Here is a 72,089-nt window from a genome sequence, read left to right as displayed (position 1 = left end):
GTCTTTTCTGAAATGAATTTGAAATGTGTGACCTTTTATTTTTTTTTTTTTTGGCCTCTGATTATAACCTTGTCATGCCTTTCTGCTTCTAGACCCTAGTTTTTCAAATTTGCTGTCATGTCTCCAGTAGTTACGTGCTTCAGTTTAGCCTAACCTGCTTTTCTCAACAAAGTTTCATTTTTTTAAGGCTCCAAATTCTCCTTCCTTTACTGTTATTACATAACAACATTTAATGTGGTCAGTGATGCTGAATTTTAAAATGTAATTAACCACATTTTAGCAGCTTTTACTTGGAAGATTTTTATAGTGTTATAAACCAAGTTTAGTCATTTTATTAAGCGTTTCAAAATAAGTAAATAAAAATATATATTTTCATACTATCACTTAATGATATCCAGATATAAGCTGCATTTTTTTTTTTTTTTTATTTAGCTGTCATTTCCAGACCACCTTTATTTTCTGTCCCCATGCTTTGATTGATTGAGAACTGGGAGGTGGTATACCTGTAAGCCTTGTGGATGGTGTAACAGAACACCAGATTTCTCACGCAGACAATAAGAGCTAAGCAGAGACAGAAAAGGCATAAACTAAGCAAATGTTAAAAGTTCTCTATTATAATGGGTTCTGTATTGATACTGAGTTAAGTATCCTATTTAGCATTCTAATGAGCAAAAAGAATTTGAAAAATCAAATTCTTATAAGTCAGGTAATCTATATAATATACATTTTTATGTATCTGTAACATTGCAAAGAACCACCATATAGACTAATGCTGCTAATCTTACTTGAGACCACAGATGTAATGAGACAATTTAAGTAAGCCAGAGGATAAGCTATGCTCTTCTGTGTGATGTTGAATTTCATGAATAAAAAGGTGCAAGAATTACCTTTAGCAGATTTGGTAAAAGAAATGAGCAGCAACTGAAATTGTGAGAAGTGCATGCCAGAAATTATACTAAAGCATGTCTGAAGAGAAGCAAAAAAATATATTAAAATTAGGTAAATGCACTGTACCCTGCTCTTCTGCAGTGCAAATTGCAATGCAGTTCCAAAACGGTCAGATAATTTAAAATAAAAAGAGTAGTGGAGTCTGTTTCCACATCAGTGGCTACATGCAGAGCAGATTTTGCTGAAGTAATCCAATTATTCTTTCTACTATATAATTTGATAGCATGCTGCCTCCAACTAATTATCAGAAAAGTTGGATGGATGTAATTCCATAGGAATTATGCTGCTGCCAGCAGCTAATATTCAAATACTGTCAAATATTAACTGCTGAGAACAAGTTAGTGGAACACTTCATTCCTAGATGGTGTTATCCATTGACATAAAACTTCTGCTCAGTGATCCTCAGGCTCCAGCAGTTCCTCCGATGACTCTTATTGCAGTGATTTAAGACTTTATCTACTCCAGATCTCTGGCAGACATCTGGCTTATTGCCAGAGATGACCAGCAACTCCTCCTCTGTCCCTAGTCCCAATGTGACATTTAGGGCAAACAGTTAACAAGGGGCATCTTTGGTTGATTCAAGCTACTGCATCTTGGTCAGGAGTTGTCTGTGAAGGATCTGGACCTTTGCTGGCCAAATGTCCTAGAGACAGTCTTTGCTGTGGCAGCACATGCAGCACTTTTCTGTTCTGGACCTTACATTTTAGTGGAGTGTGAAGTGATAATCATGGCTGCTGTTAAGAGATTAAGGTTAAATAAAAAGAGAAAGATGTAAGAATCCCTCAGAAATTATTTACTTATTTTTTTATTTTTATTTTTTAAAATATCCTTTTAACTACTAGGAACATGTTTTTTGCAGAATGAGCAAAAGTTATCATAAATTTTTATTTAGAATCCACTATGGTTCTGATAGTCTTTTGTAAAGGTACCATTTGACTCAACAGCAGTGATCTGCATCCTATAATGCCTTTTTTTTTTTTCTTTTTTCTTTTTTTCCCTCCCTTCTCTCTTTTGGGAGAATAGAAAGGAAGTTTTGAACACCATCTGGGGACTCTACCTCTTCCACGAGGTTATTCAAGAGAATAAACTATCTGCTGAGTCACAGTCCTTATCACTTATTTAAAATTTCAATTTTAAGGGAAAGCAATTCTTTCTTCTCCACTAAATTAAAGCTTTCCAAGAAATGGACATGAAATGGGACAATTTCTTGCACCATAGAAGCCAAATGTTCTGTCACAACTCTGAAATGGAACTCAGTTCAAAAAGTACAAAAGTTATTTTTTGGTAGGCATGTGTTGTTATTTTCTTTGTCTTTCAAAACAAATGTGCAAAGTCTTCCTAAATAATCTGAGTAACCAGTCCATGCTAAAGCTTTGCAAATCTACTTTTGAATTTCTTGTTCTATATCCACTCATTCAGTCCAGTAATTCAGCTTCTCCTTGATAGACTGCCATTAACAATTAAGATAATTATTGCTGGTAGTGGTATTTTCATGCAGACTCACAGCCTTTGACTCTTCTCTCTTCAGTCCAAATGACTGATAATTTTTTCTCTCCTACTCTTTTTTTAAAGATCCAACCCTTTCTTTATGAAACATTGTGTTTCTAGTCATAATGAAAGAAATTTACACATTACGAGAGAATTCTCCCATGAAGGGAAATTAGAGAAAGTTGAACCTTTGGTCTTTAAAGGTTCTTACAATTAAATATTTCCCATCATTAATTTAAACACACAAATTGCTATCTACAGTCATTGCCACTGAAATTGCAGACTTCAGTCCAAGAATTGTTCAAGCAAAATTCTCTACAGTAAACTGAAATACCTATATTGTTTTGTTTCCACACTCCTCCCCTGATGGCTTGGTCAGACCTGCAAAGACATATCCCATAACTTGACATGCAGAGGGAAAGACCCGGCCCTCAGGGCTGCATGTGCATGATAAGCAGTCATTTACTCTTTGACAAACATATTTGAGGAGTCTGACATGATATCTGCTGTTCTGAAATCTGCATCAGGCTCTAAAAATATCATCAAAAAGGTTACAGGGAGTAAATAAAAGGAACAATAGCAAAAGTACATTGCGTTTAGCCCTGCTGAAAACCACTGGAAGTATAGTGGAGCCAGTAAGAAAAGATTCCCCACTTCAAATGAAAATGAAATAAGGCAATATATTTTGAAAAAAAAAAAAAAAAAAAGTGTAGGGGTGTAGGTGGAATAGAAGCAGAGGGAACTGTATCTCTTCCACATATTTTGAATCTCTATATTCGTATATAGAGATTCCATATTTAGGAAAAAAAAAAAAAAAAAAACCACAATTATAGTTGCATGCACTAACAGGATCTGTACTTACGGTAAGTCTGGTTTGATCATCTGACATTTAAAGAAAGATGCAAACCTAGGAAAATGTATATATATAAATTTTTTTTCATTATTATTCAATATATATATATATACTGGAAATATTAAACAAACTAGTGACCAATTTGAAACCTGAAAACACACCTTTCTGATAGTTTTGTACTCTTGTCTTGTCATGTTATTAGCAGTCAACTTTTAATATTATTGCTTGTAAGCAGAATATTAAAAAAAAAAAAAAAAAAAAACTCTACTGATTCTTGCTTTATATATTCAGAAATCTTGAAAAATCTACATGAAAAAGCTTATATAGAACATTAGAAAAAAAATAGAAAAAAAAAAAGCAAGTGATCCATTCACAACTACTATATAACTAACACTTTATGACTAAATACTCCTCACAATAACTTCCTTTTTTTTTTTTTTTTTTTTTTGGGAGCAGGGGAGGGCTGCTGAGAGGAAGGTTTTTCCCATGGATGTGCTGGTAATCCCCAGTGAATGTCCCTACCAGACACCAGAACCTGCACCTTCAGCTCCCAGGAACCTATCTGCAGTACCACCAACCGTAGTGCTCCAGTGCACTTTTAGACATCACAACAGCATCATGGTGCCTTTTGTGCAATCAGTTCCTACAAGAAAACTTTAAACTAAACTACTTTCTCTCTGTTTTGCAGAGGAAGAGAGGCACATATATGGTCATTCACTATCTGCTTTCATGGGAGATGATTACTCGGTCATCAGTGAAGGCAGGACAGTACCTGAGAGACATGAAATGGAAAGTCCTATAGGATCATAGGTTCATAGGATGGTCTAGGCTAGGAAAGACCTTCAAGACCATGAAGTCCAACGGCAACCTAACCTACTGAGCTCAATCACTATCCATGTCCCATAGGATCAGACAGACAGCACAATCAGTACAGGATTCATCCACAGCTGGACCAGAATTATAAAAGAAAACAAATCTAGAAATAGACAGATGGGATAACCAAACTAGCAATATTTAGAAACAGCATAACAACATACTTCACAATTTTTCCCCCCCTTCTTATGCCATAGAATCATAGAATCATTCAGGTTGGAAAAGACCTCTAAGATCATCTAGTTCAATCTTTAACCTTATATTAAAGTCCGTAAATCATGCTACTAAGTTCTAAATCTACATGTTTCTTTAAGACCTCCAGGGAAGGTTACTCAACCACTTCCCTAGGCAGCCAGTTCCAATGCTATACCACCCTTACAGTAAAGAAATTTATCCTATATCCAACCTAAACCTCCCCTGGCTCAACGTGAAACCATTTCCCATCTTATCACTTGGTGCTTGGGAGAAGAGCCTGATTCCCATCTCATTACCTCCTCCTGTAAAACAATAAGGTCTGCTCTGAGGCTTCTTTTCTCCAAGCTAAACAACCCCAGCTCCTTCAGCTGCTTCTCGTAAGACTTGTTCTCTAGGAAAAAAATAAAAAATAAATAAAAAAAAAAATCTGTCCAATAAGACTACACAAATTGTTCAGGAAACATTTATGCTATTTAAATATTCAATGAAATCATCTTCATCTTTGTAAAATTCTTACCCAATAACAAAGACAGTATCGAGAAAAGGACTGATAAAGGAATTTACTTCATAGTAAACTCATAACAACATAACATTGATATCCAGGATCTGTGAAGTTTATAGTTTTACAGATCATTACCAGCAAGCATGGTAAATGACAATTTTTGAATAATGTTCTGAAATAACATTCTTTAAGTATTTTCCAATGAAGTATATAAAAATGAACATAAACTGCACTTCTCTCTATTCTGTATAGTAAAATCTGTTCTCAATTTAATTTTGTGGAACAAAAACACACATAAAAGAAAGGGAGTGTAAAAAGGCAATATACTGTCCTACAAGTACAGTTAAATCAGAAAGTTTTGCTAAAATATTTTTCTTTCTCCACTGAAAGCACTCTATTGTGAAATCCTGATATTCCTCTGCTACCCATCTCTCTTCACTTATTTTAGAAGAGATTTTTCTGTGCATATTGCAAAAGGAAGTGTGTCATTAAAGTCTTTTCAAAGTGATATTGCTGAGCACATTAGAACTATTTTGTGTTTTTCATGAATGACAGGCTGCACGACCAAAGCATCAGCTGTGTGCAATTCATTAGTGCTACAACTGCAGCAAATGAAATGACTCCTCAAAGGGAGTAATAGGCAGCCAGCTTTCACTGGCTGAGGAAAGGATGAATCCTACAGAACCAGTTTTTGAAATTTTATTTTTTTAATATAAAATAAATAAACAAAGAAGGGATATATATATATATATCCTATATATAGGATACATGGATATCTTTACAAAGAACTTTTCTAAAGAGGACAAAATGGAAAGCAGAAAATTGTTTGCTGGGAATTGTTCTTGAACAATCCTCTATTTTTCTTTGATTCTTTGCCTTATACGCTGTAGAATTTCTTCAGGGAAATCCAACATAGGCTCAAGAACATCCAATATCTGGAAAGGGTACATGGAGCCACTGCATGAAGAAGTATACTTGAAGTTTCCTTAAACGTGTTAATATATTTAGACTTTATATTTAAATTATTACTGATTCAGAAAGATTTTCTATAAATTTAGATGTAAGTGGATGCAGTGGGTTCAGTTCATTACCACTCAGCTCAGTTTCCTCAGCATTAAATCCATGCTGTCCTATATGACTAGATTGTCATGAATTGAAATTTAAGCAGTAGATTAGGCTTGCATGTTTCCCAATATTTTGCATATGGGGAAAAACTACAGCATGAGTTACTTAGGTCTTGCAGTGTAGAATAATTCTGAAGGTTAATTATCTTTGTGCTAGAGCATAGGATATTCCTTACCAAAACCTGTTTACAGAGACAGAATATTTTTTAAAAGCTTGAGGGAATGTTTTGTAACATTTTCTATTAGTTCTCTAAAATCAATTTGTAAAGTTTAAACCTGAACTGATGAATACTTTCAGAACCTCTCAGAATGGGGGTGGAGGAGTGTTGAAGGAGAAACAAAACTTCCCATCTGCCAAATTGTACTGCTGAGGACTATGAGATGTAAACAGACATATATATGTATATTTTAAGCATAAATGTAACTGGTTGCTGCAAGAACAAACAACCAAAACAACCCACTTCTCCTAAGATCTATCTGACAACCCCTCCTACAATCCAGGACACTGAACAGTACAGAAGCAAACTTGTTCAGCCTGATACCATACACCAAAATGAAGATTTAAAGAGAAGGCAAGTGCCACATTTGTTAGCATGCCCCATCAAAAAAGATTGGAATTCAAACATCATTTGAACCTTCAGAAGGATCTCAGCCCTGACTATCTGGCATATTCTCATGTCTTCTTTGCTTCTTCTTTTCAATTTTAGAGAGGTAAGATATCAGCAATAGCCTTAACAAACTTCAAACCTCAAACAAAAGATTTCAGGCTGGTTAGACACTATCCATGCTTCATCTGTCTCTGCATCGTAGCACCATAGAATATCCTGAGCTGGAAGGCTCCACACAAGACTACCCAAAAATCAATACATACATGTATGTCTGAGAGTGTTGTCCAAACACTCCTTGAACTCCAGCAGGCTTGGTGCTGTGACCACTTCCCTGGGGAGCCTATTCCAGTGTCTGAATTTAGAGAGTATAGAAAGCTGTTTTCTAGTAGATGCTATTGACATGTCTGGAAAATGCCCAACACAAAAGCAATGTGAATGTGATTGGTCACTGACTGAGTGTAAACTAAAGTCAGTGCAGATCAGCTTGTGACGATGGATTGCTTGGCTCTTAGGAGATCCATAACTAGACATCATTAATATACTAAAAATGACCCTTCCCTAATGGCTATCAGCGAATGGCAGGTTTGACAAGACATAAGGTGGAGAGGGGTAGACGCGGACTGCAGACTCTTCATTCAGGAAACCAGGTGTTGCATTGGCTGCATGATCACAATGTTCCTACAACTGAGTGCTTTCATAAGCATCTCAAAAAATAAATAAATAAATAAATAAATAAATTATCCATACTGAAATGGAATTTCCAGCTCAAAAAGAAAAAAAAAAAAAAAAAAAAAAAAAAAGCACAGTAGATAACAGCATTAGGCATATCATCATCCAAGACATGAAAACAAAGCTGCACGTTATCACCACTAAGGAGAAATGAACTTCTTGTGATCTGATAAAATGCACAGGTTAACAGCTGGAATTAGAGCTGCCATATCTCAAGTAAAATTTTATTTTGTTCTTGACAAAGCAGAAATGATTTCTTCAAAAGGGAAAAAAAATACCTTTTGTTCATCCTTTTTATTGTGTGCCTCATTTCTTCAGTTTTTCACCAATAAAAAATGTCATAAATAGATCAAATATAGATTAGATGCAAATCAAATGAGAGATATACATCCTACATTACATAAAAGGAATTCTAAAGTAGAAAAAAAAAACAGTTATTTAAAACTTATGTCTGAGGAAAGCATCACCTATAATCACATGATAACCAAATACTGCCCCTGTTTTTTGACCTTTTCTTTAGTTGTTATTTGTATTTTATATACATACTGCTACAATGCACCAGAGAATTGCATAACATATTGGTGTGCTCATAACACAGAGCACTCAGCTGAAACGATGGAAACGATGTTAGATTCTTTGTTAGCCAGAAGTTTGTTTGCTTCTAAAAACATATATTTATTACCAAGATTTTTTTAATCTCCTAGTATTCTGATCCATTTCAAAAAGTAAAAGATTTTGTATTTTTCACCCTTCAGGCCGACAAGGGAATTCATGCTTTTTAAAGCACTTTAATGGTATCTCACATGCATGTATAACTAGGTTAACATTGAGGATATAGGATATGAGTTCAAGCAGATGCATTTCTGCATTTAGCTTATTAGGTTTGTGTTTAAACAGACCTAGTTTTGTGCACTTTGACAGAATAAGGTTATAGATTAAATTAATAAATAAAGTAAACAGGGCCAATTAAGTGCATAGAAACCTTTCCCTAGTGTGCTTGTGGATACATTTCTGGCATTGAGCAATTTTTTCTTATGTTAAGTAAGCAGGTCTGTTGCAGAGCAGAGCTCTTTTATCACTTGAATCTTTTTTCCAAGTCACAGGCTTGAAAAATGGTACACTGCAGGAGTTCAAGGTATTGCTTCTAATATATCACGAAGCTTTGTTACCATTAAATTAATTTAAATACTTTAAAATAACTCAGAGATTTTAATTTATCTTCTAGGCATATTCCACCTTGCATGCAGCACATGCTCTTAATTGTCTTTTAAGGTCCCATATGAGTATTGTGCAAAATACTCATTAATTATACCGCGCCAATGACAAAGAAAGCTACTAAGATAAAACCATACTCCATCTTGTGAAAGGTATGCAACAATGAGGTTTATTAGGCACCACACCACAGGAATGGTAGATTACCCATGGGCAGCAGCATGGTGCCCAGACTGCTGACTATTCAAACAATATAACTTCTGGAAAAAAATCTCATATGTAAGATACCCATGGTATACAAGAAATTGCACTTGGACACTGATGGTCCTAAACAATATTTTGGTAATAATAAATAAATAAACTAAAATTGCAAAATGTATCCATTGAGTAAAAGGGGCATTGTTACAGGCTTCTCACCCATTCTTTTACAGTGAGCATAACACCTTTCTGGTGTTACTCCATCCCTTCTTCCACACAGTTCCACATTTTTTTCACCCATAGGCAGCATCTCACCAGGTGCCTGGCCCTGACTGGGCAAGCCATGCTATTCAGTAAACAGACAACATTTATATAGGACCCCACTGTCCTACATAAGAGGCTCCTGCATGGAGTAATTGGTAGAAGCTGGCCTTAGGCTGTAAGCTGGTGCATGGACTGTGCAACGGGCTTGAATTTTGGGACCTCCATGAATGATTAGTGAACAAGTTCAAAGAGCAATAGCAATGTTTCTGATATTATTGCTGTAATTCATCATTTAATTCCAATATAATACACAGATCCTTTAACTTATTAACGAAGGCTTCCACATCCAGCTGTAGGTAGGTGCTGTGACTGTAAATTGCTCTTTTCTTCTCCAGGAGAAATAAATGGGTGAGCTACAGTGAAATTTTCATTGACCTGAGCTTTAAGAAAGAATCTGAAGGAATAACACACAGTGTTGTGGCTATAAAACTTGATGCTTAACAGCTCCAGGTAATAGGCTATATTTGAGGAGATTAATTCAGCTGTGGTCAAATTCAACCCAAAGTTCTTTCATTCCCCTGTAATTTCCAGCCAGCCATTGTTCACCCATTTAATAAACTACCACTTGCTTCCCGGGCTCCAAAAAAAGCATCAGGCAGATTGCCATCATGGCTATAAAGACAAAAACAATTATTACAAAGTTCTCAGCATGGCTGTAACCCTTCCCTAAAGGTAACCTACTGTGGTGGTTTTACCGTGCTAGGCAGCTAAACACCACAACCACTCTTTCACTCCCCCTCCTTAGATGAGGAGGGGAAGAAGTAAAGCAAAGACCAACTCACGGGTTGAGATAAGAATAATTTAATTAAAGGGGGGAAAATAAAATAATAATAATTAAGGAAATATTATTATTAACTAAATTTAACTAAAGGGGAAAAAAAAAAAAAAAAAAGGAAAGGGGAGGCGGAAAGGGAAAAATAAAAATAAAGTAAAATAAAAATAAAGGTTATGTGGAAGTGCAGAGGAAAGAAATTACTCTCTACTTCCCACAAATGAGCAATGCTTGACCACGTCCTTGAAGAAGGACCTCAACGCACATAACCAGTGTTCAGGAGAAGGACAGATGTTTTCACAATGAGAGCCCACCCCTCCCCTCTTCTTCCTATTTCCACCTTTTATTGCTGAGTGTGACATCATATATTATGGAATATCCCTTTGGTTGGTTTAGGTCAGCTGCCCTGGTGATGTTTCTCTTCTCACTTTTTTGCCCACCTCCTTGGAGGGTTAGAGAGAGTCCTGATGCAGTGCCAGCACTGCTCAGCAGCAGACACAACACTGGTGTGATACCACTGCTGTTCTAGCTACAAGTGCAGAGCACAGCACTGTATGGGCTGCTGCAGGGAAAGTTAACATCCCAGCCAGACCCAGTACACCTAGCACAACTCCTGACTCAGATCATCTCACCCACGCACACGGAAATGGACAGACAGACAGAGTGTGTTTGTCCACAGCAGTTTTAATCAGTTATGATCAAACTAATTTTGATTTTAAATGGTTCAGAGGGAGGTGGCAGGATCAAAATCTTAATCACGTACAAACACTTACTCTGAAATAACAGTCATTTGATAATCCCATGCTGCTGTAATCATTAGTCAGTGTTCCTTGTTCATTTTGCACTCCTACAAAACAAGCATTTCTAAACATCCCCTTCTGATGTACAAACATAAGGAGAGCAAAAATTACATGTGGGAACCTTAACTAAATGACAGTAGAAGTAATCAAGCTGAAAAAACATCTGCCATTACTGACTGTGCAGTGAAGTTTGCTGTAAGAACTACAGTGTGGGAGTCTGATCTCATAAGCAAACAGAAAGGATATCCTGGCTTAGCAGCAGGGAGAACCAGCAAAGCCCAGACCTTCAGATGCACATCAGACTCCATGTTTGCAGACATTTTCTACTATTTGTGTTACTACAGAATCCAGAAGCTTTTTTTATTCATCCAGGACACCTGAGCACAATGTGATGCAGTGACACAGGGTGGGAAATGAGCATTTCTTATTTAGGCAGAAAATGTTCTGTCCTGCTGCTGTCTTGTGTTCTGCTTGGAGGTCCTGCCAGCACTAGGCTCTTTGCAGCTGCTGCAGTTTCACCATTGATGTTTCCAGAAATTTAGATATTTCCACTGTCCCTCTCTCTCTCCTTGCTGCTCAAACTCTTCCAAACCAGGCTGTCACCTGTGGTCTGACCCTTCCCCAAAGCTCTCCTGAAAGCCATCTGAACAAGACCATCTCCCGTGGCTGGGGGTAACATCTGGGGAAGGTGCAAGCACACCACACATCCTCAGGCACAGAGACTTTTCAAATGGAATGGGGAGAAGGAGGCGTGGTGAGAGCTTTTCCCCACCTGAAGAGTAATGAAACCCAGGCTGAACAACTCAGTCATGTGCATGCATACAGGGCAACAGGATGAATGTTGCAGATGACAAACTGAACTGTCCTGCTTCATGCAAGAAGAGTGTTACCAAATGTGGTCCACTTACTTAGCTCCCCAGAGAGAATATCAATCTCAGGATGTAAACAGAAAGAAGAAAAAAAAAATGCTTGAAAAAGCATTTGCCAAAAGGGGTTCTGTGACATACAACATGTTTTCCCACTGGGTAAACTGAGGCACAGGATAGTGACATGCAAGTCATCTACAGACCAGGGAAGGACTCTCACATTCCCCCCCAGCTTTCTTATATCTCTATTACCAAGAAAAGCTGTTTTCCTGGATTCACTGGCAGAACTGGTAATTTGTGGGTAGATCTAGTAAAGGGATCTCACAACTTTAGCATTAGTATTGCATATCATTCCCTAACTTTTGAACATGTTGCCTACAGAGTGCAGGTGCCCCTGTTGCCAGGCAGCACTTTAAAGCCTTCAGAAAAATTTTGGAGACAGGCTCTTTGTTTTCAGCTTGGCATTTTGACGGATAAAGATTGGCATCTTTAGAGGAAATTAACATTGCTCCCTTTGGTCACAGTGTAGAGGGTCTATATTATTTCAGTCTCCTGTGAGACTCATACCTAAGTGATATTCCACAGCACCCCCCTGCACATTCTCGTCAGCCCCTTCTTAACTGCAAATTTAAAGGTACACATGGCATTAAGCATTCTCTACCCCAAGTCTGGGCCAAGTGACAAGGAGGGTAGGGGGAACCACACAGGCCAGGCATAGAATCATAGAATCATAGAATCATAGAATATCCTGAGTTGGAAGGGACCCTTAAGGATCATCAAGTCCAACTCTCGACACCGCACAGGTCTACCCAAAAGTTCAGACCATGTGCCTAAGTTCACAGTCCAATCTCTTCTTAAATTCAGACAGGCTCGGTGCAGTGACCACTTCCCTGGGGAGCCTGTTCCAGTGTGCAACCACCCTCTCTGTGAAGAACCCCCTCCTGACGTCCAGCCTAAATTTCCCCTGCCTCAGCTTAACCCCGTTCCCGCGGGTCCTGTCACTAGTGTTAATGGAGAAAAGGTCTCCTGCCTCTTGACAACCCCTTACGAGGAAGTTGTAGACTGCGATGAGGTCTCCCCTCAGCCTCCTCTTCTCCAGGCTGAACAGGCCCAGTGACCTCAGCCGTTCCTCGTACGTCTTCCCCTCCAGGCCTTTCACCATCTTCGTAGCCCTCCTCTGGACACTTTCCAACAGTTTCATGTCCTTTTTATACTGTGGTGCCCAGAACTGCACACAGTACTCGAGGTGAGGCCGCACCAGCGCAGAGTAGAGCGGGACAATCACCTCCCTTGACCTACTAGCGATGCCGTTCTTGATGCACCCCAGGATACGATTGGCCCTCCTGGCTGCCAGGGCACACTGCTGGCTCATATTCAACTTGCTGTCTACCACGACCCCCAGATCCCTCTCTTCTAGGCTGCTCTCCAGCGTCTCATCGCCCAGTCTGTACGTGCAGCCAGGGTTTCCCCGTCCCAGGTGCAGGACCCGGCACTTGCTCTTATTGAACTTCATGCGGTTGGTGATCGCCCAGCTCTCCAACCTGTCCAGATCCCTCTGCAAGGCCTTTACGCCCTCATTTGAGTCCACAACTCCTCCAAGTTTGGTGTCATCAGCAAACTTGCTCAAAATACCCTCTATTCCTACATCCAGATCATTTATAAAAATATTGAAAAGTACCGGCCCTAAAATGGAGCCTTGAGGGACCCCACTGGTGACCGCCCGCCAGCCTGACGCAGCTCCATTTACCATAACCCTTTGGGCCCTGCCCGTTAGCCAATTGCTCACCCATCGTATGATGTTTTTATTTAGCTGTATGGTGGACATTTTGTCCAGTAGGATCCTATGGGAAACCGTGTCAAAAGCCTTGCTGAAGTCCAAAAAAATCACATCAGCTGGTTTCCCTTGGTCCACCATACGGGTGATCTTATCATAAAAGGAAATCAGGTTAGTTAGGCAGGACCTACCCTTCACAAACCCATGCTGGCTGGGACCAATGACTGCTTTGTCCCCCAGGTGCGCCTCAATGAGTCCGAGAACCAACTTCTCCATGATTTTACCAGGCACTGACGTGAGACTGACAGGCCTGTAATTGCTAGGGTCTTCTTTCTGACCCTTCTTGAAAATTGGCACAACATTTGCCAGCTTCCAGTCTACCGGGACCTCTCCAAATTCCCAGGATCGTTGAAAAATAATTGATAGAGGTTCCGCGATGACATCCGCCAGCTCTTTCAGCACCCGGGGATGAATCCCATCCGGACCCATGGACTTGTAGGGATCCAGGTGGAGTAGCAAATCCCGCACACGTTCAGGGTCAGTTGGGAGTTTGTCATCCCCACCGTCCCGGTCCTCCAGCTCAGGGCACCCTGGGTCCCGAAGCCCATCATCGGCATTGAAGACAGAGGCAAAGAAGGCGTTAAGCGTCTCTGCTTTGCCTACGTCATCGTCTGTGAGGAGACCTTCCCTATCAAGGAGCGGCCCTATGTTTTCTTTAGTTCTCCTTTTTCCATTAACATATCTAAAAAAAACCCTTTTTATTTTCTCTCACAGACACAGCCAGCTTCAACTCTAGCTGTGCTTTGGCCACTCGAACTTTCTCCCTACAAACACGAACAGCATCCCTGTATTCTTTCCATGACGCCTGGCCCTCCTTCCAGTAGCGAAACACTCTCTGTTTCCGCCTAATCTCCATTAGAACATTCCTGGTCAGCCACGCCGGCCTCCTGCCCCGCCTGCCTGACTTGCGATATTTTGGAATTGCCTTATCTTGTGCTTCAAGGAGGCATCGCTTAAAGAGTGACCAGCACTGGTGGACATCGAGGCCTTCAAGAGCAGTTTCCCAGGGGACCTTACTGACTAGTTCCCTGAGCAGCCTGAAGTCCGCTTTCCCCATATCTAGGGATGAGGTTTTGGTGGCACTTTTCCTTCTGTCACCATAAATTTTGAACTCAACCACTTCATGGTCGCTATGACCGAGGCGGCCACCAATCACCACATCTCCCACCAGACCCTCTCTGTTTTCTAGCAACAGGTCTAGGAGGGCACCTTTCCTAGTTGGCTCCGTTAGCACCTGCACCAAGAAGTTATCATCTAGGTGCTTCATGAACCTCCTGGACTTGCTCGTGTCAGCCGTGTGGCACTCCCAGTTAACGTCCGGCAAGTTGAAGTCCCCCATAAGGACAAGGGGAGTTAATCTCGAGGCCTCTCTTAGTTCTGTAAAGAATAATTTATCGGCGCTATCGTCCTGGCCAGGCGGTCTGTAATAGACTCCCACAACGACATCCCCTTTATTCGTTCGTCCCTTGATCCTTACCCAGAGGCTCTCAACTTTGCCATCGCCGACCTGAAGTTCCACACAGTCCAGCCCCTGCTTCACATACATCGCCACCCCACCACCTCGCCTACCCTGCCTGTCCCTCCTGAAGAGCCTGTAACCATCTATCGCAACACCCCAGTCACAGGACTCATCCCACCAGGTTTCGCTTATGCCGATGATGTCGTAGTTGCGGGACTGGGCCAGGACTTCTAGCTCATCTATTTTATTCCTCATACTGCGTGCGTTTGTGTAAAAGCACTTCAGGTGCGTCTCCTTACACTCAGCACCTTGTGGATCTGACCAAAGGACCCCACTGGCACACAGCCCCTCTGATTCTAGCATACCATCCCTTAGGTCTTCACCGGCTCGCCTGGTTTTAGCCCCTTCCCCCTTCGACTCTAGTTTAAAGCCCTATCTATCAGCCCTGCCAACTCCTGACCTAAGATCCTTACCCCTCTCCGAGAGAGGCGCATCCCATCCGGTGCCATCAGGCCCGGTGTAGCATAGACCTTCCCATGATCAAAGAAACCGAAATTCTGCCGGTCACACCAGTCTCGAAGCCACGAGTTTATGCGAACAGTACGTCTTTCAGCTTCGATCCCCCCTATCGGAAGGACAGAGGCAAACACCACCTGCGCCCCTGATCCTCTAAGTAGTCGCCCCAAATCCCTAAAGTCTCTTTTGATTGCCTTCGGACTTCTCGTTGCTACTTCATCGCTACCAGCCTGAAAGACCAGTAGCGGGTAGTAGTCAGTGGGCCGTACCAGGCGCTTGACTTTCTTGGCAAAGTCTCTCACCCGAGCCCCAGGGAGGCAACAGACTTCTCTGCGGGTTGGGTCCGGTCGGCATATCGGTCCCTCCGTCCCTTTCAGGAGGGAGCCCCCCATAACAATAGCCCTTCTTTCTTTTTTGAAGGATGATGTGGCAATGCGACGTGTAGGTCGCATTGTCTTAGGCGCCCCCTCCAACTGGGACGGGTGTTTGTCTACTTTGTCATTTAGATTGTCTTGCTCTAGTCCTTCATATCGATTATTTAAGGGTAGATGAGAAGGTGAGGTGGGCAGAGAGAGGGCTCGCCTACCACCCCGAATAGGCACCTGCCTCCATTCCCCCCCTTGATCTAGGTAGCATAGCAGGAAGTTAAGAGGAAAGGCTGAAGAAAAGGTACAGGGCTAGAAGGTAAGTCTGAAAAGTCACGGTTTTAGGAATAGGGTATCTCATTCAGTCACTGAATCAAAGAAGGGCTGTGGGTGGAAGGGATCTCTGGTGGCCATCTGGTCCAACATCCCTGCTCAGGCAGGGCCACCCAGAGCAGGTTTCACAGGACCATGTGCAGGCAGCTTCTGAAGATCTCCAAGGAGGGAGACCCCACAACCTGGGGTAACCTATGTCAGTGCTTCATCACCCGCTCATAAAGAAGTGCTTCCTGGTGTTCAGAGGGAGCCTCCTGTGTGCCAGTTTGTGCCCATGGCCTCTTGTCCTGTCATTGGGCACCACTGAACAGAGCCTGGCTCTGTCCTCTTTGCACCTCCCTTCAGGTATCTATAGACATTGATGGTTTCCCCTGAGCCTCCTCTTCTCCAGGATGAACAGCTCCAGCTCTCTCAGCCTCTCCTCATAAGAGAGATGCTTTAGCCCTGCAATTTATCTTCACTGAGACTGAAAGCCCTAAGCACTCACCTGATAGATGCCTATGCTACAATTTTCTCATGAAAAAACAACCAAAAAAAAAAAAAAAAAAAAGTGCTAACACCTTCCCTTTTATTTCCTCAGTTGCTGAAGTAGCTGAATTACTACAGGAGAAGTTTTCTAATATTTTCCCTGCCCCATCAAAGGAAATATTCTGTCATGGTGAGAGATGGGGTGTTCACAGAGAGCTCTGGCTGAAGCAGGGCTGGTGAGACCCCACAGGGAACAGGAGCTAGGGGCCACAATGGCATCTTGTGGCCACCAGTGAGTTCATCCCAAATCATCTTCAGGGGCAGCCACAGTCCCTTCCTCCTCCACCCCACAATCTCTGCATATCTCCCATCTTTTACCTCTTTCCGGACAGAACTGTCCCTGTGGCTCTGCCCTGTTGAGTACCCACCCCTTTTCCTTCCTCTCCCCTGTGTCTCCCTGTGCCTTCTTCCCCACTGAGAACTGCATTTAGAGATGTCTCAGCCTAACTGTTGTCTTGCCATTACTCATTATACCCTCGTTGGGTAGAAAAGAAGTTCTGGTTTTAATTTGTTCATTTGAGGGTGACTAAAGTAAAATATTTAAACATACCTTGAATGGGAGGATGAAATTCAAGTTCCTCCTCTTCCTATCAAAGATTCTATGCACCAAAAATAATGTTGTTAGCTGTGTTTCTGACCTAATGTTTTCTGAGTTATTCCATGCAAATGAGAATAATTTCAATTGAAGAGATACAGAAAATCATGTTTTCTTTAATCTACTACACAGAATAATCTACAGCTCAAAAGTTAGCACATTGTCCTTTTTTCAAATGAGACAGTTAATTTTCTTCCTAGTACCTGGTATGGTGCTGTTTTGGATTTAGGATGAGACTAACAGGATAACACGCCGATGTTTTAGCTGTTGCAGAGCAGTGACTACACAGAGCCAAGGCCTTTCCAGCTCCTTGTGCTGCCCTGCCAGCGAGGAGGCTGGCAGTGCACCAAGAGCTGGGAGGGGATGAAGCCAGGGCAGCTGGCCCAGGCTGCCCAAAGGGATGTCCCATACCTTAAGGCATCATGTTGAATGATAAAATGGGGGAAGGTGGCTAGGGTGTGTGTATGGGTGCTGCTGCTCGTGGTCTGGCTGGGCAACAGGCAGGTGGTGAGCAATTGCATTGTACAACATTTGCTTTGTATATTCTTTTACATTATATTATATTTTTGCCACTTGAACAGGCTGCCCAGAGAAGTTGTGGATGCCCCATTCTTGGAGGTGTTCAAGGCCAGGCTGGATGGGGATTTGGGCAACCTGGTCTGGTGGGAGGTTTCTTTTAGATCCCTTCCAACCCAAGCCATTCTATGATTCTTTATTATTGTTGTTGTTATCCCTTCCTTTTCCATCCTATTAAGCTCTCTTTATCTCAGCCCATGAGTTTTTATCTTCTTTTTTCCATTTCTCTCACCCATCCCACTGTGTGTGAGGGAGGGGAAAGAGAAGAAACAGCTGAGTGGTGCTTAGCTGCCTGGAAAGTTAAGCCACAATACACGTTAGAGTGCAAAGAGGAGTTTCAAATGCTGATGTATGGCAAAATTGTAAATGCATACCACATACATTCAGTGGGGTACTGTTTACAACTATTTCTTTGAGGTTTAATATACATTTTAGATTGGACTGTAAAAGAGAGTTGGATAAAAATCAAGTTTGCAGAACCAAGGGGTTTCAATGTGAATGAGACCAACTTATTCCAGATCTAAGGACTTTTGTAAGTGAAATATTTTCTTGCTATCCTCTAGTCTATTTGAAAATATCTGGGAAAATTAACTGGTGGCCCCTTTAGTCACACTATGTCAGAAGTCAAGCAAGGCTGTGTAATAGCAGCCCAGCAACCACCTACCAGAGCCAGAAGGTCCTGCTGGGACTTTAGAAGCTTACAAAACCTCAACCTCAGAAGCTTCCTATGCAATAATCATCAGCATGCTTTTCCATGATACAATATTGTCAATGCTATTTCACATTTTCTCTTTCATTGGTGTTCATTAGCCCCATTTCATCTCACCTTTTCCTACTAGTAGAATTCCAGACCAAACCAAGTCTATCCTTCATGCTTGTTCTCTCTCCTTGTTTTCTGCTTCGTCTGCTCAGCTCATCTCCTAGCATAACCTTCATCTTCCCATGAATGTTCCATTTCACAGACTTCAAAACAACCTAGAAAAGGCCTTGCTTTGAATCAGAACAAATTCTTTCAGGAAGAAATAAAATGCAAAAACTAATGTGAAAAGAAACTGGTTATACGCTACTTGCAAGCTCTATTCCTTTCCTACACAATTCATCTCTTTGTCTTATACTTTGTCTTAAACTCTTAAAAAAAAAAAGATTATTTTTTTATATATATATTTTTAACAGTGGGGTCCTGTATTAATTGGAGGTGGTAGCAGAACTCCTATTGATTTGAATGGAATCAAGCTTTCATCTTTTTGAAGGCTGCAGCTGCTCTTTATCAAGACACATTAGTTATATTTGCAATTGCAAGCAATGCTAATGCTATAAGTAAAATCCAAGTTAGACATTTATATTCAGTTTAAAGAGATGAAGTCTCTAAAATATAAATTTTTAGTATGGCAGAGGATAATACAGTGAGAAGCTTACTGTTCAGCTGTTTTCTTTAATGATTTTATTGTCTGTTCTTTGCTGTATCCCTTAGCGCTAATTAGAAAATTGTTTTGACACGGAGCTTTAAAAATTGACAAAGCAGCATAGTTGATGCCTTTGCCATTATCATTTCTGACCACTTTCAATAGCCTTTCCCACTCCGTTTTTATACTGCTTTTGAGATCTCCAAGAAACTTAGCAGCAAAACAGGGATCCATCATTAAAGGCAACTGACTTAACAAAGCTGTCATACCTTTGGGGGGTGGGAGGTGGGGGGGGAGAGAGAGAGAGAGAAGACATAAATCTAACATAAAGCACATGTAAACAAATACACATTCTGCTCCACAGTGGAAAAGACCATGTTATTGGTTTGTTTTCTTTGTTTTGGTTGTTTTCAAAAGAGTTATATACATAAAAGAGACTTGGTGTCCTGCTATTTTGCAAAAGCTACACTTCTTAGATAACTTAAATACCTCTGCACAGGATTCACAACATGCAGCATGGTAACATATGAACTAACTCAGTTCACCAGCCTAAGAGATGGAAGCCTAAGAGAGGAAAAGATGGTTTTTATTCACTTCCATAAGTTCTCTCAGCACAGATCTCTACTTAGCTGTCACAGAACTTTAATTGAAAACCTTTGTTGTTCTGGTCTTGAGAGGAGACTTGTGTCAGTACCTCTTCCCTTGTGGAACAGCATTATTCACCTTCTTTGAGGTCTGAAGCACAATGCAGCAAAAGCGTTTTGAGCTTTCAGGACAAATTGAATAGGAAAATACCTGTTCTGTGATTCTCATTAGGGCTCACATGAAAATTAAGTTACATTAAACCCCATGGCAAGCAACACAGATCAGAGGCAGCTGCTTAGTAAAGAAGCTTTGGAAATACAAACTTTTATCTTAGGTGCCTAAAGTGGCAGCTAGAAAATTGAACTCTTTTGTGGACCTTCACCTACATGATTTGCAAGAGCCTTTATTTATTTATTTATTAAAAAAAAATATTCTTAATTCCACTATCTACTAGTATAAAATGTGTCACCTGTGATCATTTCCTAAAGCAGACATTCTCCTCTCAGCATCTTAGACAATCAGTGGCTTGCAGTTAGTGACCACTGGAGTCCATATAAAAGATCAATGATGGATTCAAAAGGCAAGATTGCTGTGACAGAAATAAATGTGTCACATGACATTTGCTACAACCACTGCAGAAAAAAAAAAGGACATTAGTGCAATAGTTTGAATGGCAGTAAAATAAAGATGTCATGCTTACAGGAAATATATGTATACATTTACATTTTAATGTATACATACATTAATATACATACATTAATTGGAATTTATTGTTAATCTCAAATTAAGTTCACATTGTTATCACTCCCCAAAATGTCTGCTTCCTCCCCTTCTCCACACACACATACACAAAACCAAAACCAACCAACAAAAAAAAAAAAAAAGTGACTAATTTTAAAATCTGATTTCTGAAGTGAGATGTGGTCATGGAGATGCATACCATATTGTTAAAGAAAGATGCACTAAGTATTAAAGAAAAACTAAAATCCCAACATCTAGATATGGCCGAAGTCACTAAGTGCAGGTGTTTAAGATGAGGATTGTATTACAGCTTTCTAGAAGATATTCATACACTCTATTTTACAGACATGAGTGTGAAATAGAAGAGCTGTGGAATGAAGCAGTAGAGGATTTCCTAAGGAGAGAGTTCTTGCTACCGTTTCCCACATCTCACAATGTACAAACTTTGGTCTGAAAGCTGCTTAGCAGCTTGTGCTATTTGAGCTAACATATCCTGCCAACCTTTGCATCTGTGCAAAATCTCATTCTGGCCTTTGAAAGTTCAGCACTCATTTCTTGCCTCTGATACCACAATCCTTTAGAAACGTATTTTGTTTTTCAAGAGAAATTGAAACTGTGTCCGAATAAGATTGTTGCCAATGCTCATCTCAGCACTGGCATCACTAGCAAAGCTGAGATCATGCTGTGGAAAAAGTATTACAGATCTGTTTGTCTCATGCTTTAAATAAGACACTTTTTTTTTTTTTTGGCCAATGTTTAATATATCTTTCAATTTTCAGAAGTAAATCATCAATTGCCAGTAAAGTGGTAGGACTCTCAGGGACTGCAAAAATACCACTTTGCGTAGTTCAGAGGCTTGGACAGCCACCATGGCTGTTGCTGAAATCACTGAAGGTAGGACTTGCGTCTGTTTGAAGCATAGCTAGAGAGGAACTAGGATGGACAAAACTCTTGTTGCAGCCCTTGGTAGCAGTGTTCCCAGATGCCCCTGCTTCCCCCCATCACCTACAGCTCTTTCTCTGAGAAATGGTGTAGCACTGGGGCAGGTTTTAATGCCAAATGTTTCAGAACATTTAACACGTATTTGTTTCATGCCTGCTGCCTCCCTTCCAGCTCATAACCATAGGTGATGGATTAATGCATCTGCACCACATACTCAGCTCCAAAGCTGAGGAACAGCAGCCCCACACAGCAGCTAGGTACAGCATGCACAGCAGCAGCCAGCTACTGCATCACATAGTCCACGTACATGGCACGGATTGTATCCCACATAGTAGTTTTCTACAAAGCTGTGGGGATTCTTCACATCCCCAAACGTCCAACCTTCACACATGGTTCTCAAGTAAGCAGTGGTATAAAACCCAAAATGGCTTGGGCAACTGAAGATACCTCATGCCTAAATTACACTGTTAGTCAAGCTCTTACAGACTCTTCTACAGAGTGGTACCTTAAATTTCTAAGGACAGAAGGCTCTAATAACATCAGCAATACTGTAAAGATATCAAACCACATTAAAATGCACTCTGGAAAAAAAAAACATTGTACTACGTTTTCAAAACAGAAATCTCAGAAAACATATTTAGAAAATCATAAAAAGTATGTAGGATTATGCATCTTTCAGCTATGTAGCTACACAAATTACTCAAACACCTCGTTATATAAGCTTCAACGTACTTTTTTTTTTTTAATGCCTCTTCAACTAGTTGTGTCAACACAATCTTTAAACCTGCTGTAATGCAATACTGCCCTCTTCTGGTGTGATTTGATACGCACAGAATTTTTGATGCAATTCAGCAGAAAGGTGAGAAATTTTTTTACTGAGTAAACGGAACAAAAATACTGCATTATGTTTGCTCTTGCTGATTAAAATATGCAAATCTACTCTATCATTTAGTAGAGAGAATCAAAGTGAAGGCCAAGACAAAAATTAATTCAACTTCAAAAGCTTAAAAGCAGATATTTAAAGGGCTTAAAATGTCGAACAAAATCTGGTTTCAAGTTAACATACAAAGATTATTGATTGTATGGATGTGAGAAGAAATATGAATGAGTGAATAAACTGGTCTGTTGTTACTCTTTATCTGACAGTTACTTCACCCCTATATGTGTTTCCCATCCTTTGTTATTTTACTCCTGCTTGTTCTTATCCTACCAATCATGTAACCCTGTAATACTACATTGACATTGCCAAGAACAGGTGATATAGTTTGTACTGAAGCAGTTCAAAGCTTCTACAAAGCCTGCTACATCTGAGCATTTTTTTTTTTCCTGCTTGTAGCTTATGCTTAGTTTAACTGTGACCTCTCCCCACTTAACCTGGCACCTATAGCTATACATTGTGTCTATAGCATGTTTTTATCCTGTTTATCTTTGTGGCACAATTGTAGCCTTAAATTGATAGCAGTGACAAGCAGGATGAGGTATCCATGACCCTAACATAAGCACAAAGAAATAGTGGGCTGCTACAAGATCAGCAGCCCCAAGAAGTCACTCTACCACAGAAAGCCACCAGGTAGGCCATGCACGATTTGCCCTTGGTGAAGCCATGCTAGCTGTTTCAGATCGCCTCTTTTTCTTGCACATGCCTTGACATCATTTTCCAGGTTTCATTTTCCAGATTTGTTCCATATCTCTCCAAGCACAGAGGTTATGCTCACAGGTCTGTTGTTCCCTGGATCCTCCTTTTTACCCTTACTATTTACAGAAAAGAATGCTGCAGGGCTACAGTGTGACCTCATTACACCCTTTCAACACTTAAAGGTGTTTTATAGAAAGGATGCAGAAGGATTATCTACTTGGGTAGATGATAGGACAAGGAGGAGAAGGGTCTTAAACTAAAAGAGGGGAAGATTTAGATTAAAGGTTAGAAGGAAATTATTCACTTGGGGTGGGTCAGGCACTGGCGCAGGTTGCCCACAGAGGTTGTGGATACCCCATCCCTAGAGGCGTTCAAGACCAGGTTAGATAAGGTCCTGAACAGCCTGATCTAGCGGGTAGCATCCCTGCCTATGGCAGTGGGGATGGAACTAGGAGATAGTTGAGGTCCCTTCCAACCCAAGCCATTTTGTGATTCTAAAAATGGGAGTGATGTTTCCCTTTTTCCAGGCACTAGGGACTTTTCCTGTCATGATAGAGAAGGGCTTGCAACTCCATGAGCCAGTTCCCTCAAGACCCAAGGTACTCCATTAATAGAAGCCATTAGGCTTCAAAAATCAAAGTGTACACAGCATGCTAGTGCAAAACCACAAAAGGATGTCTGAAAGGCTTAAAGACATAACACTGTACCAAAGAACAATAAAAAGTAGGTTTGTCTGCAATAATTTCTAAATTTGTGGAGAGCATTTATGTGCATTACAAGTTTGAAGGAGGTGAGTCAAATAAGCAAGGAAGTAGCAGGAGGATGGCTCTGTATTGTCCTAAATGAGAAAGCGCTAATGAATGAAGAAGATTACAGCAAAAGGGCAAGGACATTGCTCAAAGAAAAAAAAAAAAAAAAATTGATAAACCTTCTATTTCAGTTTCATATCCTTCCAGCCACTGATCATCGTGGCTGCAGGTGAACACATGAAGGAGGAAAAGAAGTATTTTACTGCTTTGCTCCAGCAAAGTAGTTTGTAAAAACATCCTGGCAAGGTGTAACAGATTCCTAGTTTGCAGACAGCAGAGGAGGGAGCTTTAGGTGGGAGGTGCAAGTTTCTTAACCTCCCCTAATAAACTTCTGAAACATTACAGAATAGAAAACATGGCAATCGTGTTCTAGAAAGAAAATATCACTATCATATTAGCTATTAGAAAACATTGATAAATCCATATTCTTGGTTACCTACTGTCCATACGCATGGTGCAAACCTGTTCCTACATGAGACAGCTTTATTTGCAGAGTAATTCGCAAAGCTGGCATGCATTCTGAAGTTACAGAAGGAAAACAGTCATTTATCTAGCCGGCAATCTAGATTTTACTGTATCAAGAAACACTTAACTTAAAAACTCCAGTGATTCAGTAAGGAGTACAAGGACCTTCTCAAAATAGGTTTATGGAAAATATCTCACACAATTCTACTGTTGTCAGAGTAATTACTAGCTCATTAAGGTAGCCTTCTGTATACACATCTAGGAAGAATACAGCACACAATTCCTTTAGTTTTTGTAATTGATTAGTAAATCACAGAAGGAGAAGCTTTCAATTTTAATCAACTACATAGACAATGGAAGGAGACACTCCTGAGGAGAGATTACTATTTAATGAGGTAAAACAGCATTAATCCAAACTGAGCACATTCATTTAAATTCCTTATTTGTTTTCAAACTGACCAGTAAAAAGTAGCTTAGAGAAAAGGTGGGTGGCTGTACTAAGAAAACAGTACCCAACTGAACAGACCTGGTCCTGTGTGTTTAAATGTGAACAGATAGACGTTTTTTGGGGATGGCCATAGTTCAGTTTTTCATGTATGAGATTAAAAACTTCAGGTCTCCCAAAAGACTGCAGTAGTCTCAAGACCGCCCTCCAGACCAAAGTATAAGGGAAAAAAAAGCCTAAAGTTCCTACTCACCACAACCTTTCTTACTGTGATTACAACTATAGTATTGCTAGTCAGCTTAGCCTACCCATGTTTTGCTGTCTTCTAAGAACATATGGCAATATCAAGACAGCTTCAGTAAGCACTCTTCAGTAAGTAACGTGACTCACTATTTGCTCACAACCCTTGCTATTCTTACCTCAAAGTTTTATTTTGACCAAGTAGTAGCTTTGTTCAAGGTTAAACCAATCTCTGTATTTAGGAAAAAAATAGAAACTGTTCTGGAGTGTGTGTGTATATATGTATATATTTCTTACATATATATATCTTAACTGTATACTCAAGCTTATGGGCTCACCAGAAAAGCTAACTTTCTACATACGTGCTTCAGAAGTAATACTAGGCCCAAAACAGCTTTCCTGTGTCATGAACAGTATCTCACCCTACAACCTTTAAAAAATTCAAGTTTTATCAAGATTTATCCATTATTTCTGAGCTTCAATAATAGTCTTTATTATGAAGTCAGTGACCTAGCTATGAATACACCAATACCTGAATTTCCAGACGATCCAGATGAACTTGATACTTTCACAGAAACGAATTCGAGCAAGCAGAAAACACCAGAAAAACCATTTTATTGCAACAATGTCCCCATCATCAACTGAGATGGCAAAAATCAAGTTTTAATACAATTTGCATTTCTACCTTTTTATTTATGTAAATATAAATTCAAGAGTGTAAAATAAATCCACATATAAAACACAGAAGAAACATTCTCTTTCAGTGAATGCAAAAAACTTACATACTGAATAATCATGACAAATCATCCGTTGTCCATTTTTCCAAGTACACAGGAGTGAAAGAACGCAGAAGTTTATTCTCCAAAAGCATCCTGTATAGAGTCCTTAAAGTATTTAATATTCAGTAACCTCAAATCCTTGAGCTTATAGATGTAGATTCCAAGAAAAGGCTAGAGAAACATCTCAAGCTTCAGATGATCTGAACTCCATCTAAAATAACCCATTTAAAACAAGATTATGCTCAATTCTTACAGCTGAAGCATCACAATTACTTTATTAGTATCATTATTTTGGAAAACTATTTCCTAGTAGTTTTTTCCCCGCTTTTAAAATAGTCAGGAGTATTTATTTCAAATAGTATTGTTTACTTATACTGTAAATATATTGCGGAAAGTAACTCCACATGCTGGTACAACAGGCCTTCAAGAAGTTCCACTTAAACATTACTACAATGTACCTTAAAAAAAAAAGGGGGGGGGGTCTAGAGCATGAAATGCATAATAAAGAGTCAGTATTGTGGGATTATTCGTCTTCTTTCTCATCTTATATATTTCAAAGTCAATATTGGACTGTTAGACTGCATGAATATTGGCTGGTTATAAATACTTAGACTACGAACCTTTAGTTTTAGAAAAATATTTTCTCATTATTACACAAAAAATATTACCAGCATTATAAATGCATCATGCAGGGTATTTCTTCACAAGGAATGTTTTTCACTGGGTCCAACAGGCAGATTGTTTCAATGACTGTGGCTTTTAATGCAGATCATGCCAAATTCTTAATAAGCAGTGTTTTCCCTCATGGTTATGTTACAACACAGATTGAAGAAATTAAGATGTTAAAAGCAAACAAATTTAAAAAACAAGAACTGCAAGTAACTTCACAACTAGGAGAGGAAAAATTGTAGAAGGATTAAGTCAGCACTATTGTGGGTCCCCACAGTTGCACTGCTACTCTTAGGTTTCCAAAAGATGCATATGATTTTATAAATATTTTTGTGCTAAGAGCCATGCTCAGAAACAAAATATAGGCTAGCACAAGTCTACCTTCTTGGAGATGCATCTTAAGTATAAAATCCACTTACTAAAGTGCATTTGCCAAACAAATTCTAACTTCTACTATAACAGCTATTCCAAAAAGCAATACAAACTAAATTTAAGTTCTACCTCTACTTAAAAGCAGTAAATATAGATGACTGAAATCTACATTACAATCTTGTATTGCCAAACATTGTGTCTCAATGCCATGAGCTGTAGAAATAAACAAAATGTACTGTCCTAAGCTTCCCACAACCAAGGAAGTGCCTCCACTTAGGAATACTGAAAGCATAGAATGGAGTTAAGTACAAGCAGAGCTGAAGTAAGCATTGCTTTGCTTTATATTCAATGTTTCTTTAAGGCTCTGAGAAAAGCTATTACTTTTCTCAAGATCTTTTGGCAAAAGATGCAGAAGTAGCAGGGCCATCTGACGTTCCAGAACTTGTGTTTTCATATTCCATTAAAGCCAGCTCGTTCAGTGTCTGTATACATTTATTGCACTTGTGTTGTTGGAACACATCTATACCAACATAGGAATAATGATTGCAACAAAGCCAAAGTAAAATAAACTTTTAAAAGGGTCTGATACCAACATTAGAGGATAAGTGTCTGCATGTTTAAAATGTTCCCCTAATAATAAATACAGACAAATTGCTCAAGTCAGATGCACATGTTTAACAATTATTTAGCATATATAAAATTTCACTCATCCTTTATCAATACAAATCTGTTAGGGATCAAAAAGACTTACCATGCAAAATATTGATTAGTGCTGCATAATGGAATATATATTTCTATCAGAGTTAAAACAGCATTTTCAAAATTTAAAGAAAAATAGATTTTTAAAAAGGGAGTCTACTGTTGAATGCAAGTCTTCCTCGTAGCAAAGACAAGATAGAGATAAGTTACGATTTATCGCTGTACTTCAGTCTTGATGAAAGACTAGTAATAATTTGTCCACCTATTTCTTAATAAATGCTACATTTTCAAGAATAAAGGAACTATCAGTAGGCATTACTTCTACTTAGAACAAGTTACTTCTCTCTGTAATATGTCAAGTATGCTTTTAAAGATTCAGGTAACGGTAGACTCATAATTTTCTCTCTCAGTAGATTTCGAGGAGGCTCTTCTGGCTTCAAGGCCTCACTGTGATCTTTATCCTCCTCCTCTTTATTATCATCTTCCATTCTTTCATCTTCTTCACTATCTAAAGGCTGAGGAATGAGCTGATTACCAACAAACACATAGGTATTAATCCTGCGTCTACGACATCTCCTGCGTTTTCGTTTTGGAGGAGCCTTCTGAGCAATACCCTTGGCTTTCATCTCCTCGTTTATGAAGTTTCTAAGGGTGCGTCTGATATATATTCGAGCTAGGTCCTGGAGATTCCTAACAGCACATGGAGCTAAAATGAAAGAGAGTGAGTTAGATTCACTTGGCGAAATTTCCCTGTAACAAAAACGTCTGCAAGACAGCAAGACTTATAAGAACAAATGAAATTTTAAGTACAGAAAGCAATATACAAATGAAACAAGGGTAGAGAGACCTTGGCAAACCATTTAGAATATTCACAAGTGTTCCTTACTTCAGACATACTCAGATTTCAGCTGAAGATGACTTCTGGAATATGACTGATCTTTTACAGAAAATACCTAGTCCAAAAATTAAGAGATCTTTTGACATGTGCAAGTAAAGCAGAAAAACATAACAGATTAAACAAACTTCAGGAAGCATACACCACACACTGTCATATTTTAGGGGTTTCTGACACAGCCTGGGACAAGCCGCTAGCATTCTCTTTTAAGGTTCTGCTGATAGAGAAGTTTCCCTACCATATCACATTAGTTTAACCAAGTGCTTTTCTTCCTTTCCACTTCTACTCGCTATGATTTTTCCTGTTTCTTGCTGATGAGGGAGAGCCATGTCAACTTCACAGCTGACCAACCAGGTAAATCTCCCTTATCTTTGCAGCAGAAAAGGAATTTCTGAGGTTCTAAACAAAACAAGCAAGTAACAAAAAACAAGAGGTGTTTTTTCAATGGTACATAGGTGATGATTAAGTGCTACTGAGCTGGTGGATGACCTGTCTTAGATGACCTATGGCTGGATAACTCCAAGGAAAACAAAGCAAAAATGGCACACCAAACACACAGTCTGTTCAACTTTGTCATTTTTGGTCCTACACAAAATAGAATAAGATTTATGGGGGTTACAGCAAAGGAAAATTTAGTGAAGAAATTTTCATAAAAACCCTTCCAATACACATAGCATTCAGTTTTAAATGATTAAATTTCAAACTTTTTTTTTGTTTCATATACTGACTTCAGCTACGTGCTAGCTAGTCAGAGTTTGAGACAAAAAGATGTTCATTACTGGCAATACTAGCTGCAGTTAAAGCCAACAAAAAAAGTATATTTAAGCAGTGGAAAGTGCATCTTACTAATTTCACTTTACAGGGCAACTTCCATTCCCTAATGAATTTATAATTGTTTAAATAGTGGCAAGGTAGTAGCATATTTGTATATTATTTCCTTCTTCCTAAAGAGTTTCTCACTGAAGAATTAGAGGATCCTATTAAGCTATGTACAGGAAACACTTATATTGTGTCATAGATCAAATCTGAATGCCACTGGTCCGTACTGTTTTCATCTGGAGTATGAGCATTCAGGAGTGGTAGTAAGGGAATACTTAAAAATCCTCCAGTATCTTCTAGGTAATTGGGTTGTATTAAATCATATGGAGACCAGAAAATAAGTTTAAGCCACCTCTGTACTTCACTGTTTGTCATGACACATTATCTATGACGGACTAAGTCTAACGTAAGAAACAGAATAAAAGTCTTGTATTAACAAGTGAATTCCAGGAGGTAACTTTGAGGTCTGAAAAACAAGCATTGAAGTGAAAAAAATGTTATTTTTGCAAATAAGTGATTACGTAAGTGAAAGGATCATCTGTACTTTGAAGAAAAAAAGTTAAGGTAACTATAATAAGGAATCATCCTTTGCAAGCTTACACATACCCTCAAAATTAATAGCCACATCAGTAGTTACAGGCAATGCAACCTGACATGACATCCTGGACTCCTGAATGGTTTACACTGTTTTTCATTTTAAAATCATGCATGAAGGTAAGAAGCATGTGGTTAAGTACAGGGGAATTAGTTCACATTGGTCATATGTTAACACAACAAAACAGTAGAGAAAGACTGTTACTGTCTAGTTTCTTTGCTGCATTTCAGACCCAGATGCTACAGAAGCCCTGTGTACTACTCTACTCTACTCCTAGCAGAAGTTTTCATCTCTATAACTTCCTCTTTTTAACCTCTTTATTATCATACTATCTTACCTTGGCAATGACCTGTTGGCTTTCACAAACTTTTTAAACCCCTTTGCTAACCTAACTCAAGAGCCCTGCAGTTAGAAAGCCCATCCTAGCGACTACTAAAAACAGCTAGGTGTCACTGTATTAGCTGCAGACAGACATAAGCACACTCAGCTATTAACATTCTACAGTACCAGAGTAGTGTAGACCAGTTTCCTCCTTTTCAGGGGGAAAAGGAAATTTTTCTCTGGAAGACTGTCAAAGACAAACTTAATATTGACTCAGTATGTTATCTGTGCCTCATTAGAAAACAAGAACCTGAACACGAAAGGAAAAGTAGTCTGGAAAAATAAGCAGGAAACACCAGCATCATTTTAATTTGGGATATTAACTGCAGAGCAACACAGAATAGCAACCAGCACATAAACTTAGTGAGCTACTACTGTCCTAGACTGTATGTGACTGTTCTATCATACATCTATACAAGGATAGTCTTCCCCATTTCCAGAATAACACCAACAGGCACTCTGAAAACCCAACAAACCAAAGGGAGCCAGCACAAGTGACACTTACGCAGTCCCACAGTATCATGTTTGCCGTTGTCATTTCTGTTCGGTTGCACTAGTGGAGCAAATGAAACAGCAAGGATATTTTTACTTTCCCACGTGTTTTGTCCCGTTCTCAAGATTTGTGTTAGCTGCGTAAGAACAACAACAAAAACAGAAGTTAGTGGTTAGCTTTGTCATACTCACTATTATTCAGACTCGTATTCAAACAACAGTATTTCGATTTGCTTCAAAATGAACGTATAAAGTTTGTTCTCTGAACAGCCAGGACTTTCATATTCCTTAAGTATTTAGTCACCAGAGTACTGAAGATGGGTCTTCTGCAATGGGAACAGATGCAACAGGAAAAAAAGCCTAAATCTTGCATTTTTCCTTAAGCTTTCCAATATTTTAGGTTGGAAACAGCTTCTGGCATCCAACCTCTAACTTGTAGCTAGCTTTGTTCAAGCAAAATCAAGTAATTCAGAAGCTTTTCTAAAGAAGTCACAAAAATCTCTCCTAGGACTGAGATTCCACAGCCTCTCCAGACAAGCTGCTGTGGTATTCAACCAACTCATATCATTATGAAAAAATATTTTCCCTCTATCAAGAGAAATTATTCCTTTGCTGTAGTTTTTAAAATTATTCTTTCAGTTTGCTGTGCAACTGGGACAACACTGTTTACAATCAAATCCCACACACTTTTGGGCAGCCAAATCAGGAGGTCAGATGTTCCTGATTTTTTTCTTCAGGTTAGACAAACTGAGCTCTTTGAGGCTCTTATGTTTTACAGGTTCTAGTGTCCTAAGTACTTGTAAGGCAGAATTACTCAGTTTTAATTTTATGTCCAATTTTGGTCTACTTTTAAGCTCAATTCCATTAATTTCAACTGATGGTATCTTAGCCCAATAAATATTGGATAAAGTATTTGTGGAACTGGACGACATAGGCTACATTTCAACAACTTGGGTTTTTTTTTGAGAATGTAGGTATATATGCACTGTGACTATTTTTGGAAGGTAACTAGAAAACTTATCAATTTAAGTGTCTCAGTAATTCTCTGTATTCATGAAAATATCAAGTGAGTCATAGTCTTTCTTTCTTAAATTCCCGATCAGTAAAACAGGGAGAATACTACTTACCTTTGTAAAGCCTTTTGAGATCTAAGGATGAAAAGTGATAGAAGTGCGAAGCATTATTAAAATAGTACACCTGTCTGAAAATGAAAAACGTCTAATCTAACAAGAAAAAGCAACACTGAAAACTGCTGGAAATTAATCTTTTTTGTCTCCCCTTACCATTTTCTGTTAATTATAGATATTTCATCATATTTCTCTGAAATCAGCGTTCCTGTTTTAGAAGATGGTTTTTGTTTTGAAGTGTTGACTGAAAGTGTGTGTCAGGGAAGATTTCAAAGCAGTTCTGGGAATGACGTAATATTCTTAAAACAAACTAGAACTCCACAAATGGAGTTCTAGCTACACTGAAGACAAAATGGTTTTGTTACAGACAAGCGGATTTCAGTGTTTTAAGGGGGGAGTTCAAGACTGCATTGCAAAAGACTGATTATCTGCTTAATTGCAGCAATACACTGAGTCAAGATGTCATCAGCTGAACATTAACTTAGTAAAATATACATTTTAAAACATTTCTTAAAATTAGTATAATATATAAAGATAGCAAGGGGAAATTGTCACTAAGTCACCTGATCTTCTATAGGCATTACTAAAATGCCTCCAACTTTCAACAAAATTTTCATGTAGTTTTCATGGTCTTTCTGGACTCCAGCTCCACAGTAAATCCGGTCATACTGATGACTGTCTGAAGCTATTTCCAAACAATTACCAACCACAAAGGCAGGTTCACAGAACTCAAATCTAAGGGGAAACAAAAAAAAAGAGGGGACATTTCAAAATTAGGATTTTTGAGAAAAGCCAGTCCAGACGACAGAAAAGTATTTTTCAGATCTTCCCTTATGTAATGGGAACAAATAAATAAGCATGCATATTTCTTATAAAAAAAAAAAAAATGTATTTTATGGAAATGCTAAATAACAAGTCATTTATTGCTTCTGTCCCATCAAGGACCAAATAAAAATTCTTGAGTTACAGTCACTGTATTACATAAGAACAAGAAAGCCTGAAAGAAACACCAGACTTCCTAACTATAAGCAAATAAATTTGTTTAAAGAAACCTTTCAAGCCATACAGGAAAGTCTCTTTAAAATAGAAGACTTGTCAACACTTGTGCAATACCCAGCCCATTGAATAAATGTGGAACCAGTTCAATTCCTAATACATTCTCCCATCCCAGCTTTTAAAGGAGTATGCTCTGTAGACTCATTTTTGTGTCACACAAATTTCCACCTTGAGCCCAATCTGGTTTTCTCCAAAATAGAATTTAATGGAAAAAATTGGACTACACACAAAGAAAGGGAATATAATATTAGTTCTGAGAAGCATCTGTTCTAATTTTCATCAGCAAATGAAAGTTACATAACTGCCTTTAAGTGGACTTGAGCATATAAAAGAAGTTGCCAAAAGTAGTCGCAAGGACTAAGTTCTCTTGGACACTGCATAAAATAGCAAAGAAAAGATGCATGGGATAGAACTTTATTTCCAAAGCTGTGTATGTTTTCTATTACAATGATATTTTCCTGACATTTTCCAGGTCTCCACAACACATTATTGCTTACATTGTTAATGCCATGATAATGTAATTTACATCTTTGTTTAAAGAAACACAACACCTCTCTACACACACACACACACCAACAACATTCAGCCAATAACTGTTTGCCCCACCACACAGACACTTTAAGATGAGAAGTTACAGTTGTTCATAGAAAAGAATTACGGTTTTCTTGGAAAAACCACTAAGTGAAGTCTAACACTTTGTTGTGGCATGAAGTAGTTCATAGGTCATCTGACAGTATCAAAATCCAAGACCCCTCAAATTTCACCCAGGAAAAAATAAACTTGAAGAGTTCTAAATACTTCATTGAATGCATACAGCCATTTTATTAACTTTATAGCCGACATTCAAAAGGAAATTTTGACTTGGCTTGCAGTAGGAAGTCCCAGTACAACTAACAACATTCAAATCAGTATTTCCTGCCAGGCTTCACTGTAACCAAGTTGTCACTGCTTAGGGATACGGCCCATAAGGCTTGGCTGACTCTGATCTACAGTATTGCCATTCACAAATTAAAATTCTATTAAACTAAATTTTTTGCTTAGTCTATTTTATTTCCAAGATGAGGTGCTTGACCTTGGAAATAATTCAGGTCTTCCTTCTTTGACTAGTCAAGGACAAACCCCAGAATCCTTTACCAACCAAGTAACTGAAACTCCCTTATGTGATGTATGTGGCCAACAGTCCATGTTATTTCCTCACCCATGTCCAGTGGAAGAAATGAAAACTACAAACACTGAGAAGAAAAAAAGGAAGGGGGAGTGAGGAAGAACTGCACACAACGAGGCACAGCTAGCCTGAACTGTGGATGAAATAATTTCAGAGGAAGAAAGAAGTATCTGGAAACATGTAAGGCAAGGTTAAATGTTAGGAAGAAAATTAAACCCAAAGCACTCATTACTTCACTGAAGAACTCATCTCATTTCACAAGTATGTGAAAAATTGTGCGTTTTTCAACATTCAGTGAAGATCTGACAGTTCTACATAATTTTAATTTCAGGTTGCCTACACATGAAGGCAAGCATCAACACACTGATTTAACTTAGGTTTGAGCAAGGTACCCTTCGAAGTTTTAAGAAAGTACAATAAGAACAGGTGGTAATAAAGCACTTCTCTAAAATGCAATTTTAGATCTTATGACATTCACTGGTTCTGTGTCCTTAGACAACAGAAGAGAGCCTGCCTGCCTGCCTAACCTGGCAACTTTCACAACTTTTTAGTAAAATGCTCCTCCAAAAGCTGAGAGGATTACCCAGTATTTCTGAACTGCCTCCTCTACTAGAAGCCACCGGTCACACCCTCTGAAAACAAACACCAAATCCTCCAAGGATGCAAAACCACAAAACAAAGACCCACAAAACATTTCCCAGACACTATTTACAGACATTTCTATTTACAAAGCCTGGATGAAAAAGGGCTTATAAATACAGTAAACGCTAAAAAAAGTTTTTCATATAGCTTCACAGCTTGAAGCCAGAAAGACGCTAAGTGCCAGTGACACAGATGTGGCTTCCTATTACACCTGTAAGAATCAGACAGGCTAAGCAGTGGAGACCAACTCTGCCTATAGAGGCATTACATTGTGGGTTGACCATGTTATCAGTACAAATTTGTGGAGACATGGCTTATTACCCAGACAGACAGGTACTGGTTAGTTCATTTACTTCAAAAATACCTCCTTCACCCCAGTAGCTTCAGCTAGTTCAACCCAGTTTGTCAGAAGCAGGAGCATCCTGAAAGACTTCTGAGAGCACTATGATATATGCAGTTTCCAAAGACATCTCCTTAATCCATGTCAGATGAAAAACAAGGGGGTCTACTCAGCTCACTTGGCAGTGCAATGGTAACACCCATCTAGACTACAGTGGTATGCTGGTTGCCCATTCAGATCATACAGGGTTCTAGAACTGTCATCTTTTTTCTGGGTATCAAGAAGCTAACAGCTGGTAGAAGTGGGACAAAAAACTGGAGTGGTAGCTCATCGTGGCAACACTTGAGCTCAGAAGCCAACGCCATCCATTTATACTGCCTGTAGAATTAACAGCTTTGCATGTTATGGTATGAACAGTGACAACACACCAAGAATATAGAGGCATATATGGCTGATACTTGGGAGAATTACAGACTTAAATCTAGCTGTACAACAGTCAACCTTACTTTTCCTCACTACAATACAAAATAAACCTAACTGAAAAAATTAGACTCCTTCTCCCCTCCCTTAATTTTCAACTGATTCCATTATCATGAAAAGACGCATGCACCTTAGAATCAGAAAGAATTCATAAACAAATATACCAACTTGTGGTATTCATGTAATCCAGCACCTTTGTGAATATCTTCTAGTAGAGCCTAAAATATTATTTATGAGAATTTGTCATTAACTTGCCCAAACCATTTGCAAAATGAGCAAGGTTGAAGTTCAACCTCACTGAAGCCTCCCCTCAATCTGTTAAGGGAGTGCTCTAAAACAGAAAGATCCTGCAAATAAACAGGAGTACCTGCCCAACCCTAACACAAGCTTGTTAGTCTTACTGTATGAAAATAGTATCAACCACATTGTTTTACAATGGAAGTTAACCGCAAACACAAATTTATTTCAGTCTTATTTGACACTACGTTCAACAAGCAAATTTCATTCCCATTGCCTTTGGGATGTCAAAACAGATCAGTTATTCAATCTGTTACACTGAGCTATTTCTAGTAGATTATAAACTTTGCTGGAAAGGAATGGTTTATTGCTTTAACATGTAATAGTGACAGTCACATAAGCTACCTATTAAGATGAGATAGTATTTCATCTAGTTACACACTTGAAATGGAATTATGAAAAAGAGTTAAGAAATGTCAAGTGTTATTCACCTTTTGTTGATCTCTATCAAATTGCCAGGGTAGCCTTAGAGACAACTACATAGGTAACATGAAAAAAATGTTATTGCATAGATTAGATGCCAAGAAGTGTACTGGAACAAGCCAGAGAAGTTTGGATCACACTAGGTTCTTCAGTTCAATCTGGTATTTTGATTAAAAGCAAGCAGCCAACCAAAGAGAAATTAAGAGTTCCCACTATTGATAGCATAGCAACCAGGTTTCTATGTCTGAATGAACACTTGCCACAAGGATAGATTTAATTTCACACAGATCTTGTTTAGCAATGGCCCAAGACATTCAAGTACTTTCAAGCTGAAGTGTGCTGACCTAATCTTGTCCTTTCCTTTGTATTTCTGTATTCTGTCCCCCATCCTCCCAGTATAAAAGGATTATAAATAAACAGCCACAGCACTTTGCTTTCAGGTAAGCATCAAAAATTACCTGTGGAATTTAAAGGGCATTTTTGTATTCACTACAATAGCTTAAGAGAATAATTAAGGAGTAGATTGTCACTGCATGCATTCAAGTGAAATTCTCCATAGGTACCAACAAAAGAAAAACACTACCATTCTAATAAAATGAACATCCATTTAAAAACATTTCGAGTAAAGAACTAAGATTAAGATTTATTGCTTTTGTATCCATATCCACCAATCTAGTATTTGTGTGATAAAATATTAGTAAAATATGACAATACAATAGCCTACCCTCTAATAGTTCCCCACACACATGAATTCATTTGCTGGTCCTCAGCTAACACCTATTCACACAACCCACCATTTAAGTACTTCTAACTATGAAGATGTATAGCATGTTTTTTTTGGCCAAGCTCTTCTGCCTATATGAGTGCAGGACATTATTAATTCTCATGTCTCTTGAGGATCAAACCAGAGGCAAGAATTTTTTTTAGGTAGGAGATGTTCATTTCTACAGAATCAAGTACAAGTTCAATGGACCTATGCATAAAATTATGTAATTTGAAGGAAAAACAACCTTTAGCATCAACAGATTTGTGTTTGAAGGATAAAATATATCATAAGATGCTTAAAAAAAAAAAAAAAAGAGTACTGAGAAACTACTTAAACTGCTGTCTTTACCTAATAAAAAAAAAAATCAGTTTTTAAAACCACTATCACTCCAGCTATATTTTACACCTCTCCTATAATTCATTAGCAGGACACCACCTAATAGTATACTTCTGCTCATTTTACTAACCACACTCATATCAGTTTGCTGCTCACAGTCCTTACAGAAAAAAAAACTTATCAGCATGAATTTAAAATTTCTGTGTATTTGTTCACCATCCACATCCACTTTCTTTGATCAGACAACTCAAACCCCTCCAAAAGGGTCTGAGATTTCAGTATCAAATGTTCCAACTGATTCACCTCATAGTCTAGAGGACTATAGTTTCACAAAAAAAAAAAAAAGACTTAAACAGTAACACTCAGCAGCTCCAAAAAGGCAAAAAATAAAACAAATGATTTTTTTTTTTTTTTTTTTTTTACACAAAGGAAGAGCAGTAAGGCAGGTACACATAAGATTAGTGGAATTTACAGCACAGAGGCTGGCAACTTAATACTTGCTGTTTCAGCTGTGATGATGCTACAGTGGAATAAGAACTCCAGAGCATCCAAAGTTTTGGATACAGCCATTCCTGGGGGTAAAGTAAAGTTTTAAAATGTTTTAATGCAAATATGCAAACAGCAGTGAATCCAGTTTAAGAACTCACAGGATGAGATTTACATTAAATTCCCTTAATATGTTAGTAAGCAGACATTAAAATGAATCTGCAAAGTGTGGAGACTCTGAAAATGTATGCTATAGACTATTTCTGCTACTGTGACAAGGAAGTAACATACTTTTGTCCTATACTATACTATACTGTTGACCACATTTTTAGCAGAAGGATCCCTCAGAATGGGGGATGAGGATGACAAATTAGATTAAGATTAGTAAGCATCTTCTGAATGATTTTCACTAAAATGAAAAACAGGCTTATCTTTTTTTTAAAAACACAGCTACAGAAGCTGGAAAATAATTATTTCTAGAAGTTATCTGGAAGGACTTAAACTACAAATAATTTAATCTACAAACTTCTGCCTCCTTCATCCATTTGTACTATAAAGATGATACTAAGAGCTGCTTCTATATAAAAGAATTTCATAAAATCTTAATCTAAATCTTACTCCAAGTACTCCTAAAATCTGAAGGAAACCTTCAAGAAGCCCTCAGATCATTTAATCAATTTCAGTTTTTAAACTGACGTAAAACTTTCTTTGAAAACCACAGGTGAAGGTCAATAGTCTCAGTTGGGCTTGGCATAATACAGCAATGTGCAACTAATGAAATTTTCCAATTTTCATGCCTTATTAACATTTTTCAACTTACTGTACTGCAAAACTAATATAGAAGTAGTATCAAACAGATTTAAAGGTGTTTATTTTATACAGGAAGCAGTTTTCCCATTTCTCAATAAATATTTCCCATGTTCTATCCTGACAGTGATTTCAATTTAAGATTAATCACTAATTAAGAAAACTACACTTAAGATTAAGAAACTTAAGAAAAGCAACGGGTAATATCAGAGAACAATTTTTAAAAAGTGTTAGTTCTTTTCTGATTAACTGAAACAATAGAGTAGCAAGACAGCAAGTTCTTTCCATCCTTTTTCGGCATTTTCCTCTATTGTTCATTCTGCTTTGTGTACGTATTCATTCAAGCTCTTTAAACAAAACTGGTTCATATATAAATGCATTTTCATGACTTGCTACTATTTCTACTGCAAAATTACATGTTACTATTTTCTACATGTACACTGTGAACATTAGAATAAACAAAAGGGTCTTTGCAAAGAAATACAAGTTAAGATCTACAATAGCAACTGAAATTGTTTACATCCAGTTACAATAATGGTAGTTAGCATTACGGAAATAGCCAGAAGTGATACTGGCATAATTTCTATCCAGTAGTCTTTTCCCTGTACTTTTTTTTCAGCTTCCAGGCATTACTGTAGGACAGTAAGCAAGAGATATAATTCAGCTTCATTTCTGTTTCTCAGTTTTTCAACAAGATTGTCATGGTTCTTCAATCATGTGACTTCAGCTACCTTGCTTATGATTTCTGATACTCAGTTTCCTCAAAACCCATTCATTTCTGAAAACAAAACTAAGGGCTAACTTCACTCTCCCCTTCAACACTAGTTTACAGAACTTAAACTTCACAACTGCAAGCCATGATAGACAAATCATGATGGTAAAAAGTGAAAAGATATTCCTTCCGTTTACTTCTTTAATTCCGCAGTGAATTTTAAGAAAGCTGGACTCCTAAGAAGTACAGAAGTCAAGTAAGTTTTTCACTTCAGTTTGTCAAGGCCCTATTAAATACAATGACAGATGTCTGAAGAACAGTCTCTTTCTGGACACTGTACTACTGCATACTGCAGGCTTTTCTGAAGCCAGTGATTTGTTAGCAATGCACTGAACATTTTCATCGGCTACTTTAATGTAACAAGTATTATAAATACTATCAAAACTTGCAGTAACTTAAGACTTCCAAAGAATGACATTGCCCACCATGGGACTTATTTTTTATTTCTAGAAGATATTTTATATGTAGCTTTGAGAAAGCAAGAATATGGATTTCTCCAATTATCAAATACTTTAAAAATACATTTTTCTTCCTAGATAGTACTAGACCCATTGCCATTTTTGGAGCATTCTGGCTTATAGGGTAGAGGTGTATTGCTTCCTTTTTAATGTCTCCAACTAAAAAAGGGATATTCCAAAAGCCCTTTTTTGTTTGTTTGTTTGTTTAATGCAACTTCTGGCCTCAAAGAATCCCACTAGATTTCTTACAGTCCTATGTTCTTGGGATTACTCAACCTCAAGGAGAATTGATTCACCACTTTAAAAACACATCGTGTTTACTACTTGAAATTAAGAGTAAGTTACCAGTAAAATTTAAAATGAAAAAAGCCACAGGTGATTTTGAGATGGGATGCTTTTCCTGCTTAGATTTTTACTGCTATCATTATCCAGCTGCACAGGAAGGAAAGTGCTTTTTCGTCATGTTTATATAAGGAACTTTGTTTTAACTTAGCATTTATGAAAGTGTGGTTTCAAACATTGTATCACTAGCCTTGAATTTCAAGGAAGACGAATACTTGGTTGGAAGAATAAGCTATTTTTCAATGCCCAACACAATTTATTACAGGACTTCAGAAAGAAGTTTCACCCATAACAGTTATCCCAGAAGTAGTACTAGGGTTCTTGTCACTTACCATTGAAGTGGTTTCTTTTGATCCCGAGAAGGGTTCGTGATTTTCTTTCACAGCAGGGACTTCACCAGCTTACCCAGGTTTGGTTTTTGATAGGGTGCTAGAAGATGGGCAACCTAGCCTTGCCCTGTGGCTCTCTCTCCAAGCTGGATATTCTAGGTCTAGAAGTTGACTGGGAGCAGAAAAGACAACACATTCCCCTTCAATAAACAGGTGAAGCGGGGCCTGATACTTTCACAAATGTGTTTTAGATAGAGCCTTCTTAAGGAATGTTTTTTCCCCTTAATTAGCATGCATTCCTTTAAGGTTTTAAGCATGAAAGAGAGCCTTACACGTATATCAGACTCAGAACTTTTTTTACACCTAAAATCTTTTACACTTCAACCACGACAACACTTAAGATGCTGAAGACAGCACATCTCCTTTGCTTCTCCTGGTGAAGGTGTTACCAAATAAAACCAAGGCATGATTTTACCTCTCAGAATGAACAACTCCACCTCCATTTAAAAGGAAAATATTCTGATAGATTGGTAGGATATGGATACAGATACAAGTGATTATTGGAATTATCTGTCATTCTGAACCAGGTATCTGAAAAGCTTCCCTTCTAATGAATAGTTCAAGAGACAACAGATAGAAGGACAACCTGTCCTTTGAAGAGAGTGTCTCAAACCCTTTTGTACATTTTTACTTTGCTATCAGATTTCAGTCAAGCACCTGCCCAATCATAGAAAAATATTACATTTCAACATTTTTAGTAGTAATCATTAAAAAGCATTGTATTACACTACACAGCACTGGATTATGCCTTCATAAAAAGCAGCATCAAAGCAATACTCCCTTTTATTGGAGAGGGGAGGAGTACACATCATAATGACCCATTTCTGTGCCCAATGTCAGATGCAAAATTAAAGGCGCATCACTTCAAGCGGAAGAACACCATAAATAAAGTATTTATTTAGGATCCTAGTTGAAGGTTTTCAAGGATATACATATAAGGTAAAACCCATTTTATTTCTGCTTCAGAAGGAGACTGCTTCAAAAATTCACACCAGACTGAAGAATGTTATCCACAAAGAAAGAACACAGGGAAAGGACACCACAGTTTTATAGCAACCCCCATCTTTAAAACTATGGTCAGGAAACCATGGTGTGGTCTTCTGTGCTTTATCCTCTATATACCTCTTTAAAGGCTGCTGACAAGTGTAAGGTACTTTTCCCCAAAACACACACACATCCACTGAGACAACTAGCTTCATTCATACCAGTCTGCCAGATAAAATCCATTTTCGAACAGTAAGGACACCTGCTAGGTATACACCTGTGTGCAACAGTAGACAGGCACTGAACACCTTAGGAATCCTTTCTGTTTGGTAGTCTTTCACCCAAACACTAGGTCGACAAAATCATTAGTTCAGAAGTCAGTTCATGGATTTTTTCGCATCTTTCTTTCGCAAACCAAGATTCAGGAAAAAGTTATGGAAAAGTTACTGATTTACTGACCCAGAGCACATTATTTTGAGAAGTAGATTTAGACACAATGCACAAAATTAAATGTTTTTAATAATATATAGAAAGGACCCAGTCAATCACAGAAAAAACACAACCCCATCTTCATCAACTATATTAAAAGACAGTTAACCAGGATCAGCTATGCAGGCATGAAGTTACAAAGCCTCCCACAAAACACAATATCCAAACAGATCGGTATTATGTCATCTACAGTTCAGTTATTACTAAGTAGACTTATATCAAAAAGCACTTTCACAGATATTTTTAAGGTGGTGAGGACGGTGCTTCTATAGCCATTGCTGAGAATTTTTCTGTTGTGAAGAAAAGGTAAATTATTGGAAAGTATATGCCAAGTGATATATGTATAAATTACTCAAAGTTTAGAGGATATTCACCATCCTGCTTCCATTCCCTTGCTGGAATCACACTGTAACTGAAGACCAGTTTAACTATCGGTATAAATAACACAACATTCAGAACAATGTTCCCATAGCCAATCCATCACTGAATTAGCCAAAAATGCATTTATTCTGCTTTGAGAACATTTACATCTTTTTAATAAAAAAAAAATGCTTCTTTTTCCTTCAAACAATACACACACTGTAACATTCAGTTACTCCAAATGTAACAACTTTGAAATTTTTTCCTATTTTTTTTTTATAAGCTTCAAAGTGCAAACCCCACTGTTCTGCTATTTATTCATACACATAACCTAATCAGATCCATGTTGTTTAAAAAAATAGTAATAATAATCACATATTCCCTTGGTACCCCTCCACTCAAAATCTCCTCATTTATGGACATAAAGGTATTACCAAACTGGAAAGGCATTTCAGTCAAAACCATCTTTTTTTGTATATCGGAGTACACATACAGGAATAGAGGTATGCACAGGAATTCATTAGCTGGCAGTTACATCTTACTTACAGAGCCATTAATGCGGTACTAGTAATGATCATGAGTAACCACAGTTCTCACTTGTATATGTATTAACATCAACTAAGGTTAAAAGCCCGTATTAAAATCAGGACAGTGATGACGACACATACTCGTATTTCATGTTACGTAAGTATAGTAATATATTCCCTGTGTTCTTCTGTAGAAAAAAGTAAAGTTCTCTAACAAGTGTTTGAAGTACAGAATTGAATACAGGTAACACTAGGACAACTCTTTGAACTAAACTTCATACTCCACACTCCTCCTTTTATGCAGGAGCAGAAGGAAGAAGGCCTATGGTTATGACCACAGCTCCTGAAGTCTGGTTTAAGGAAAAAAGTGGGCTGAACTTCAGATAAGAAAACCAAGAGCACATCAGTTCCTGAAGTACATTACAAAGGCAAGAAGATAAGACTTTTCTCTGCTCCCCTGTGAGCAAAAGAAAATGAGTAAGGACATGCAACTCTTATGCTTTACTGACAATTCAAAAAAAAAATCTGGATTTTCAGCAGCTACTTTATAATTAGTGCTCGAGAACATACTGTCTGTAAGAAAGTCTTATTCTCTGTAAAGAGGACTAGAGGCCTGTTTTTCCTTTCACAGAGGCAGAGAGGCCAAAGATGCAGACTCTTACAGGAATGCTTAGAACTAGTAATAAATTGTTGAGTAAGTGGAACCAGTATGTTTCACAGCCCTGTAACCCTGAAGTATATCAGTAAAAAAGAGTTGTGTATCAGCACAGATGAAGACTCCAAAGTCCATCTCTTCAAGTAAAGATGAATACAATCAGATAAATTCACCTGTTTTTCATTTCTAGATCAACAGTAGTAGATTACAAAAAAGTTAATTCTGTACAGAAAGATGCCCAGTTTTATTATAAAAAATTACATATAAATTGTCCTATACATGCAAAGACACCTACATAGCACACATCATTCTTTATATATATACACACACACACTTACCTGCATGTATATACACATACCCAAAAATGCAGTGAGATCAATTCTGTTAAGTATGACACAACTGAAATACTCCCACACTTTCTAAGTTTTAACTTACCTCATGAATTAGAGTGACAAATTGGAAGTTCTTTGTTGCAGCAACAAATACCATTTACCATGTGTGATGCCATTCTCCTCCTCCCCTTACTAAACTCGTTTTAAACTGACTGCATCATTGCAAAACAAAAACTGCTGAAAAGTGAACTAGACAAATGAGATACTTACTTATCAAAGCTATCACTGTATTTTATGAAGCTCTCCAATTTTTCCTTCGCATATTCTACCACATCTGAATGAAGCTCTATTCCATGATTTATCCCAAAAGGTCCTGTAAATAGAAACAGCAGTTTTGTCGTTTTTCTTTAAAGCACAACACAAACACGTGGAACAATATTGTACCTTTTGCCTGTAAAGTACTAACATCACATAAAACACTGGAGTCATCCAACACTCTACACAGAGATAATGATCTGTAGTACAGATAGAAAGATACGAGGAAACAAGGTAAAATGCCAAAGGATCAAAAAAAACAAGGACAGAACCATGGCAAAACAGTTTTGTACAAACAACTTTCACCATAAGGATGCATAAAATCTTGACAGATGCAGAAAGCCTCGACTATATGTAGGACAGTCCAAGCAACTTCCTTTTCAATATGTTTAGTTGGAATACAACAAATTCAAAGTATGATTTAGTCTGTATTTTGTTATTCAAATTTTGAAAGGTTTTCTTATCGTAGACTTCTCAGTTCCTAAGAATTCAGAGATTTTGTATTACATTTATCTACATGGGTTCATCTATTTATTAAGTTTCTAAATCAGAAGCTCACTCCTGATTTACTCATTCAGTAATTAACTTCCACCTAGAATACTACAATTGACTTGCATTATGTTAATTCCTCACAATACTGTAACAGTTGCACCACTGCTTTCCTGCAATCAAATCCAAGTATATTTCCAAGTTAATTTGTGGGCCAGAAGGTAAAGCTTTTTTTTTTTATTTATTTTTTTATTTTTTTTTTTTTTTTTTTAGGAACAAGAAGTCATGAAAGAGCTTTATGACTTATCTACAACAGGAAAGAATCTGAATCAAATAGTCACATTTGCTGTGGGGATTCTATATTTAACATGTATGCAATAGACCAGAGACTTCAGTAATGGAAACATATAAGAGAAGGGGAAGAAAAGAAAGCAAACATCAATAGCATTAGACAAAAACTTACATTTAAATCCTCTACTGCATTCTAAATCTCACCTAAATATTTGACTTAAAGATGTTATTCCAATAAAATAGAGTAAAATTTGTCTTGTCTTGGACACCAATGAAAAATAAACAGACCTAGGGTTACTGAGAAAACATTTTCTACAGTAAAAAAAAAAAAACACTAATATATGCTTCTGGGATCATTAATAATTGCAAATTTTAATGCAGTTTAGAATATTTTCTATTACAGTACCAAACAATAGATAACTATACATGCTGCTCACAAGACCTCTTCAGCATCAGCCAAGAGGTAGATACATCATCCAAGGGATGTACTTTGAACTTGTGGAAACACATTCAAAGTTGACATTCACGCCAATTTTAGTTTATTATCTATCACACAGAGAAGCATTAAATGAACACCTTAAAATATGTGCTGTACTAATGTTCCCTTGCACAGTAATAGCCTATGACATTCCTAACCAGCAGTTACACTTCTATGACACACTGCAGCATCTAATGCAAGTTTTCTTTTTATTAAAATTAGCCTCTTCACTAGAAACAGTCCCACTTGTCCCAAAACTCACACATGTTCCTTTCAAAACTCAGTTTTAACAAACCAAAGGACTAAAGAATTGTATGTGCTGGTTTTTCCACGTTTTAAATTAAATCTGTGAATGTAATACACTACCACGTTAGGATACACCACAATAAAACTAATCTAAACAGAAATAAAAGATATAGGTTTCATTCTTTCATCAGTGAAGTCAATTTCAAAAAGAGTCAGCTAATCTAAAAAGTGAAACCAACTCCTCTGTTGCTCTCCAAAGTTAGCTGGTCTCTTCCAAGGTAACTGGAAACAATTCCATCACCTAGTTTGAACTACATTAATATTTTAATGATGGTAACACAATCTCTACGGAGAGCCTTTTTTATATATAAATTTTTTAAATATATGTCACTATATTTGCAAATGTTCACCAGTTCCAACTCACTAATTTCATCTATTTAATTTTGACACTGTCAGCATGGCAAAAATACACTCACTATATTGTCAAATTGAAAGATGTCCAACTACTGTCAAAGAACACATGGTTCCGTTACTAATTACGCTACACACTGAAATTGGTTTAAAAACATGGGCTTTTAAAAATATCCGTGCTTTATACTGATCAGAAGCATACTCCTTTACTTCTATATTTCTACTCCTTTTTAAAAGCTGGCGTTCCTTTGCTTAAAACAAAAGCAAAATAATTATTATAATTAGTGATTTTATCCAAGGAAGCAGAAAATAAGAAAATGAAGAACTACACAGCCATGGAAATCCTGCTTTTGTCACTGCAGCAGTCACTGCTACAGGCTCCTTGGCACTGCTAGAAAAGTATCAGCACCTGAATTGGCAATGTGGAAACATCTGTATCATAACTATTTTCCTTGGGGCTGTCAGCCAATCTCACCCTCTGTAGAAGACAAGTGTTTTCCATTTTTATTTCTTCAACTCCGTATATAATACTCTGAAGGAGAAGGATTCTGCTTGATAAGGTCAAACCCAGGAGCATTCAACAAGCAACCAACAACCATTCATAACAGGTTAAGTACACAGATACAGGTGCAATATATGTGATCCAGTACCTTACGTTTAAACAAAGTCCAGAAGCAATAATGAAAAAGCAAAGCGTTATACTACAGAGAAATGGATGAATACTATTGCACACTACTCTTAGCATCCATTTTAGAAAAAATAAATTAAGTTAAAATATTCCTAATTAAAATACTTTTTTCATAAATAGAAACTCTCAAAAGTGACAAAGCCACTCTAATGGAGTAGGTATCTTTGGTTTTAACTTTTACCTGTGAATGAACATTATTTGTTTGCACAATAGAACAGAAGTTTGCCAATGAACTGAAATACAACAAAAGACCATCAGAGATGCCAACTGAAGTTCGTTATATGTATTACTTGTAATTTCTACTTTTTAATCAGAGAATGAATGACAAAAACTACAGATGAACAAACCAACTATTCACACTTCAGCATTGTGCATGTATCAACATACTCCGAAACTGTACCACTTGTTACCAAGTTTTCTGCAACCAAAGAAATACAAAAAAACTCCATTTAATTCAGTCATTAAAATTACACCTGTGAAAGGTATATTCTGAAGTCATTATATAAGAAAAGTTGTAAAAAACAACTGATTTGCTAGCACACATTCTACATTCTCATTACCATATAGGTGTTGGGAATTTAAGCATTTTTCTCTAAGATAGCTTGGTTAAATTTAAAATTCTAAAACAATTTCTCGTTTTACCTGTTCTCCATATAGGAAGTGTATTTGAGGACAGAACAGAGAATAAAATAAAATAAGCTAAATAAAATAGCTTTTAAAACCTAAACACTGCTGAGTCTGCAGATCTGCAGTCTACATCTCAGAACTGATTCAATACAACAAAATGATTCAACAAACATATCATGAGAAAGCTGTTTGCATGCTCATGGAGACTTATTTTTCAATTAAGTTTCTCCAAGAGATATAGCCTTCATAATTTACTTTTTTAGATAAATAGAAAAAAAATCAAAACAACCTAGAGTAAGGGCGTAAATATGGTAAAAATGCAAACTAAAATTTTAGCACTCAAATTGTTCCTCTATGCTTTTCCATTTTATGTGAAAAAAAATACTGTTTCCTTTCTCTCAAATTAAAGTTTTAGGCTATAGAAAAAGACAAACATGAATAATTGCACCTTGCAAGACACTCCGTGAAGTGTCGGTGAACATCTGTATCAGAATACAGCTTGTAGATAACCTATCATATTGTAAAACCACAAACACTCAGTTTCAAGTATAGAACTATATTTTGAAAATGTACATTTTACAGGGCCTGTATAATCTTCAAAAAATATGCAGAAACAATGTATTAAAAAAATTCAAAGTTACCTAATATTAATCCCACCATTGTACTCAAATATCCGGTTCCACTACCCAGATTTAGAAAAGACAATCCAGGTTGAAGCTTCAGAGCTTCCATGACTTCGGAATAAATGCAAGGAGCTGACAAGTGTATATTTCCATGCTTCCAGGCCAAGTCTTTGTAAGCATTGTCCCTGTATCCTTCCAGATAATAATCACCACGATCAATTGCTCTGAAGGCTTGCTCCACACTCTCAGTGCGAATATACTGAGCTTCTTTCAAGTTATCAATTAAATCATCATTGTCTTCTCCAGCACTCACAGCTCCTCCCATGCTGAACTCCTATGGTGATTCAATTAGTTTGCGAAATACATCAGGAGGAGTTTTCCAAAAAGCTTTAAGTACGTAATGGATTCTTGGTTCTTCTTTCAAAAGCACATCACAAATGAATCCTGGAAAAAAAAAAAAAAAAAAAAAAAAAAAAAGATGTTTACATAACTTGAGTTTCCAAGAGAAACAAATCAACAATGAATAAAGGGTGATAAAACATCATTAGTATTGGACCACTTCACCAAACAACCATTATAGACTGGAGAGTTTATTTCATAAAAAAAAAAAATCTGCCTTTCAGATTCATGCCACCTCAATCCACTGCTCTTCAGCTTACCTTTAGTATGTCAACACGGCCTGTCTACATTAGCAAGCAACACAAGAGTTTATACAGACAGTGAAAACACTAAGAGCCTGTCACCTATTACTACCTAGATTTGTGGGGACAATAGCTGTCTTTGGACTAGCTCTAGACCCTTCAGAGGACTAGATGTCCAACAGCAGTTGAAGCACACGCCAGCTTAGTTATGTTTAAAAGGAGCTGAGTTTACATGCTGTGATGTCACCCTGCAGTGGGAGACAAAGCCAGGTGATTAGTGATGACTGTGAGATGCATTTCAGATACTCATTTCTGAGTTGAACCATAATACTTATGTTGATAACCACGTATTGTTCTGGTCTGGTCCTGGAGAACCAGGAGCGGTTCTGAGATCCTCCTTATGCCTCCCATATCCACTAAAGGAGTACCATTTCCTTAAGTACCTAAAAACTCTCATCTTACTAGGTTTTAAGCAACTAGAAAGTTTTATGAATTCCACACCACATGCTCACTTCAAAATAATTCCTTCAAAGCAGTATTTTATCTGCATTACTACATAATTAACCACTAAATTAAAGCTAGATGTTAATGTTTTGAATTTTATATGAATTAGCAAAATAGAGTACTGGAAAGGAAAGCTTTTAATCCACCAGCACTAGACTAATAGAGTAACTACAGCGAGCTAGTTGTTAACATTTAATTAAGTCACCTTAGCCAAAAGAACAAAACCCAAGGAATCTTGATCCATATGTTATGTTATCTTACTTCCCTCCTTTCCTTTCCCCAGCTTTGTGTTTTGTTTGAACCACACATCTAACAATACACAATTCAAGTATGAACACAAGCTGTTTTTCCTAATATTTGGTAGATTTTCCTCAATAAAAATATTGGCTTACAATACATAAGGCAGACTAGTTCACTTCTGAAAGTATTATTCCAACTGTACAACAACAAGTAGTATGTTAGACAAAATAAGACAGAAATAAGCAAGTGCCACTTTCCGTGCTTTACTTCTACATGCTACACACAAATCCAGTATCCCATTAGTTTCTACAAAAGTCATTCTACCGCCAGCATGAATGACTTCAAGTACATGATACTGATGCTCACAAAGAAATACTCACCCTCCTTAATTGCATTAAGTACCACCATTTTTAACACAAATCCACCTGCTTCTTCAAATATGTATATTTAAAAAAACTGCTCAGTGAAATATGAGTATTATCTTTTGTCTGAGATTACTCCAACAAAATCCAGCATATTCCTGTTTCGTACAAATTAGGCAGTAAGTAACTCATGGGAACAATCAAGATACCAAAGATACCAGCAGTCACCAGAACGAAACAGGTTCACAAACCTAGATTGTGGGGATCATTACTCCATAATTTACAGTTCAATACTTTAAATGAAAACCTTCTTACACTAATGAATCCTCTTCCATGTAACAGGTCTGTATCAAAACTGTACTCATAAGCCTTTCCATGAAGACTAATGGAAATCTCCATAAATTATGACCAACTTCTAATTCTGTGTTTTCCCCAGCCACCAGTGCACAAGATCTGTGCTTCCTGGAGTGCTAAGAGGATCAGAATAGTGAAGCTCTGGCAAAGGAGAGTTAAACCTAAGAAGGCATTGCTTGAAGCCATTCACTGTAGCTTCTGAAGGAAATAAGACTTAAAAACTCATATGAAATCAAGAAGTAAACCCACACTTACTAACCTGAGGATTGGAATTTTATTTCAAGTAGTGTTACTTGGTGAGGAAAGGGAAAAACAACTCAAAGTTTAACAGGAGAAGGAAAAATACCACGTGGAACTGTTTCAGCTGAAAGATTACATATTCAAGATACAAACATCCACTTGTAGGATGCACAAATGCACTCCCAACCTGCTCACTGGCCAGGCAGTGAGAGAAGCAGGTAAGACCTTGATCCTGTGTAAGCAGCTCAACGTAAGGCAAATCATCAGTTGTATCAACAATATCTTCATCACAACCCCCCACAAAACAGCAAATGAGCTACTACTATGAAGAAAATTAACTGTGCCCCAGCCAAAACCAGTATAACAAGTGAAAGTCTAGTGACAAAAACAGTTTTGCCTTCCCTTTACTCTAAAAGCACTGTAATTGTCTTGACAGATACGTTTAAAAAGAATTTTAAATAGAAAGTAAATGTTAAGAATCAAGTTTTTGAAGATTAATGCAGCTACTTCACAGGTTTGAAAAAGAAATACCACTCTCAGCCCTACCTGCAGAATGCATTCACTACCTCAAGCCAGCAGGTGGAGAACTTCACTAACTATTTATACTCCACTGGTGAGCAGGCAATCTGAAACTGTTCTGAAGGAAAAAGCCCGTTCTTTCAACTTAAAGCTTTACAGAGTTTCTATCAGTGTCCTCAGTTTCACTGCAAACTGTTTCCTTGTAAATAATATTTTCCAATTTCAAGATAGTCACTGAACTAAAATAGAACTTATTTAGGTATTTTCTGATTTTATGGTCTTGGGATTATTTGATACCTGAAGTTAGTTAATAAAGTATCACCAGAATTTCTGCTGATGATACCCACAAACAAACACTCTAAGTTAAAGAAAACAAAGTAGACCTTTTCATGAAAAATAACTTCCTGTGCTGTAGAGAAATATTCTGTCAAGGCATAACATACTTCCTTCTAATGCTTTTATGTAAGCTTTTGCCTTTGTGAAGGTAAAATTACTTGCTTCTAACAGAGACAAGAGATGTGTGAAGTCAGATAAACTTTCTGTAACTTTACAAATGAAGCCACCCCACAAGCTATTTTAGTAGAGGCTAAAGGAAAAAGGCAAGTCAGTCCAAGGTTCCTTGTGACTGCTGACCCAGGACCAAAATAAGCACAGCATAACATGCAATGATAAAAACGTTCTACATAGCTGCACTCCACAAAGCTTACAGAAAGCATACTGTGAAGCTCAGCAATCCAAAACTGCAACACCTGCAGAGACAGAGCTTAAGGATCATTCTGATGACTGTATTACAAAGAGTTACAGAAATTACAGAAGAAAAGTGCATAACATTAACAAAATGCAGCCACTGTCTAAGCCCCTGGAATACAGTAGCCAACTGAACCTGTAGTTTAGGAATTTGAATTACAATGAAGTCTTAATAAAAAAGTTCATGCACTGATAAAAACCAATTAAAATGTTTCTCATTCTACACTACTTATGAATGTATTTTTATAAATTGGAACATTTTTGAATTTTCTTCTCATATCCACAAATAAAAATATCACAGCTTTCAATTTCGGTAAAACGCCACACAACTGCAACACCCCACCTCTGACCTGTATCTGACCTAACTTAAGGAATTACAGTAAAAATTGGTTATCATAAAGAGCTTAGGTTGAGGCTTTTTTTTTTTTTTTTAATGTATTGTCTCATTAAATAAACAGGTTCTTGGGCTATGAGAACCTAAGAAGTGTTAACAAGTTGAGTGTATTTTAATTCTTAAACTTCTTATAATCCACAAACTCTTGTCTGAAAGGTTAGTAACTGCATGTTTAGTCGAGTTCTGTTTGCCAGCTCTCAAATGGACACAAATTTTGCACATTTCAGAAGCTAGTTTTGTTGTTTTGTTTTTTGCTTCTGAAGTTAATTCCTCGCATCAGTAAGGACTACATGCTTTACTTAAAACAGACTGGATACCACACTAATATTGGCATATCCTGACCCCATAGAGGTGACTTCCTTAAAATATGAGTTATTTTAGCCTACCATTTTGACTCTTGTCTTGTTTCAAAAGATGAAAAACAGTATGAGCAGCATAACAGATGTGATCAAAAGTATATTAAAGTCTGCTCCTCAGAACCAATGCATTCTGAGAAAGTCCTCTTTGCATTAGCATATCATCCCTGACAATCCCACACATATCAAATTCAGACTGTGGCGCATTCCTCGCAAGTCACAGCGGGTATGCAAAGTTGCTTGGTGAACCTTCCCCCTTCTTGGGGGGAGCAGCATACAGAGGGAAGAAAAGGTGACGGTAAGCCACAAAAGTATTCATAAAAGTAGACACAGGAGCCAGCTGTTGAGTTTACTTAACGAGGAATGTTCTATGACTGTCAATAGGAAGGAATTAACCACACATGATGTAAGAGTCTGAAAAAAAGTCTGTTTTATAATTTCAGCTCACTCAGTTTCAGTTGTTAGACCTACTTCTGTTAGAGTAAGTTTCTGCCACTCCTACAGCTGTAATGAACTTGAGATCGTATTTCACCTGTTCTTGTCCCACCCAGTGACTCCTAAAACCAAAGAACCCCATTTTTTGTTCAGCTTTCCATTTCTTACCAAGTGTTGTGAAAGTGCCACAGTAAGAAGAAATTCAGCTCCCAACTGCAGTGCTAAATCTAAGGCTTCAGCAGAACTTCACGAATACACAGAATGGTTGATTACTATCTGAAAAGGAAAGAGAAATTGTAACATTACTTTTGCCGTGCAAAGACTGGAGACAGACAAAACATGAACTGTGAACTGGAGGTGACTGTAATAGGTGACTTCAAGAACAAGAACAAACTGTGGGACACAGGTATTTCAGACTGAATTCTTCACACACATTTTTGAAACATTTACACATATGCCTTGTTGCTGAACTACAATAAAATTAAAAAAAAAATAGATGTTCTAGGAAGAATAACTGCTACTTGATCTGCCTTCTCTTCCACAGCTATTTGTTTTCTCATTCCAAATAATTTAGAAAGGAAGGAAACAGTTGTTTTAAGGGTATACTGCCATACTTCCTGGTGAATTAAGGGGAATTCTATTGGAAATACCATCATTTGTTTATTTTAAGCCTATTAAATTTGTCTCACTGAAAAAGCATTCGCTCCTAACCTACTGTTTAGTCAATCGTTTCAACAAGCTTTTCAAGCTAAACAGAAACAAGTACAGTCAGTCCTCCAATTTAATACGCTCCACACAAAGCACACTTCAAGGTTCTTTGCCATGTAGCAATGGAACAAGGAACAGACCACAGGATTAAAGTTAAGCCAAATGAATGTAAACAGATACAACTACTGACTTAACCTGAATTGCATTGACCTACTTGGGCAGAAAATGTTTGTCAAGTCTGCTGTAAGCTTAAACACTGATCCTCCTGCTCAGGCCTTCAACAGATGTTTACACAAGGCTCCAGGTGTGCCCTTGCTCTCATTGTCTTCCTCCATCTCCAGCCACCTGAACACACCACATGCCACAGACAGCACCAAGCTTCTCTTGGAAGATGCACTGAGGCTTACGGCTCCACGAATTTATAAGCAGTGACAGACAACACCACAGGTCTCATTATAAAGTTACCTTCATAATTACACAAGGTTGCATAATTTTCAAATCAACCCTGCTGAATGTCTAGTTGTCCTCTTAGCTTTTTTCTTTGTTTTTATTTTCAGTTCCTGTAATATTTTTTTTTTTTTAAACAAAAAATGTAGTTTTGTTGGTTGTCCACCTAGATTTTTTCCCCTTCTTTCTTAGGACTGAAATACATTCATTTTCCAGTAAGTTTTCTCCTATACTGGGATTTTTTCCCCCATTTGAAATGTTATCTACCCTCTTCACACAACGACAAAGCCTGAATGCCAAAATAAGCATTTTTTATATACCAGTTCTGTATGCCAGGTCTGTTTTCAAGTATGCCAATAAAGAATTTAAAATTCATTACTTCATATAACAAATGAAAAAACCCACATTATTTCCTGAATGGGGCTTTTAATGTGCAGTTTACTACCACATCCTGACTCAATTCTCACTACTGCTTAAAAATCAGCAAAAAACACTGCTTGCAAAGATGAACCAGCACAGGATTTTTAAGTTTCTTCTTCAAACTCATTTCCCCACCTGTGGCACCACACACTTGCATTCCCACTTAGAAACATGGACACGAGGTCAGTGTTTTCACCAGTTAGCCAACAATGCAGGTTGCAGTACTGGGCTGAAACACTGCAGGTCAGTTTCTGAAATCTGAAGTTGTAGATCTCTAACAAAAGAGTACTGAAGTAGCTCTATGTCCTCAGATTGAGCTCTATGACCTCAACCGTCCTGTCTTATCTGGGGCTATGCTTATGATCTTCCAATAGTTGTCATTATGGTCACCACAGACCCAGCTTCAGTGTTCACATGCTAGAATATCCCCTGGGCCACCAGCTGACCTTTCTTAATTATCTCCTGCAGAAACACCCTGTTGAGAGACAGGAAAGCTGTCTCACTGCCCTGTTGTAGTGAGTGATTAATTGCTAGGAAAAACCATCCATCATTTGCACCAAACTGTTTTTCCCTTCCACCTCTCTCCTCAGATGTATGCCATCTCTGGGATCCACCTAACTGCATTTTGAATCTCGTCATTCATGTTACAAAAAGCTTAAGTCTGAAAGCAAGCACAGTTTGGCAAGCAAACACTTTCAACACGATTTAGTAGTATCCAATTTCACTGAAAGTTTTAGTTTAGCCAGTATTTGCTGTAAAATTTCAATCAGTTATTGCTTCAGCCCCTAGAATCAGGTCTTCCTCATATAGTGAAGCATAAGATGAATAACAAAATACTCTAAGTGCTCTGAGAAATCGGTTTTCAAAACAGAAAGATGCTGTAAGGTAGTACTATAGTTACAGAAAACCAAAAGAACTGAAATGGTGTATGTCAGTCCTATAAGTCTATAAAACTAAAAAGTTATTCAAAATTATTTTCCCAATTTCAGAGAGCACTTAAATGCTAAGAAGAAATGTCTGAATACCTGAGGAAAATTACAAGGACTGATGTCTATGGCAGCGTATGATGGAACTAAGAATAATGGTATCATACAGTTGCTGGCAACATTACTTCTGTACCAGTGATGGACCAGAGCAGCATGATGTGCTTTTTGACAACCTGGGGTGGTAAGCAACATGTCAATAAGACACAGTTGTCAGTCTGTTGCTTATCATCGGCAGTCAGCCATATGGAAATTGGTGATTATACCTCAAAAGGTTTTATGTTTACCTCTATGAGCGAATGCTAACTCTGGCCTAATACTGTATTCTCTATCATATCCTACCAACTGTAGAAATCAAAGCAATTAATATCACTTCTCTTCCCCCACCAGCCCAGGAAGTTCAGTGGTGCTCGTTTGCATGACGCTGCATAAATTGGCCTCGTCTCCAAGGAGCCTAAGGTGCTGCAGTGACCTGTCAAAGTTCCACAAGAGCATATCATAAGCAAAAGGATGTCAGCCACCATCCCAACATAATAAAGAAAATCCCCTACCCTTCCTCTGACAGCAGTCCATGAAACAACCCAGGAACAGTCCCCTTATAGAACACTCCTTTTTGAAGGACTCAGATCCTGAGAAGTATTCTGACAGCTCCGTCTATTCCCAGGTTACAACTATTTTAAGACTGTCAAGCATAAACTGGAAGAGTACTGCTTTGTAATACAATGCCTGGGAGAAAGGGGAAAAAAAAAGAGAAGCTACTCTGGAGGACCTAATAGACCAACGGGAACAGCAAGTACCAGATAATATCAGCTTGTTCAACAGCAAGACTAAACCATCAGGACTTCGTAAGACAGATATATAAATAAGTGATGCTCAATACATACAGATGTCTGTTAGTGTCTGAGTTTGTATCAGGCACCTGTTATTTCAGAAGAGAAACTGCTGTCCGTGCACATATTTTACAGGAATTAATGAGTTACAGAATGACCAGGCAGCAAAATTCATTGCCACAATAAACAGCTTTGTATAACAGTATTTAACAGAGAATACTCCTTGCAAACAGTTTTATACAAGCTGTAACAGTCAAACATTAATGAGAAGACCTGTATAGATGTTGGGGGGAAAAACACTTTTGGAAGATCCAGTCCTGATTCATCAGTATGAAAAGTAGTAAGGCATACAAGTGATACAAACATTTTTGCAATATTGAATGTTATTCTGACCATACCACAATTAAGCAGACACCTTGATGTAAAGGACAAGCCAAATTTTCAACATCTTTAAAAGCAATCTATTTCTTTCCACAAAAGAAAATGTGTAGTAATTTAGTATGTAGTGGCCAGAAGACAGCAAATCACACAGTAAAATATGATACTCCTTTACCTTCAGTGTCACCCTCATAAATCACTTACGGAATAAGTCACAAAATAAAGCCACTTTAAGAAAATGCAAAGCAGGTTTAAGTACACAAATCAAAACATTCTCCTAAACTCTTACCATAAATGCAGTTTCTGCAGCTAGTCTTAAGCAGATCAAGTCACAGTCCATATAATTTTCAGTAGGGTAAACGTGGCTCACGACAAAATATTCACTAGTTCAGCTACTGCTGAAGTTCAAAAGCTTATTGCACATAAACATTTCCATTTATTTAAATAAACTCGCTTTCAGCAGCAACAGAACAACACAGGCCTGTTGCCTTTAGCAAAAGAAAATAGAAATGAGGTCAAGTGTAAAAATAGAAAATGGTTACATTCCTGACACTTGAAACCTCATCTCAGAGCTATGTATTTACAGCACTCTCATAAAAAACACCACAGCTGATCAACTATCAAACTCAAAGTGTACTAAAACATTTGGATTTTCTGGTCTTTAGATATAATTCTAGAAGCATGACAATTGCATACAGTAACAGTGCTACGAACAGCTCATTACTATACTATCAAAATGTTTACTTTCACAGCCTGAGGATGTCAACTTTTATCATGCATCCCCTTCTTACAAAACACTATATAAATACAGCTTCATCCTGATCTTGTTTACTCAATTCTTAAAATGGTCTAGTGCAATACAACACACATACAGTATGCATACCACATCCACATTGCATACAACAGTATGTTTTAAGTTATTACTTAGGCCTGTAATCTTCAGGAGAGGTGGATGAGGCCTGCCTACTCGCTTCCTGTCTTCCTCAGCACCCCACTACAAGTTTTCCCTGACGCAGACTTCCAGAAGCATGGCAATGGGTCCACCCATTGTTTCAAATGTAACTGGTTACATGCACAAACAATTACTTGAAGGCAGAACCTCATCCACAGACCCGTATTTCTTAAGATAACCAATGCCTACTTTAATATAAAGCAGAGATCAACTACCCCACCCCTTCAAGGTTTTTACCACAGCCATGATTTACCATAACTCTGAAGACCCACAAATCAAGTACGAACTAAATGTATATTTAAAATCTACCAAAAAGTCTCCATGGAAATGCAAAAGCCACGCAGGATGAGTCTTCTCACTGGACTTTCACAACCCTCTTGCATGAGGGGCTCTATTCTGTGTGCACAGAGGTCTCCACAGCAGCAAGCGGGGGGCCATGTGGCAGCAGCTCACTGGGGCCCACACGTCCATGGTGCCAACGAAGGAGGACGTGAGCTCTACCTAGCAGTGGTACCCACAAACACATGGAGTGGCCGGGGAACCAGGAACTGGGGGAAACAACTAGAGGAGCCAGCCTTTGGAGGGTAAGGGGGAGGCCCAAGTCTGCTGCTGGAGAACCTGAGGTATCGGGGAACTGCTGACACACTGAGTGAGCACACACAAGGCTACAGGGAAGAGTAGACCCAAGGGACAGTTGGGGTAGAAGGGTGAAACTTCTACTGCAAACGCTTTAAAGCCTCTCATTTTCAAGTGGCAATTCAAGTGTTAATCTTACATTCAAATTTGTTTAACCCAAGTCTACTCCTTTTCCTGGAAGAGACCCAAGTGTCACGAGCACTCAAACCAAGCCCAGTTCCATGTCTTAATGACAGGTGCCTTGCCCTCCTTAAAGCCTCAATCCTTAAAGCTACTGAACGCAGCAAAACATACATATAAGCAGGCCTCATTGTATTTTATAGCAGCAAGAAATGAGTAGTACTTCCAGATATGAAAAACTAAATCAGGATCAAAGCCTAACCACAGAAAACATCCTTTCCTTTGTGACTAAGGGAGAGAGTTTCAGAAGGACACGCTATTATGCAAGAACAGACTCTGAATTTACTTTCAGAGCAAGAACCTATGCCCAGTAAAAAAACTTCAAGACCTTTACAGAGAAGGGTGACATTATGCTTATTCATCCAAGTTCCAACAGATTTTTAAAAAGCTACATAAATTTAGAAGAAACTGACTTGTTTGCATTCTCAGTCATATCCTAAAAAGAACATACCTCTGATTAGCAAAATCCCATGTTTTTTGGTGTTGTTTTTTTTTTTTTTTTTTTAATGTTTTGTGGTGTTTGTTTTGTGTTTTTTTTTGAGCTACAGGAATTTTTTTTCACTTACCTGTGTATTTGCCATACTCATCCCTCTTTCCAAGAGCACAGAAATGCTTTTAAATCGTTGACATTTCTTTACTGTAGTCATGGCTTTCAGTATCACTCTGAACATGATTGACAGAGGAATAAGAGAAAAGCAGGCAAGGGGAATCATTTTATAATTTACAGAAAACACTTCTGCATATCCTTTTATACTATGCTTTTATCTACATAACCTAAGATACTGAAAAGCTTCTACAGTTAAGATTACAAAATTAAAACAGATTTTTCAAAAAAAATGTGAAATACTAGACTTCACTGAGTTGATAATGACCAAAACCATAAAACTTACACAGCTACTTCACTACTTTTTTTTTTTTTTATGAATAATTATTTGTTCTTCACAAACACTCCAACCTATCTTTGACCTTTCAACAACCTCAGGCAGGCCTGATATCACAGTTTTTCAGAACTCCTCCAAATTAGAAATACTTCTCATAGGACTTCTTTAAGTGCCGAGCACAAACTACATAAACACATTTTTAACTTGAAGATATTTCTGGCATTGTTGATTATTTTTTTTTTCTTCAGGGAAGAGTAAAGTATTATTGAAAAATTAGCATTTACCCACAGTACCAACAGCGGGTACAGTCTGGAGATTTGGGAATGCATCAGTGACCATTTCAAGATATTCATACAAATATGTCATATTTCATATACAAATATTCCATAAAAATGGAAGTTCAGAACCTTTTATCATTCTTTGATGTAGCAGCTGTGCACTGCACACTATTGTGTACTCATCCCCACAATCCTACCTTATCAATTTGTTTTTCAGTCAAAAAGCACATGGCCTTCACCTGACAGGAGTGTAGTTTACAGATGTAACACAAGAGGCTGCTACACTCACATAACCTGCCTTGGTTATATCACATTCAACTCCAGTTTATCCAACATACTCCAGAACTTGTGAGTCAAATCCTACACTTGACTTTTCTCTTGAGAACTCGGTTACTCCAGAAGACATCAGGAATCTCAGGAAACTCAGCAGTAATGAGTCTTAGTTATAATTAACTGAAGTAAATAAGCAGAGATTAAAGCCTATGGGATTTATAATGCTGCAAATTGTCAGCTCTGCAGAAGTCATAAAGAAACTCAGCAACAATTCTTCTGTGCCCTTCCAGTTTTTACTGACCTAAGTACTGCAATAACACCAAATTTAGAATTTGTAGAAATAAGACAACAACACTTAAGAGAATAGACAGCAGGTGACTACACTGAACGAAAGCAGACCCACATTTCATTCTCAAAAGGGAAAGGGGAGAGTTTTGCAAATAAACAGCAGGGTCACATGCCCAGCAGAAGAGCCAGCACACCCCACCTGACAGAATCCAACATCAACAAGAGCAAAGAAGAAAAATCTGGGTCTCAAGATTTTTCCGAAAGAAGTAAGTTACTTTAGTGGCAAACTGATGTCCCGACAAAAATACTGACAGAATTCCTTCCTAACTGAACATATTACAGCAAGAATATTAACCTCTCGTTTTCCTAAAAGTAAGTACTCATTTGGTGATTTTAAGAGTTCATTCTTTCAGCACTTAATTTCCATACAATTTAGCCATACCTACAAGCAAAAAAAAAAAAAAAAAAGTGTTGAAAATCATTACCAAGCAAGTAGCTCCAACAGTTTTTAACTTCTACCATTATACATTACAGTGGTGGTGATTGAGTTGAGGAATATTACTTGATTTTTTCTTTGAAACACTTGTCAAGAAAAATACATGGTAATTCCTGAATATCTGCTGAAAAATTTGCTACAGAAATAACACAAACTTTCAGAATAGTAACGGCTTCTCATTTTCTCCCCACCACAATCTTAATTCCTCTTTCAGTGTTAAAGCAACCACTTATAGGAATCTAGCCTTTCATTTGGGACAGGGACACCACAGGCATACAAATTTCTGTATGTAAGTCCCTAGCTGATTATTACCATTAACAATTCCAATGACTGTCAGACTTTACTGATGGAAGCCACATATCAATGCAGTTATCTCCTCTTGGAGAAGCATCTTTGGAGGTACTTTTGAAACAAGCACGAATAAAGAATTAAGACATCACCTCTGAGATGTTCTCTAGGATTTAGTTCCCTTTCACTCCTGAAGACAGAAACTGATGTCCAGTATATTTTATTTTTTTTTAACTTGAAGAGTAGTACCAATACTTTGCACAGTGACATTCAGACACACATATTTTGTATCTGCTGTATTACCTCACTATATCTTAAGTTGGTATTACGTAAGAACCCCGACTTGATTGTACCTCTTACCTCTAAATCTACTGACAGAGGTAGGTAGGTATCAACTGAAAAAAAAAATTGCCAATGACAGTCAAATGCCTCCTGACTGAACATCATCCAGTATTACAGAGTTGTTGCTACTCATTCTGAAAACAGTTTTTGCATTTGCCATTAGAAATATGCACCTATCATTAAGGACAATAATAAGCCAATCGTTAAAAATGTAAGGAAGAAACAATCATGATTGACAGGTTAAATAAGCATTTCTATTTAGCAATTATGCAAATAAAAGCTTTTGTAATAACAAACTGTTGATACTTGACATGTGATTCAGGTGCTTAAACACAGACCTCCAGTGTTATTGCAGATGCTCACACTAACTATAGGCTACTCAGGCTATGATAGCAACAATTACTGTTAAGTAATGCAACGGAAATCGCTTCTGCACACATCCTGTCCTTGCTTCCCTCTGAGTATGCGAGAAGAGTTGCTGCTGCTGGGTGATTTAAGACCCTTAGAAAAGAAAAAAAACAAACTGCTCGTGACTGAGGGAATGGGTCCTTCGAAATGAAGTGGCAGTTGAGTCTGGAAAAGTAACCAGGTAAGTTAAAATATCATCAGCCAAAAGATCTGTAAGTCAAGAGACCAAAAGAAAATAACCTGGAGGCATTCCAGATCCTGTGAGCAAACTAAATACAGTCACTACACAGGCTGGTTGTGCATGTGTGTATATATAAATATATTTTTTATATATATATTAAAATACAATCTCCGGTAAGGCATGCCTGTTAGCAGCCTAGACAAAAGTTATCCTTTTTCTAACTGCTAGGCTACTTCTATCTGGATTTATCCTGCCTGTCACTTTTTATTCCCAAATTTCATAAAAATTTAAGCCTTCAGTAGACCCTCTGTCATACTGAACAGCTCACTCCCCAGATAACAACACTAGACATCTATTTGAAGGTGCTATAAACACCCTTCTATACCTGCAATGTGAAACTATTTTCTTTACAAGCTTTCAGGCTCTACATTTCACTATCAAACTACTTGCTCCCTAAACCCAAGTTTCTAAACAGCATTTTTAAACAGTAATTCTATTTTTCTTCCTGTACACCCTAAAAACACCGCAAATCAAGTTAAACATTTGTTTTGTGTACCCACAGTGATCAAATATTATCTTGAGAAAACGTGCAGTGAAATACAGCATTTTAAATAGAGGGTTATGATTTCCTAAGTCACATTAATGACACTCCAGGTACCTTAACCTCAAACTCCCTACAATTCATACAACTCAGTATTCTGCATTTAGAACAAAATAGGTTTTTATATCTTTTCTTCACTGAACACTATACAAAATAAAGCTGAACTCAAAAACTAGACTTCATTACATGCATCTTCTAAGCACTGGGCTCCAAGCATTGAACTGTCACATGGCAGCCTTCTAACTAGAGGAGCAGTTTATTCCTGTTTCATGGTCACCTCCCCAACCCAGAACTCCCCCACACGAGAAAGCACCAGAATGTGTAGCCCAGAGTTACCATGGTGACTTCCTGATGTCACCTCTGAACTATTTTTGGGCTGTAGGGTTTGGGTGTTTTTTTTTTTTTTAACTGCTCTATGGTTACTTCTAAAACACTGTTTTCCTCCTAACAACGAGGGAGGATTTGTGTTTATGTATCATTTTAAAGGACTGATAAAACTACTTGAGAAGTCACATACCTATTGTAGTCGCAATGTACAAGTGATGGACACCTCAGTTTCTTTCTAGTTACAACTTCAAACTCTCCTTGCATTCAGAACTAAATTCCTCTGGATTAACCACCATTTTCAAAGGTATCTTTGCTTTCAGTTTACTTTTACTTGTTACCTTAAAATTTTCCTACAAGCTTCTAATCATCTTGCAATTCAGATTTCTGTAGATTTTTAAAAAGAATTGACATGGAGTTGTCAGGATTTCAGGCTCTTTGTGATGAGTTAACAGCACTGCCAACTTTGCAGTAGCAACACTAACTCTGAAGCAAGAAGTTGGCATGATGTACCAGGAGGACAAAAAGGAGAGAAAATTAACACTACTGTTCTGAACAGCAGCCAGATAATCCTTCAATCCTGAAAAAAAAAGATACTCAACATCCTAAACTGCTACAAATTCTGTCCTTTCTTCAACACTCAGAAGCCCAGCCCAATTTTCTTAAACAGAACAGCAAGAACTGCTTTAAGGGCTTGCAGTCAGCAGGCCTAAAGCCTCTAATTAACATCCAGAATGCACAAATAAGCCTAAGAGGAAATGGAGCACAGTAGTTATTTCCAGATGTTTCAATGTAATTATATCCACGTTATTTAATATAAACTCCCTAAAACTCCATAAAAGAAGAGGTAAAAAGTGAAAAAGTGCAATCACACGTCTGCAAAGCAAACATTAGAGTTCTCCTTCAGAAAAACCCTATACTCTGGTTCAAGAAGAAGAGGCACACCAATCTACCTGATCTACCTCTGACCCTACCAGAAGGCTCCTAGAGCACCTTTAGGCAAGTCACATCCCTAAATATTCATTTGCAAAACAAGATGGCACACATTCTTCCCACCTTAGGTTTGAAGAAACTATATTCTAAGTAGGAAAAATGAGTAAGATAGTATTCAGTGATGTTTGCATCTGAAACTGCCAAGCACTGTAAATTTCAAAGCACTTTTCTTACACAGAAGTAACTCATGATCAGCTAGAGAATCACATGCAGTTCAAACAGCAGAGTAAAACAGAGCTTTAATCTCTATTTTACACAAAATCCTACTGACTTGGAAACATGGTAGGAAATGAAAGGAGCGGGGTACATGTAAAGATGTTTCTCCTCCAGAACACTGACTGTATTCTCAGTTACTTCCTACCATCCACTGAAGACTTCAATAAATATTCCTATACTGCCCATCTATTTCAGAATTACTTTTATTGCATTTGTCTTAAAAGTCTTAAAATTACTTGCATAAATGCTTCTGGAAGGCTGCATGGAAAAGTTATTTCGCCAGTATTAAATTTTTGGAATACCTTTGGAAGAAGCTGTATTACTAACCAGCTCTTGCAGCAAGAACCTGAAAATTTGTCCCTGTTTTACTCTTCTTTCAAGTTTGCCTAGAAAAGTTATAGGCAACGCGCTTTTTAGAGACTTCCACCTGCATCAATATCGTGCCTGACCCTACCTTTTACCTTCAGAACACACACACAGTCTCAAAGCAAGAGCTCTTCTTCCAAGTTTATAGAAACTCAGCCAAGTAACTGCTCTGGTGCAGTCCAGCACAGGCATGGAAAACTACAATACATGTTTGGCAGCTAGGTTCTATTATTAGACTCCTGTAAGGCAGAAACCTCTTCAGAAGGAGCTGTTGCAGCTTGGGCAGTCATCAACAAGAAAACAGTAAGAATGACCAATCTGGCAAGATCCCAAATTCTTGCCAATCTGGACTATAAATACAGAAAGACTTCATAAATTAATAAATGTGGTGTTTCAGTATTGAAGCTGGCTGTTCAATTACTTGGAGCAAGTCACAACAAAAACAAAAAGGTTGAGGTTGCATGAAGAAAATCCACAGAGTAAGCCAATTAGGAGAGGGAGAAAAATTTTTACAAGACCTTTGATGTGAAGATTATGCAGGGAAGGCACCTTATCCTACACAAACCCAGAGACAGCATTTGGCTGTCCTGAGTGCAAGTTCAACATTATGTAATCATGCCCAGTTCTGCAGTTTTATGACGTTCTCCACACTGCAGACCTCCCAACAACATCCAATTGTTTTTCCTCAGAAATGCAAGGGACACTGACTTGTCAAGCACATCTGGCTGCATGTCCATCTCCAAAGCCCTCATTGTGGTTCTCTGACCTCCACAACGCACCTTATGTTCCAATCATTACCTTTATTCACCCAAATGCAGTTAAGATGGTGCTAGATCTTTCACACATTTGTCCGCCTACACACACAAAATGTTTTTCAAACTCTTCCAACAAATCAGGCATGAGTTCTGCAGAAAACAGCTCCATTTATCCAAACCTGATCCATTCCAGAGATGGGCTATCCTGTACCCACAATGAAGTAAGGGGGGGAGAGGAAAAAAAAAAAAAAAAAAATCAGATTATTATTCCTTCAGAAGAATAATACAAAGGCATCCTCACAACACTTTTATCTTATTTACTGACTTTAAGCATTAGATTTACCACGTTTTTGCAACCTGAAGGCTTTTTTTTTTTTTAATACAGAGGGCACAGGAACAAAATGAATCAGTATCTTCATTATATCATTCAAGTGCTGATTATCCTCATCTGTGCACCTCCTCTGTGTGCCTGAGAGTTTACTGCTCATTATCAGAAGAAAACTTACTTCTTTGAAGAAGCTTGCAATTGAGCTGTGCTTAACTTTTACTTGACAGGATACTCAGTAAGAGGGAAGTACCTACGCAGCTACTAGTAAGTACCACAAGGACATAAGCATTCTCAGCATACCGCAGCAGCTCCATCTCTTCTCTTACAGAGCCCCCAAAACTGTTTTCCTCCTTCTAACCAAGAAGGAGGGATCTCCCTCTCCACCCCAGCAGCTCACTTTCACCACAGGCGTTGTGTTTTGTGTTTTTTTTTTTTTTTTTCTCCTGTTTTAGCTTCTCCCTTCTGCTGTCAAAGTCAGCGCTGCACAAACCAGGCCCCAGCTGCTGCCTGCGGATCCCACACACGCCAAGATTCCTCCCCTGGCTCCGCAGCCAGCTGACAAGGGGACGGCGGGACGAGAGACAGGGCACAGCCGGGTGACGATGCCGAAGGGCACCCACCACGGCGAGCAGAAGGGAGAGGAGGCGGCCGGGTCCTGCTCCTCCTCCCGAGCAGGAGCACGGAGTAAACAGCGCCCTTATGGCGAAGCACCCTGACCCTACAAAACGCTGCCTCCTCCAGGACCCCACACGGCCCTCGGGCTGCTCACTCAGGCTCGGGGGAGGGGAGGCGAAGTCACCTCCCGTCCTCGCTGCGCTTCCCTGGTTAAATAAATAAATAAATAAATAAATAAATAAATAAATAAATAAATGAGAGAGAAAGAAAAACAAACGCACCGGGAGGAGGAGGAGGAGGCAGGGCACCTCCTACACGGGACAGGCGAAGGCTGGAGCCCCCCCCCTCGAGCCCCGCACAGCCGCTGGGGACCCAAGGCAGCCCAATTTTTTTTTTTTGGGGGGGGGGGGGGGGACCCAAGGCAGCCCAATTTTTTGGGGGGGGGACACAAATATTTTATTACGCAGCCGACGGAAGGACGGGGGAGGGCTGGGGCGGGGGGGGGGGGGAGGCGGCACGGGCTGCTGAGGGCGTGCGCAGGCGAGCCCCGTCCCGGACCTTCCCCCAGCCCCCCCCCCCCACCAAAGGGAGCAGGCTCTGCACGAAAACAACCACCCCCCAAGTCCCCAAAATCCCAGTTTTTCTCCCCAATATCCAACACCCCTCAAAACAAAACAAAAAAGAAAGAAAAAAACGCGCCTGCGCGCGGGGCCAACGGACAATAGGCAACAACGCTCCCTTTTTTTTTTTGGGGGGGGGGGTTCTTCCCCTTCACCCCCCCCCCCAGCTCTCACACGGTGACCCCCAGAGAGACCCCACACGCACCCCGGGTCCCCCTTCCCTTAGCGCCCCCCGACCCCCAGCACTCACCCGGCCCGCCAGGGGACGGTCAGAGCCGCTGCGGTGGAGCCGCGGGGGGCTGTCGCCTGCCGCGTGTGCGTGTGTGAGGGGGAGAGAAGGGAAGGGGAGCGTCTGGGGGTGCCGGAGGTGCCCCCCTTTGGGGCCGAGGAGCGGGGCGGCCGCCGCTGTTTGTTGGTGTGAGACGGCGCCGCCGGGGGAGGAGGGGCCCCAACAGCTGAGAGGATGTAAACAGAAGGGCACGTGACCGGCCCCCCCGCGCCGGCTCTCAGAGGAGAGGGGAAGGGAAAGGGGGGGGGTTGGATTCGGCCCGCGATTGGCGGCGCTCGGAGAGAGCGAGGGCCAATGGGAGGCTTCGCCTTGGCGGTTGTCGTCATCAGTCGCTGGGGCACGGGGGGATGCTTCCCTCCGCCGGCCGAGCCCCCGCGGCGCTGCCCGGCCCCGGAGCGGGGAACGGGGCAAAACGGCAAAATTTAGCATTTTAGGAGAGGTCCCACGGCGTTTGGGAAAGGAGGAAGGGCTGTGGATTCAGGGTTATCACATGCACGGTGTTCTGGTGCAACACTACGTTCCTACGGACCACTGTTCGAGCATGTTTTGTTTTTGTTTTGTGTTTTTTTTTTTTAAGGGATTTAAGGCCACCGGGATATGAAACCTGAAGGTCCCGAGCTGATGTTACGATTAAAACAGCGGCTTTGGTACCTCGGTGACATTTAGGGTGATAATTTAATCCGGAGCAGTTTAAGCATCGAGAGTCTTGCCACATGCAAGCGAGAGGCGTAAGGTTTTGAGCTGTAGCCAGCGTTTGAGTACTGGTGGAACAGGATTTCTAGAAGTCCTGAGACATGAGCTACACCGAAATGTAGCTGTTAAGAGCCCGGGAGTGAGTATCACAGGGGGTTGGGGGCCTTAGAGGGGATAGGTAATGCCCACAGCACACAATTAAAGTGGAAGAACTTTTGGACAGATTTGTAAGTGTGTACAATGTCCTGCCTATCGGGCGTGTGATCTCCTGCTTTTCATTCCCTCTCTTTCCATCATATTCCTAGATCTGCTCACATACAGCCCACACATCCCCGTTACCTGCCAGACAAAATGCACTTAATCAATATTCACTCAGGACAGAAGTTGTGTCCATATTTTGCTCATTTGATTTTAAGGACATTTTCTGATAGCTGTTTTCCTTACGGGTTACAATGAACCGAAGATACAAAAGAACTAATAATACTGTTTTCTTTCCATTTGCAGTGCACATGAACATCAGATTAGGAAGGTCATTGAGCCCTCCTCTCTCAAAGCTGAAAAGAAACTTCAATATTGAGGTCTAACAGAAAATTCTACCCAGTCAATTATGGTTCAACTAATGCCTTATCCATCTTCAAACCAGAAGTAAGGTGCATATTTTCTGTTGCAGTAACTTGGGTCTTGATGAGAAGCTCTTAATTAAAGCACAGTGAACATCCTTTCATAAAACAACATTTATTTAAACTAATGTGCCCCCTAAACTTCATTATTCTTTCAAAGTGTTTTTTGTTTGTTTGTTTGTTTTCTATTTATTTTCTGTGCAGATGTAACCATTACTTATTCTTTCAGTATTTTGTCCTGATGTTCTGTTATTTTTTTAATGATCGTACAAATAAAGTATGAAATAGGTGACAGGCTCCAGTTTGTCTTCATTCTCTGCACGTCAATTTATGATGAAAACTATTCCAAATAAAGATGATGTCATATATATTGAGTAGTTAGGCATACTGAATTTCTTATGTACATACAAAAATGTTACTCCTTAGACTAAAACAGCATTTTGGCCTTCCTAAAAATGGCAGTAGCTTAGAAATAGAATGAGACAAACAGCATTAATTAGATATAGTCCTCTTAACTCAAAAGTAACAATATATAATTTACGATGTTTATATTTTTGTGCGCATCTCAGATTATGAAAACCATTTATATATATCAATGTATTTAAAATGGCTTGCCTTGAGTCAGTTTCAACTTTATGTTCTGAGGTACTGAATAATTTTCAAGTATTTTCATATGCTTTGGGATATATATATATATATATATATATAAATAAAATACAAAACTTTATTTTAAAATGTTGTGGGTTTTTTTTTTTTTTTTTTTCGGAGATATTCAGTTGCCAAAATGGCCTCTAAAGATTGACCTTGTAAAATTTTTGACCAAGTTTTAGCTGACAGCATTCAAAATATTTTTGATGTTCTGCAATGCAGTCTAATAAAGTTATAACATTATAATGTTCTGTTCGATTTCTTAAGGTTTGTATTTCTTAGGTATTACCCCTATGAAGTAAGAATTTTTTTCCTCCCTATGGAAAGCTACAGGAAGGAGAAGAACATAAACGACCCACCTTTAAGCTCTATTTCTATGTCAATTATTTCACATTATGGTGCATGCATTTGAATGTTGACACAGATTTTTAGACAACACTGAAAACTTAAAAAATGTCATTTTGAAACACTGATCATTTTAGGATGCTGCCATTTTCTGTAGTTAATGAAAACAGATTTTACAGGTAATTTTTTTTTTCCTTTTGCATTGACTTTTCTAGATGTGTAAAAAAGACATATAGTACAAAGGCATAGAAACAAACCCTAAAGTAGGTGTTTTAACTAAGACTATTTAATGTGTGAGCTACCAGCCATTTGTTTTATCTACTGATGAACATCAGAAGTACTGCTCTGAATTCCAGCACTTGACTTCCTCAATCACAGTTGTTATAGCTAGTGTCTAGTTATATAGAGCTTTAGTTAGCTCAAGAAAAATAATGAAGAAGTAATTGATCATGGCCCTGAAATCCAAAAAAATATAATTCCTTCTTTATGGAAAGTACATGTATCTGAGTTTTCAACTGATGCTTTACGAAGGGAATAAAATTAAATTAAATCAGGATGTAGTATTGGGTCTGCACGAGTCTGAAAAAGACACGTAAGAAGCACCCCCCAGGAAGTAATAAAATAGAGATGAACCAACGTAGAATATAAATTATAACTAAAATACTATGGGAATCTAATTATCCAAAAATACATGAAACTAAAGCTAAATTTCTGTTTAAAGCATAATCCATAGGTATTCCCTATATATTCAGATGAACTGGCTTGAGTGAGATGATACAAAGATCTAGGTAAGTAGTACTTGATAATATATCATAATTTTTGTTACATCTTCTTGTTTGAAAGTTGTTTTTAAAATAATAGAAATGTTAAGATCTTCCAATCCAGCAGGACCACTTGTTAGCGACCCAATGGAATGAAGTAATTGTGAAAGATATAGTATTGTCAACTCTTGCAAATTTAATGCTTTCTAACATTTTCCCTTATTGAGAATGATCATCATCTTCCATTATGCCAGTGAAGCATGAACGAAAAGTTGGCCTCAAAGAGATGGCAACACCAGAGTTTTTGGAGTTAAAGGTAGTTACTGTCTCTGTCTCCTTTATTGTCATTAGAGGCGCAAGGCATGGCCAATGTAGCACAGCCATTAGAAATTTAAAATGTTGAAGAACTCTGGACAAATAGTTTCACAAAGAGCAGCCATACATAAGATAAGAAGAATTCATTATTTTCTGAACTTACGGTTAGTCCAATATTTAGATTGATTTGAAGATCAGAAGCTGCTGCTTTCCTTCTGTTCTGCAACATAAAAATAGTGTCTTCATACTAGAAACTACACCAAAAGCTGATATATTTTTAATTTATGTTTAAGTGTTGTAACTTGGGGCAACTCTTTGAAGTATGATATCCTGTTTCTCATTTGTTTTGTGTGTAATTTTTTTCTCAAGTTTCCACAATTAGACTTCCTTCCCCCAATCTAATCTCACTTTTCTTTTTTGTTTCATCTTTAATTATCAGGCACTTTAAAATTACAGTAGACTTTTCAGTCTGTTTGGTATGCCTTTTGCTTCTGATATTCTTGCCTTAATATAGTATATAAATTAAGCTCATTTTTATGTTGTTGTTTTGTTTTGTTTTTCTGTCATTGCCTTCTTTTATTTTTGGTGACCTTTCTTGACAAGCATTGATTGTCCATTTTATAGGCATAGAGCACACAGAGCATGGCTGTGTAAGTAGAAGATACACTTCTTGGATATTGTTTTCTGTTCCCTGTAGTACATACTGCTTCTGGAAAGAGGGTACAGTGAACATGTACTTCAAACTGTATCCTATATTGTCATTGACATAGCCTGTGTCAGGAAGAAGGCTTTGAAATTCAGCAGAGCTGCAGTGTCTTTCTTCTGTCTTGAAGATTCGGTCTTCCCACATTAATATCTTGTCTCAGAACAAAAAATACTGTACTCCCAAAAATATTTCAAACAATACAGAGGGAAACGTAATAACTTCTAGAAAGCAGTTTATTTTACCCTAAATGTTTGGCCTATCTATCTTACTTTTAGAATGTTTTATGTATTTTTTTTTTCCTTCCCAGAGACTGGAATATACTTTTTGTATCTCTCATCTATATCTCAGCAGTTATAATGTCACTTCCAAAGATTTATGGTGAGTACTGTTCCAGTTCCCAGGAAGGCCGATGAGGTCCCACAGTGCGCCAAAGCCAAGCAGAGTCTGTTCTGTTGCATATACACCACCAACCCACTGACAGTTAAACTCTAAGGGAGTAGTCTGACTACATGGTCCTGTGTCAGGTCGTAACCTCCAGCTCCAATGCATTAGCAAAACATCCAGCTGGCTCTGTATGATGTTGTTGTGGTCCTCTGAAACAGGAATGCAGCTACGCTGCTTTCAGGTGTGCCCTGGCTCTGGAAGTAGTTTAGTCACATTTGGAGGGTGCTGCTTTTACAGATGAAACTTGATAGATCTCACCTGTAAGGCTGGTGAGATCCACATGTGCAAGCTGTAGTGTTTCTGTATCTTGGGCCTCTTTGCTTTGCAGTTTGGGTAAAACTAACAGTCTTTGTCTGTTTTTTGGTTAACAGTCTTAGATAAAAGTGTTTGTATGCTGATCATGCTTAAGACCAGAGTAACGAACGTCTCCCAAAGGCTCCAAAGCTAGTTGATTGAAAGAGGTACTTTTAAAAAGGGTGATTTTTTTTGTTGTGTCTCCGAGTAAGCAGGAATAGCAGTGATATTTACCTAAAGTGATTTATCAGCATAAATCAGGATGGCAGAGCACAGGAGGTTTTTTCATTTACATGTAGCACAGGGTTCTCTGTTAAGGTAGTGTTACC

The 72,089-nt window shown here is 38.3% G+C and overlaps 1 protein-coding gene across 2 annotated transcripts; it reads right to left on the bottom strand.

Annotated features, from left to right (window-relative positions):
* Positions 1-25,545: 25,545 nt before the first annotated feature.
* PCMTD1 (protein-L-isoaspartate (D-aspartate) O-methyltransferase domain containing 1) lies at positions 25,546-67,083 on the bottom strand. 2 transcript variants are annotated; one of them, XM_032181584.1, is made up of 7 exons: positions 66,896-67,083; positions 53,027-53,134; positions 48,085-48,510; positions 44,169-44,271; positions 32,356-32,527; positions 30,679-30,802; positions 25,546-28,189 (listed from the first exon to the last, which is right to left on the bottom strand). In XM_032181584.1, exons 3-7 carry the CDS (start codon positions 48,389-48,391, stop codon positions 27,819-27,821), a joined length of 1,077 nt encoding a protein of 358 aa, XP_032037475.1. In that variant the 5' UTR covers positions 48,392-48,510; positions 53,027-53,134; positions 66,896-67,083; the 3' UTR covers positions 25,546-27,818. The 2 variants fall into 2 exon arrangements, with proteins under 2 accessions (XP_032037475.1, XP_032037476.1); XM_032181585.1 differs by having other exon boundaries at positions 53,027-53,130.
* Between the last annotated feature and the right edge of the window lie 5,006 nt (positions 67,084-72,089).

The sequence above is a fragment of the Aythya fuligula genome, chromosome 2 (genome assembly GCF_009819795.1).
Source record: "Aythya fuligula isolate bAytFul2 chromosome 2, bAytFul2.pri, whole genome shotgun sequence".
Lineage (NCBI taxonomy): Eukaryota > Metazoa > Chordata > Aves > Anseriformes > Anatidae > Aythya > Aythya fuligula.
The sequence above is the reverse complement of the archived record's forward strand: the minus strand, read 5'-3'. Positions and strand labels throughout refer to the sequence as shown.

Excerpts from the sequence above, each read along its gene's own strand:
- PCMTD1 (XM_032181584.1), bottom strand. The coding sequence starts at position 48,391 with ATGGGAGGAGCTGTGAGTGCTGGAGAAGACAATGATGATTTAATTGAT. Across the intron at positions 44,272-48,084 it reads AATGGTGGGATTAATATTAG|GACCTTTTGGGATAAATCAT; the intron begins GTAACTTTGAAT and ends TTCTATTTACAG. Across the intron at positions 32,528-44,168 it reads TACAGTGATAGCTTTGATAA|ATTTGAGTTCTGTGAACCTG; the intron begins GTAAGTATCTCA and ends GTTTCCCCTTAG.